Source organism: Aptenodytes patagonicus, chromosome 5 (genome assembly GCF_965638725.1).
Source record: "Aptenodytes patagonicus chromosome 5, bAptPat1.pri.cur, whole genome shotgun sequence".
Classification (NCBI taxonomy): Eukaryota; Metazoa; Chordata; class Aves; order Sphenisciformes; family Spheniscidae; genus Aptenodytes; species Aptenodytes patagonicus.
The window spans coordinates 26,502,668-26,573,905 of NC_134953.1; the positions used below are offsets into that span (position 1 = coordinate 26,502,668).

The window sequence follows — 71,238 nt, forward strand, 5'->3', positions numbered from 1 at the left end:
GAGAATCACTTTATTACAGGGAAATATTCCTAAGCATGTAAGTGATGGAATCTTTTCCATCGTGATATTTTGCTAAGAGGGATGAACATGGAGTATTGGATAGCCTACGATCATCCTCAGTTGATACTAGTCTTGGCAAAAAGCAAGCCACTTCCAATTAAAAACTACTTTTGGATGCACAGATAACTTGATCCAGCTGAAGTCTGGTGAGTCTGTACCCATCTTTAGTGAAAGTTCTATCTGGACAGAGTTTGCTCTCAGTCTTACTGCTGACCAGAGTGCCTCAGGTAGCTGCCATAGGACTAAACCATGATGGCTATAAAATGTCTTTACTTCCCGTAGATGTGCCAGTTTGACCCACCAAATGTATAGGTTAATATATACTGGAGATAGTCTGCAACAGTCACATGGGGAGGAAGATAATTACTTCTAATATGCCTGTAGTCTGGGCAAAGCAGAAGAGTAATACGCTAAATCTTCAAATGTGGAAAAAGATGTAGCAAAACCAGTAAATTGTCCTCCTGCCCAAGAGTGAAAGGACTGACAAAGCTTGAATTGCAGCAAGGGAGATTTTGATTAGCAAAAGGCAGTGGGATAGCTTGTAGAATCTCCATCCTACCATAATTAAATGCATTAATAATTCTTTTTAAGAGCAGGAGCAGACAAAGTGTGGAGCATTTCAGTTCAAGCTGGTCCTGCCAAGGCAAAATAAGAAGAATTGGGCGTTCTTGTTACGCCTACTTCTTGCAGTTCTGCAGTAAACCACACAGGATGGGTACTAGTACCTGAATAACAGGTAGATTTTGAATCTTGTGTTTCGCTGACCTAACACCTTTACTTTCTAGGCTCACACAGTTTAACAGTACCTTTCAGTTACAGAAGGAAAACTTGCTTAAATGTAACAGTTCCTGCCAATGACTGCAGCCCAGGGACATTAAAACAACAAAGATAGATACAGTTCATTTACAGCAAGAGAAGACTTCTGGTACTCTTCCTGTTTGAGATTGCCTCCTGGCTGTCCACCAGCCCACCTGCAGCGAAGCTCCCCAGTGTGCTCCCAGTCCCGCTCGTGGCTGCACTGGGGCCCATGTAACCACGGCTGTGACTTGTCCTGAGGCGCAGTTGTGGTTGTGCCCAGGCTGGAGTGGCATCACTTCATTCATTGCCCCTGCACTGGTCTGCCAATTCTCATAAAATACTGATTTTATTTTAATTTTTTAGAACAAAGGCACTTTAGAGAAAATGTAACCAAAATGTCTATACCCTACCTCTGGTGAGCACTGTGACAGCCCTCAGCCCTGCCACCAGCTGGGGGTCAGTCTCTGGGCTGCTCCTGGAGCAGGAAAGAAACTGTTCATGCCTGATCACCTGCCTTGCTCTGCTCTTGGAGATGACTGGTTTTAGCCGAGCAGCGCTTGCATCCATTTAACCGGCAGCAGCCTTAAGTCCTGCCTTCTAAATATAGCATGTGACAGTTTGTATTCTTCTAAGGTTCACTGAAAATTTTACATGTTTAACTGAACATGAATCAATCAAACACAGCAATGCTTGACAGGTAATTCGTTTGACTTCAACATTTTCAGGTAACCAAACTTTGTGCTAATGTGTAATTATGGCAGTAGATGGAGGTTTTAGCTGTTGGATTTGGTCAGTAGTGGTTTTTGATCACTGTAGTTAGCACTCTGTCTAAAATGAGAGCAGTAAAATAAACACACTGGCATGTCTCACATCTTCTAGGTCTTTTCTCAAGCTGCCCTGTCCTGAGAATTTTACATGTGTTGGCAACATTACCACAATCTCAAATAATGGAAGTTAAGAACACAGATTTGGGAGCAGAGCTTTAGCTGGTGCAATGATCACTAACATTTATCCCCATGTAAAAATAGCTTGCTTTGGATAAAATAAAAAAAATGTAACTGGATGTATAATCACTTTTTACATCTCCCTGATGACTGGAGAAAGGCAAATGTTGCACCCGTCTTCAAAAAAGGCCAAAAGGACCATCTGAGAAACCGCAGGCCAGATGGTGTCGCTTCAGTCCCTGGGAAAATCATGGAGGAAATCTTCTCAGAGCATGTTTTTGGGCACATGCAGGAGAAGGTGGTCGGGAACAGTCAGCATGGATTTACTGAGGGTAAATCATGCCTGACTCACCTGCCTTCTACAACAAAATAACTTTGTGGACAAGGGAAGGAGCAGTGGATGTTCTTCATCTCGCCTTTAGCAAGGCTTTCATCATCTCTCACATGATGTTCTTGTGCCCAAGTTAGGATGTTACAGCCTAGATAGTTAGACAACCAGGTGGGCAGAAAAAGTGGTTGGATGTTCAGGCTCAGCATCATGGCCGATGGGCTGGACTGCACCTGGAGTGGGGTATCATCACAGGGGTCTGTCCTGGGACCCGGCCTGACATCTATCTCAAGGACCTGGAGACAGTGGCATGTGGTTCCGGGTCCCATATTTCCCCCCCCCGGGTAGAAGGAGGACATTGCCAAACTGGAGGAAGTTCAGCAGAGGGCCAGCAAGATGGCCAGGGGCTGGAGCACCTGCCTGGGAGGAAAGGCTGAGGGAACAGGGCTTGTTCAGCCTGGAGAAGGGAAGCCTTTGGGGAGACCAACAGCAGCCAGCCAGTACGTACCAGGAAGTTATCACAAAAACGAAGTCAGGCTTTTCACAGCAGTGCATGAGCAGGAAGATGAGAGACAACAGGTAGAAGCCAAAGAGAGAGAAGGTTATGCTTTTTCACTGTGGGAGGAGTCAAGCATTGGAAGAGGTTGCCCAGGAAGGTAGTGCAGTCTCCATCCTTGGAGGTTTTTGGAGGTTTTCAAGACCACACTGGAGAAACATGGTTCTGAGCAACACAGTCTGACTTCACAGCAAGAAGTTGGACTGGCAAGCTCCAGGGGTTTCACTTAACAGCAGCAGCACCCGCTACCCTGAATCCAGGAGGCGCTCTGTTACTGGACAGCTGCCATGCTCTAGTTCCATCCTTTATAGGACTGCATGAGGCACAAATAAACATTTTTGTTTGTTTAGAAAACATGAATGTTCTGAAGGAATTCTGTGACTCAACAAGCAATGAAGTGACAGGCTCTAAAGGCACAAAGGTCTGGCCCTCAGAAGATGCCTACGAGAGCAAGTTTTTCCTGAGAAGTGAATAGGACCTGGAAAGCTCAGGAGAGGACAGGAAAAGGCCAAGAGGAGTATTACAACTTTTGCTTACACACATTAAAATTAAACCAGGTTTCTCAGGAAGAAACCATCCCAGGTGTTCTCACATTCTCCTTCAGCTGGTACAGAAACAGATATGCATACAGAAAAGAGTTGTTCAACAGCTGTTCTGCATTAACGTACACTGCAGGAAGTCACTAAAGAGTCAAGACACTGTAGCAGCTAATTCCTTAAATTGTTTATTTATCATTGAAGAAACACACAGCAGCAAGTTCTGTGTTGGCTTCAGTATGACCAGATAGTTAATCGTTGTTACTGCACCCCAAAATTGAAGTCAACACAGCCATTACTACAAATCACTTTTTTAGAAAGGGCAAGAATTGACCCTGAAGACAAAGAATTGGGGGAAAATTCAACAATTTCTCCAAAAGCACACATTTTAAATATGACAATATTTATAAATCTTTGAAAGGCATGAATTATCCAGTAATGGAAAAAGCAGTTGTGCTATTGGCAACAGAAAATACATAGCCATATGCTTACCAAAACACTTAAATTGTAAAAGCTTGAAGTTTTGTGGTTGTACACTCCAGCAGCATACGTTACTGGAACAATAACTGCAAAATGGCCTTATAGGTGTTATGTATTCAAGTAAATCTACAGAAAATATCCCAGTGTAGCTAATGCTCATAACGTTTATTGTATTTAATTCCAATTTAAACAACTTACTGAATTTAGACAGTGATAAAATACGTCTCAGAAACCGCCTGCCCTCAAAGATACCTATGTAAATAGAGGGCTTTTATATTTTTTTCTATTTTTTTGGCTAATTATGGAAATTGATTTAGCTCTGCTTTTTCAGTAATTCCACTGTGTGAACAGAGGTGTTTTCAAATGCATGTTCTGTAACGATAATACCCCATTCCAAATTAAGAAAGACTGAAAATGAAAAGGTCAGCCTGTTTTGGTGCAAGATAGAAGCATTACTCAAGACAGCTGTTGGGCTTGCTTCTTTTTATTTTAGCAACAAATGACCCATGAAATAAGCATCATTTGAAATTTCGAAAACTGGCATTCAATTTCCAACCTTCTGCTGTGAGTTTTGTGCATGATCAATCTATATGAGTAAGTAATTCAAGCTCATGCTTTCATGTTACCTCAAAACACTTGTTAAAGAATTCCAATTCAGAATGTTTATAAGCACAAATATAATCCGTGGATTTGATCAAATCAAAGCTAAAACATTGGTTAAACTGTGATTTTCACTTAACGTCGTACAGTGGTCCACCCTTCTTCATCTGTCTCATTTTTAGTACGGCGAAGGGGCTCACGCTCTTTTTCTGTTTTCCAGGAACCTTTCTCCTTCTCCCCATCTCTTTCTCGATCTTTTGATGCTGGTGGGGGAGCAGAAGCTGGAGGAGCAGCAGGAGCGGGAGCCGATCGCCGAACTGTTTCACGTTCTTCTCCACGTTCTTCTCTCCTATCATCAGCACGCCGCCATGAGCTTGCTACAAATACAGAAAGACAGTAAAACAACCTTTGTCATGCTCCACCAGCAGCCTGCAAGAGTTTAAACAAACATGCCCGGCACCGACAGTCTGATTTACTGATTCTCAATCTTGCCAAGAGGTAATACGATGATGATAGCCAAATGCACAGTTTAATTTTATAGTGAAGTAATGGACAGGAACTACTCAAGCCACTTTTCAGATTCAGGATTGTTGTGAGCAACCCAAGTGTCATCTTTAAAAGACAATAACTGCAATAAGAATGTTCTCTTGATGTACGTGGTTTTATGGTGTAGAAATACATTCTTATATTATTACCAGAATTAAAAGCACAAAAGCATCTCCTTAGAAATGACTGAACCCTGAAAACAGAAAAATCCTAACTTAAAAACACTTGTGGAAAATGTTTAGGTGTTCATTGTCTCAAAAGACAGCAAATTACTCTTCAGCCTACTGAAATCAGAGATATAAACGGCACTGGATTGCACAACTCCACTGGTACCAGCATTCACCATCCTTTACTGTATGAAAAATCATTCGTTTCCAGCGAAACAAACATTCCATTCTACCCCAGCTATGTGTGAACAAAGCTGTGTCAAATACCAAACCAGACAGCAAATACCAAAACTTCCTGATACATTAAAACCAGTAACTCTCCACAGTGAGATCCCTCAGCCTTTCCGCCAGCTGAAGTCCCGTATGACGTCTTCTGTTCCAGTCCGCTCCCCGAGACCACCTGCCTGACAGCACCCTCCTGTGTTCAGGGAGCACCCACACTCGGGGCAGAGACCACATGAGAGTCTGAACGTGAGAACACCAGAATTGGAAGACGTGGTATCTCAGGCTAAATGTATTTGCTGTTACTGTATTTTTAGAACACAGCAAAGGATTAATAAATGTATATAATTAAAACAGGTTAATGTATGTAATTAAAATAGGTTATTCATCGAAGTCAATACCATTAATAGTGTGAAACCTACAAGGCCTTGTTTGGAAATATTTCCCTCGCATTTTAATGGTTTTAAGAAATGAGCCAGAAATTACTTTCTGGGACATCTATCTTGATAATTTAAGTACAAGAATTTCATTCACCCTGAACGTAATCCTACTATGAAAACTGCATACTTAAAATGTTATCCTTCTACTGCAGATGTGAAATGCTACTATGATGGAAAAGAGTGCAACTAAAAAAAGTTAAGATTCAAGGAAAAATTCTCAATTACGCTAAAGCTTCTTTCTATTATTTTGCTTACGCAAAGGGAGGTTAAGTGGCTGAAAATATAACTTATTCCCATTTTACCACATCCTAGCACTGTCAAGAGTAACATGAAGGCCCTACAATGAATGTAAGCCTTTAGGAACACTAAAATAAACATACGTTCTTCACGGTCAGATCTGAGAGGTGGTCCTCTTCTGAGGGGTGGATCTCTGTCATCAGCACGTCGATCTCTCATGTCACGACCACCTCTGTCCCATTCTTCACGACGACTTGAATCTCTCCAGCTAGAAGTTTCCTCAGCTGGTCCTCTTCTCCAACCAGCGTCATCCCTTTTGGCATTCAAAACATAAAATAAGACTAAATGCTAAGATTTTACCTTTGCTATGGAAAGAAGCAATAATAAATCACAACACAGATATTTTTCAGGCCCAGCGGGTCTCTATTTAATATACTGACATACTTCCAAAACCTTTTCTGTTTTTCTGGAGCCTAACATGAAATTCTCTTGATAACAGTTTGTTTTTTATATTTTATAAAACTGTTTTATATATTTTAAAATATATTTAAAAGCAGTAAAGCATTTTAGGATTGCTTCTGTAAACAGTTAACGTCTTCTTAAAAATAACAAACCAAAAAGCCCCCAAAAAGCTACTATCTATTTACTGCCTTAAAGTGCTTAATTTCATACAAACCAACCACTGTTCCTTTCACTTGGCGATGTCACATTATTTCTTTATCAGCAGGGCACTTTCTTTTTTTTTTTTTTTTTTTTTAACAGAAACATTCCAGAAGTATTTAAACAGAGAAGTCAAACCTGGGACGCCTGAAACGATCATCTCTATCAAAATCTCTCTCTCTGTCAAATTCACGGTCTTTCTCATTTTCATCACGATCTTTGTCTCTATCCCATTCACGGTCTCCTGTAGGTCTGGAGTCTCGGGGAGGCCCCCAGCTATCCTCACGAGCCTTTTCTCGTTCTCTCCATCCCCCTGTAAGAAAGAAACACAGTCAAAGGAATTTGTGACTGACCTCTGATCTCTCTGTAGACAAGAATCTTTCACTTCCCTCAGAAACTGGTTCTTCAAGTTTTGATCCCTGAGGATCCAACTCAAGATGCTTGTAAAAAGTGCGCACATTGAGTGGGAGCCATAGACAAAACACTGTAGAAACTGCTTAATATTAAGACAGTAATATATACCTCATCTATCATGACTGCCTGTAACAGTTTAGCAGAGCTGATGACACCCTGCAGTTTTCAGTCAGAAACACAAGCTCCTCAAGGGTCTTGTGCAAAACAAGTGCAGGAAGAAGTAAAGGGAGTAGCTTAGACAGCAGATTCCTTTGTGAAAATCTACAAGTGAAGAGATTTTAGGCAAGCAAAGTTTTTAATAACTTACTGCTTTTTAAAGCACTATTTTAAAATATGACTATCGTTTACCATCTACTTACACAGTGCATCCTGCAATATTGTTCAGTTATTTATGAATGGGAGTTCTTTATTATGCAGCCTGCTTTTTCTTTAAATAGTAAAAAGGAAAAAGCTATTGGAGTGTGAGTATCGAGATTGATGATAGCTTTTCTATGGGTTTAGATTACAGAATTAGCGTCTATAAAAGTTGATGTGGTGCCTGTGAATATATAAATCTCAATAAAAAGAACCAGGAAATCAAAATCACATCTAACATTTAAACACCATCAACAGTTCTGAAAAGAATCAGAAACAGTTGTAGCAGTCACCATCAACAAGATTTAAGACTAGAAATAAACTATACAAGAATAGGATAATTCAGATTGTAAGGGACCTCAGAAGGTCACCTAGTCCAAACTCCTGCTCAAAGCAGGATTTTCAAGGTAGACACAAAAGCAAAAAAGGAATGGTAAAAACAGGAATATCTTTGTACATGAAAAAAGCTTATCAAAACCAGACCCACTTGAATGATGTATCAAAATCCTCCTCAGCAGGAGGTTAATTTCAGACATATAGAGGAGGCAGAGAAAGAGACCAAGGTGTGCTAATCTAGTGAGAATTTTTCTCTCCCATCATGAGCATGCAACTTGTATATTTTGGTTTTGCACATAGGTAAATTACCAGCATTACTGTATGACGTTTAGGTATCTTCCAGGCGAGCAACAGACACTGCTGCATTTTTTTTTTTTTAATTCAACCAAATCAAAAAGTTTAATTATACTAAGTAAAGGAGTGTCCACATTAGCCAAATTAATCCAGATGTTTTCAGATTCTCCCATCTCTGGCACCAAGTACATTACATCCATTATGTACTAGGTTAACACATGCTTTGGAGCTTAGATTATTATATTATCATATTTTACCTGGTTTACCAAATGGTCTCCAAGGACCCGGCCTTGAATCATCACCGCTACGCCATGGACCCCTGTCATCATCTCGTCTGGAGAGCCTGTCATCATCTGCACTACGCCATGGTCCCCTGTCATCATCACGCCTTGACATCCTGTCATCATCCATCCCGCGCCTGGGACCCCTGTCATCATCCATCCCGCGCCTGGGACCCCTGTCGTCATCTGCTGCACGCCAGCTGCCCCGGTCATCATCCAGCCCACGCCTGGGTGGCCTGTCATCATCCAAAGCCCGTCTGGGTGGCCTGTCGTCGTCCAGCCCACGCCTGGGTCCTCTGTCATCATCTGCTGCACGCCAACTGCCTCTGTCATCGTCCAAGCTGCGCCTGGGTGGCCTGTCGTCATCCAAAGCACGTCTGGGTGGCCTGTCATCATCCATTCCACGCCTGGGACCCCTGTCGTCATCCATTCCACGCCTAGGACCCCTGTCGTCATCCATTCCACGCCTGGGACCCCTGTCGTCATCTGCAGCCCGCCAGCTCCCTCTATCATCATCCAAACCACGCCTGGGCGGCCTGTCGTCATCCAATCCACGCCTGGGCGGCCTGTCATCATCCCCTTCACGCCTAGGTGGCCTGTCCTCATCCCCTTCACGCCTAGGTGGCCTGTCCTCCGTTGATTCCATAGAAGGACGTTCCTTTTCTTCTGCAGCACCACGTCGGGGCAGATCATCCCCTCGTCGCGGCAGATCATCCCCTCGTCGGAAAGGTCTTTCATCATCCCTTGCTTCTCCTCGACGCCAATCTCTACAAAACCATAAGGAATAAGCAAAAAGTAGAAGCTGACATCCAGGAAAGCTTTACATATTAGATCGACAGTATCAAACCCCTCAAGGCCATTTCTGAATGCATCCATTTGATGTGTGGCTGCAAACACATTTCAGAGCTTGCAGTTTTCAAATGCACACGTTCTAATTGCCTTCATTGCTATGGGAAAGCAGTAGGTCACCATCCCTACAGCTTCAGTAAAGACTGAACAGTTTCTTATCTCCTTCAAAACTACAGTTTGAAGGGGATAACTACAGTCCCTTGTTGGTTATCTGCTGCAACACAACAGAGAAGAGGTTTGGCTTCTACACCAAGCCTTATCTGACAAACTCGAGCTCAGTCTCAAAGAACCAGTATTAAAAAAATCACAGCCATCAAGTAAGTATCTCCCTTCTTCACGCATATGCCAACCCTACAGTCCAATCCCTGTTTTCATATGCTTTGGCACAGTTCCAGCCCAACAGATTGGCAATACTTTCACTGACAAGCATCCACAACTCGATACGGCAGGACAATGCAGTAAACTCATGACTCAATCCACTGCTACTCCCTGATGGCAAGCAGGGTGCGCCAGGCTCTGGCAGGCTATCACTGCTTGCACCGACTCTCCTTACTAGGATGTATGTGGGAGGTAAAGAATTGGGGAGAATTTTCGCTGGGCTATTTAGTCATCAGTTCATCTTTGAGATGGGAGAATGCAATTACCATTGAGCTGTGAGATAAAAACAAGACATGGAGATTGTTAACTTCCATTTAGACTGAAATTGGATAATCTCCTTTGAAAAATCTTATTATTTTGATGTAAAAGACATGTAGAGAAATGGTTATAAATTTCATCAAATGGACAAGTATTTAATTCACTCATACTTAGGTACTGTTTCAGGGGTTTAGGATTTTTAAATCTGTTTTTGAACTATTACTACTCTAATTTTTAAACTATTACTTGCAGGTGAAATTATGCCTGTTTTTACATTTTTTTCTCATTTGACAACTTTAATGTTTATATTTCAACTTTTGTCCTTCTTTCCCTCTTAGAAATCCTAACTCCCACTTTAAAAGTTTACTGAAATTAAGAGTCAAACAGCATCTGATAAATTAATAACAACAGAAGGATGCATGAATATTAAGAATACTATTGAATGGCAGTCACCGGTAGTAATGCAATCCAGTTTCTATTACATAACCCATTTTTCAATAACCTCTAAAAACCCTACACACAGATCTATGACGGCTGAAAGCATGCGGACAGCTTTACCAAATAAAGCAGAAATTTGCTGGCAAAGTTCACACACTAGTGTCTACCACTGTTACAGGTTTATAACTTTTTTTTGCTTGTCTTAACTCAGGCACAAACAGCACAGACATAAAATAGAGGTCAACTCCCCTTTTCTATACATTTTGGCTTTTTAGTATTTCTTGACCATAAGCATATAAGCATTTGTTGATCCTTTGGGATAGCAATCTGTGGCAGTAATAACTCTAATGAGCTGTGCTAAGTATGACAGCCTGCAGCACTGCCCCACCACTTTTAGTAAATACCAGGTCTATATTAGTTGCCATTTCATTGTTTCAATGAGCAAGTATCGAATTCCTGACAGCATTTTACAGATTGTCTGTGATCTAGAGAAAGAACAAGAGGTACCGCTGTAAAATGACTTTTTCTACTAAACCAACGGGCTTTCAATTTAACTCCTACATAGCACTTTTATATTAACCTCTTTTTCCTGCAATCACAATATTTGTAACATTTTTTTATATCGGGATTGACTTTTTTCTCTTGCTTATAAATTTTTATTACATCATTAGTTTTATTTTCCTCTTTTGTTTCTTATGATAACTACCTTTCTTGCACAGTGAAGGAACAAAGCAAATACTCGCACTCTAGTCATAACTCATAAAAAAGCCACTAGCTGTCCAAGAGACAGAGAGCCCTTGCTGGACTCCTGCCTTTCTGTTTTTTCTTGGAACTGGAAGCATGCTATGGAAAAGACTGAGAACACTGGAACATGCTGATCACCTGGAATCCAGCGCTCTGGGGATTGCTGCATAGTACAATTGGTTGCTCCGTGACTGTAAGGACCTGTGTACCAATATGGCATGTATGCCAGGACTGTGCCATTTCCAGGAGAAATTGTCTGCAAGACAAATTTTATAGCTTCTCTCCTTGTACTAGCATCCATAAGGACTTTTTAATGCATAAATCCCATAGCTGTACTTACAGCTAGATACATGCTGCAAATTAAATCCGATGCTCTGTCCTCTATGTTACTGCCTTTATCACTCGACTCAGAAATACATTCTGGAATTACTTTACTCACTCACAGTTAGGTTTGCACTGCTGTCTTTGTATCCAACACATTTTCCCTTTAGGGTGAAAATGCAACTGAAGGAGACTAGGGGCTACTAAAGAATGCAGAATTACACTTTTCTTCTGCAATTATGTCTGAGCATCATCACTTTTACTTTGTTATTTCCTAAGTTCGGCAAAAAGAAAATAATTGAGAAACACTGCTTTACTTAAAATTCCATACAGATATTAATTTTGACTGCTATCAGTATTTCCTTTTAGGATTCCTCAGTATATTCCTTTTAGTAAAAGAGAGAAGGAAAGTTTTACCAAACATGCTACATAATAATAAAAAAAATGCCTAATTTTAACTCCTCAGCAGTTACTTGTCTCAATTTCTACAAAAGTTGAATGAGAAATGACTAAGAAAACACGTATTCAGAAAAGCCCTATGCTATAATGATTCAAAAATTAATATGGGTCACCTGTATCATTCTGTTGCGGAAAAAAATATGACATTGAAGCATACAAATAGATGCATTAAACACTTCCGCAATATGTTAATAGTTAAAGGCTTCACCCAGGATAATTTTTGATTATGCAATTCACGAGAAAGTGGATCACTACCAAGAATGGCAACACAGCTTTTAAGGAAAGACTGAAAGACTATTTTGTTTATCAAAAGATCATACTCTTCAAATACATTGGAAGAAATTACTAGAGAGAGAAAGAGTAAATTAATTTGCTTCCACTGGAGTCAGAGTAACCTGTAATGGATTTAAATTGCTGCACTGGAAATTAAGATTAGACATTTACAAAAAATCTATCTACCTGGAAGGCTAATCAAACAATAAAACATACTGCCAACTGGAACAGGCAGCGGTATCTCCATCAGCACAGGCTTTTAAGAACAACTAGACGTGCACCATCAGAAGTATTTTAGGTACAGCTTATAGGTACAGTAGTGGAACAGAGGGATGGACAAATGTAAAAGATCTTATTTTCTACAACTGTATAAACAGTCTTCATTATTAGTGAACATATCCAAATCTTCTAAAATATATAGAAGTGAACAAGGGGTTTTTGGTTTTTTTTAAAGTGCAAAGTACCTTCAGAATATTCTTCCTTCAAAAATCCTTCCTTCTCAGTTCAATACAGTCTTTCAGAACTTCGATTTAGTTTATGGCACATACTTTCTGCTCTGTGACTCACTCTGGGACTTGAATAGTTTAAGACTCTGAATTTTGACTTCATGATTCTTGTATATTACTGTCAGTTTTCTAAATGGAAAATCTCAAACAGTTTCATCATCCAGGAACCCTGCATTTGTTTATCATCCTTCCCCATTCTGTACTTATACAACTGACACCAATGTTTGAGTAGGACAGACATTTTTAATTTAAAAAAGAAACCAAGTAAGCAAGTTGTTTATCACATGCAGAAGGTGTCTGCTAGCTTTCACATATCTAAGCTAAATAAAACAGGAATGTTACCTGAATGCAGTTCCAAGACAAAAATCTCTCTCATTCTGAGATCCTTACAAAGCAATTTTTTAATAGAAAGTAATTTTCAGAGATGTAAAGGCATGAGATATTACTCAGTTAGTGCAGCTTTAGCAGTAGCAATAAAAAGGGAGCCTACACATTTTGAGCCCAATACAACTGGTGCTTAGTAACCCAATGATTACCTTTCCACTGGTGCTCGTCGCCATTCAGATTCTGTCTCACCACCTCTTCTCCAGGAGCTTTCAGACTCCCTATCACCCCAACGAGACTCCTGTATGTTAAAAGAAATTAGGAACATTCTCTCTGAATACTTTAAAATTAAGATTTTCAACATATAATTTACTCCTTTCAGAGCATACTATGTCATTAAAAACTCACTTGTTACATTGCAGAAAATACTGAACAACTTAAGTATGGTCTTAACTGACTATTGTTTCTGGCAGAGTTTAAAATCAATATGGTCCCCTTTGTGACACATACTTTACTAATAGGGTAGGATACCTGCAAATACACTAAAAAGTTTATGAACAAGTGTATGAACAATAGCTACACTGAGCCATAGCTACCACCTGTTAACACAAAAAAGATGTTTTAACAGTTTCACTTTCCTGCTGCTTAATGACAGTAGGAATGAATTCAAAAAATGATTTGGTTTTGTGCTTTCTAATCAGATCAGAAAGTGTAACTGAATAAACTGAAAGCTCTCAGTAGCAGAGACCATTTTGTTCCATGTTTACACAACACTAACATAGTACCTCAATGCACAGAACAAGTGAGGTATTTGTGATTCACACAGGTTGCTCAGATGCAGGGCAGAGCAATTTTTTTTTTTTTTTTTTTTTTTAATAAAGGTAAAATGTCTCTCCCCATTGCTGGACAAAGACAAACCATTTAAACTATTTCGAACACAGTTGTTTATTCCTTAACTCCACCACAAGAAGCGAATTAGGTAAACCATATAAAATACCTGATTTCACATACTCACACAACCTCTGGTTTTAAACTGCTCTTTGAAAAGTGTTTTTATTTGTCAAAGTCTCTCAAAGTATGGAGAACTTTACACAGGTTGCACAACATCTCACATATCCACTACTCCATGAGTGTCTACTCAAATGTTTCGACAACATGATTGTAGAAATGACCCAAACAAACAAGGATGAGCAAAGAAAGGATCCCAAAACTGCAAATGGCATTTTTCAAGTGGTACAGATATCTTTCTCAGAACCTGAGCCGGCTTTTCCGTACAATCAAGTGCCCATGGCTAGGAGTACCTCTTATGTGAAAACTACCGGTGATGATAGTCTATCAGGTAAATAATCAAAACAATTTATACAAGCTCTGATCACTTATCTTCACAGTGTTACTCAATGAAGTATGCATTAAACAAAGACAATGGCTATGGTGGATGAAATTTAAAACTAGTTCTCTTATTGATAAGCTCTGAAAAATTGGGAGCATAGAAGGTTTGTGGTACTTATTTAAATTTTTTTAAAATCATTAAACATTTATTTGCAAATAACGTTCGCTTTGTTTCCTGTTGGATTGGGATAATGATTTTCCCTAATACTTGTATTTGTAAATGGAAAGTTGCACACACCTCTTGTTTTTATGTTACGGCATATTTCTTATAAAATATAAAACTATGCTTTTATGTTTAGCCTGGGATTTTCCTTCAGTATCTACTCTAATTCCCGACTTAGGCATGAGTCACTGTACTTGCTTCCAACATAGCTTTCCTCTTTTGCATTAAAGAAAAATTTATTCACTATTTATTTTCGTCTTTATTTGTTTAGTTTTTTAACAGCTTGGAGATCTTAGTTTCTTTGTTTTACTTTATTACTAAACTACAGACTCCAGATCCTGATAGTGAGTGGAAACTAAGTGACAATCACTTAACTATTAAATTAGCCACTTAGGCTAAATTTTTTTTTTTTAAGTTGTAGCATATGATTTTACAATGCTACCATCTTCTTCCAAATAATCTACAGAAGGAGCAGTCAAAAAGAAAACAAACCTGCAAGTTTTTGCCTACCTTTCTTGAAAATGGGTCATCCAGACCTCTCCTTTCTTCTTCTCGACGACGCTCTCTTTCTTCTATCTCCATTTCTCTTTGACGTTTTTTCTTCTCCAGTTCTTCTAGCTTTTTGACACGTTCCTGGTATTCACGCTGTTCTTGCTCACGTTTCTCACGCTCAATGCGTTCCTTTTCCTCACGCTCTGCAGTTAGAAAAATAAATAGAACGTATTACCAAAATAAATTCTGTTATTTTGCTGTATCCACAGAAGGGTTACAAAATACAATCTCTCCCCTTTGACTCCCTAAAAAAAAAAAAAGTAAGCAAGCATTTCAGAGAATGTGTCTAACCATAGAATCTGTTTTCTGGAAGTATCCTAACTCCAAAGCAATAGGAAAGGAAACCTTGATACATCCATTAACCTGACATCCTGAACAACAGCTGCTAGCGAGGAAGGAAGAAAACGTTCCAATCCCCATACATTTATTCGATGTACAGACCACAAATGTGCCAGCTAAAATATCAGTAACTACCTCAAACATGGTAGAGAATCCCTTCCTTAGAAAAGGTCAAACAAAAAAAATTAGCTAGCAGTGTCAGAAACTTGATATTCAGGGCTGCTTGGGTTTTGTTGGTTTGACTTTTAAATACTGCATGATTATGAACTCTGACACATAAAATCTTCATCCACCAAGTGACAAGTAGGAAAGAAATTTACCTTACAGGATATCTATCACTTCTTCTCTTCTAAAGCCTTGAAACGGGCTAGCAGACAAAGCAATTCACAAAGAAAGGTGTGTGAGTCGCTTACAGTTCTTGAGTTCTTGATCTGACACCAATGTTTCCTTTCTATTCTCTTTAAGATGTGCACAAACAAGTGGCCAGAACTCAAACTAAACGACTAAAATCTAAGATCCAATTTTTCACTAGCCTCCCTTACTTCATCTCCTCCTCTATTCATGTCTGGGAGATGGGGAGGGCAGGGAGCACTCATGTGCTTTCATTTTCCCTTCCTCCTATAAAGCTTTACCTTCATCTCTATGCTGCACGTGTAAGCATTCAGAAGGTACATTAGGTAAAATGCAAAGGTACGGTATCTAATAGCAACGAACAGAGTCTTCACTGCTGACTGAACATGAAAAGACTTCCTCCAATATAGTGAAACAGGGAAACCAGAATTTAGCTGCGTACACATCTAGAATGGGTCAAGGATGCAAAAGGTAAAATAATCATGTTCTCAATTATACCTTTAAGCAGCTGTTCTTCTCGTAATCTTTGCTCTTCTTCCTCCTTCTCTCTGTAATAAGTAATGCGTCTCTCTTCTTTGCGTTGTTTCTTGCGTTCCTCCAAACGATTACGCCTCTCTTCTGCTAACCGTTCCTGGAACTGCTTGAGTTTATCCTGAAATACAAAGAATACACATGAAATACAAGAACACACATGAATTGTAACTAGACAGTTACACAAATTGCTAAATAAAGCTGCACAGAAACACAAACCAACTGCAACATATCCAACTTTGCTCCACTGAAAAACAACTATTTGTTTGCCATTTCAACCTTTTCTGCAATAAGTTTCGGATAAGGGAATATACTCCTACTTAGAAGACAGACAATCAGCATGCACAATTTTAGTCCTTCACCTGCTTTTTCAAGAAAGTAAATACATTACCTAAAATTATCTATAATGTTGCAAAGAATCATATGCAGTTACTTAACATGTTAAAAATACATCTTTTGCCTTTTTTTTTTTACCCAGTACTTACTGCAACATAGCCAAGTAATCAAAGCTACAAACAGCCTCAGCAAACATAGAATTTTAAAAATGCAGAGCAAGGAACAAAGGCACAGTTCTTTCTCTGCTCTCGTGGTCTAATTTGTTATTAAAGTTTGCAAACATAAAACGTAACTTGAAGTACCAAATACTTGGACTATCAAAATAATTTCCAGATTCAAACAAAAGGATTAAAAAAGCAAGAGACACTTATTTCTATCTATTTCTCGGCTTCAATATTATTGTCAGCATTATTCCATTGCCACAGTAAGTCCAAGATACAGATCTGTATCTGTACAGATACAGCTGGCTGCTCATAAGCTACCCAATAAGTTGTATGGAAATAAATAATTTAATTATCTTTTAGATAACTATTTTCCATGTAAGCTATTCCACAAGTTGTCAAAAATTGTAAGCGATAATACCTAAGAATAGGTGCAAGTTTGGTTTTGGGGGGTTTTGGGGTTGTTTTTTTTTTAGTCAAAGGAGAAAATAAACAATTCCATCATTCTGAGCCATTCTAGATACTAATTTGTTTCTAGTTTTCATGAAGAATCACTGGGTCACGAGTTTAGTTCCTCACTTTAGGTGAATATTTTATTACAATACCGTATCTCATGTACCTCGTAAACTGTTCGTCGTGATGCTTTGAGCCTGGCTTCAAATAAATCTCTATCCTCCAACATCCTTGAGAGTCTGTTCTTATGCTCAAGGGCTTTCTCGCGCTCCAACTGCAAAGTGGTGATCTAAAAATAGGTAATATAAAAAGTATTACAAAGTAAAATCTTACTATACATTTGTATTCAATCTACCTCAGCCACTAGAAAGAGAAATTATCTTTTCCTCTTTCAGATCCAAGCCAGAAGAAACTGCTGTCCACTAGCACAATGAAATTGCAAAGTTAACACGTTATTCTTCATACCAACTTTTTCTCTTCTTCCCTTGAATTGAGCTGGGAAAAAAAGACAGTGCAAACCCACTATTTTTCATTCATTGCTAATGGATTTTATCACCTGAACAAAAAATTCTTACCCTTTCTTCTTCCTGTTGTTCCCACAGCTCCATATCATGCACTCTTTGCTCCTCATATGCAGTCTTTATTAAAGGAATTTCTTCTAAGCGCTTTGCTCTTTCAAAATAGTCAATCTAAATAAAGATAACATACCTTTAGCATGTCATAATGCAAAGACCAAATCTGGAAGACTTCAGCATGCCCCAAAGAAAACCCCAGCATCTGAAGGCTTCTCCAATATATCTGATATATTATTGTTACATAAAAGCAACCATGTTGGACCACATCAAAGGTCCACCTAGCCAAGAACCTACCTCTACCACTGGCAACTAAGCGGACTCCTAGGCAAGTATGCAAGAATAGAGGCAGGCATATATACAATACTCTCTCAGCATCATCGATTTTCAGCTCCTGAGATTTCCTGCGTTTAAGTTTTTTTGTATTTAGTAGGCATTGGTGGATTTTTCCTCTTGTCCTTTTGAACTCAAAGAAGCTTTTCATATACAACATCATACTTTGGAAAGAACTCCTGTGTGTCTATGGCTGACAGCATGAAAACCCACCTTCTACCTACAAACAGTTCTGAACATGGCTCCTACTAGCTTCATTTGATGCTTCCTAGTTCACTATCCCTTGCAGTCAGTGCAAGAACAACTGCTCCCCATCATCAGCTGTTACAACAGGTATGCTCTTATAGACTGCTACCACATCCTCTCTCCAGAAGTCTTTCAGATGTAGGGGTACTAATTTACACAGGCATTTCTTACACAGAAGCCAATCCACAACATTGATAATTCTTGTTGGCCTCCTCTCAAACTTCCAGTTCAACCGCGTCCTTTTTGAGATAGAGAGACTAGAACTGCACACAGTGCTCAAGATGCAGAACCACCAAGTTCTCATTGCTGACTAAGAAGGTTAAGTTTGGAGCCCAGCATTTAATATGTAAACCTAAAGATTGGGGGGATACTTTTTTCCCCCTGCTTTCCCTACATAAAGTACTTTATACCTATCTAAACTGAACATCATTCAAAGACTCTTCCTTTTATCCCACAGCTGCTAAGTTTTCTTTGGTGAAGAACTCTGTAAAAAGCTTTTTGGAAAATCCAGCTTAGTTACACCAACCAGACATACGTTTGTTTTGACAGCTTCAGAGAACTCCAAGAGGAAGCCCTGGCTTATAATTCTTTTATAGAAGCTGTGCTGACCTTTCCAGGTAGATCATATTTACCCAGGTGACGACTAATTCTACTGCTAAATTTTCTACTACTTTGCTCAGGCTTACAGGCCCGCAGCATAAAATATCCTCATTGGAAACTTTTTAAGTAACTTGCCACTTTGTACTAACAGGCCAGTTTTAAGTGACTTGAATTACCAACTCTATCATATAACCTCTGTTTCATTCTTGAATACTGTTGGAAGTCCTGGCTGAGTTTCACCTCGCCCAGGCTATATACTTCTATTTACTATGACAACATGTTCCTCACACTTTTATAGTCACCCAAGTTTCAGGCAGATCCTATTCTGCCATCTAGAAGGGCTCTAGCAGTGGAGTTTCCTCTGTCTCACTGAGGACTAATACAACTAAGTTTAGCTTCTCTGTAATGGCCTCACCTTCTGTAAACATTTAATCCTCCTTGAATGTTTTCCAATTACAAGTCTTCCCAACTAAGGCTTAGTTCACATACAGCTTAAGGGTCCTTTTTCAAATCAACTCGACTAATTAGAACAGATTTGTGCACTGATACTAGAAGCTCAGCTGTTTTTTCACACATTTACCTTTTTTAGTTTCATACAATAACATTTTCAACACCAATATTATATACGCACGCACGTGTGTGTGTATGTATATGTATCAATATAGGAGTTCACAATCACTAACGCAAGTGTTGTACAGACATGGTTTTGTACCCTTCCTACTTTATACCTTTTTCTCCTGATTCTTCAGACGTTCCTGGAGTTCCTTCTTTTCTTTTTCAAGCTGTTCAACTTGTTTAGCCATAATGAAATCAGGATCCAACTCTTCAAGATCCTACAACCAAGTAAAGTTATCAAGACAAAATAAAGCAAACATTTTTTCTGTTATAAATGTGGTTTGTTTATTTATTTATTAATCTTCTCTGCAGTTTTCCCCTTATCTTTTAAAGTAATTTGCTTCAGAAACATTCTCAGTTTCTTTTCCTCTCTTCTGGGTAACTTGTATTTTATTTTTCAAGCTCTCTAAAGGATTTGTATCTTGATTTTTAATTGAGACACAGTCCAGGTACTACAAAATGGGATCTGGAGGTTTTTTCTGTATTTCAGATATTGTTTAACAACAAGAGGAAAAAAACCCAGCTGGACTTAATTCCTCCAGGTAAAAAAAGGTCCTATCCAAACTCAGCATTAAGGTTTACTTACACTGTTTAGCAAACTAAATATTTCAGTGTCAAACTGCCTGTCTCATTTTTAAGAGAGACTGTTTGTAAGACCAGTTACAGTACAAAACCAGTGAAGAACATGAAATTCAGGCAGCCTAGAAATGTAACACCAAAAGCATAAAAAAATAACTCAAAACTTCGATAATAAATTGTCTACCTCAATATCAATATCTTTAAATGCTTTGGCTCCCAGTTCAGTCTTCTTAATCTGCTCCAAGCGCTCACGAACAGTCTTCTTTTTGATTTGTTCATGCTCTTGCAAGATACGCTCCTTCTCTCTTTCCTTTGCCTCCTGGCGCAGTCTCTCTTCTTCAGCTTTCCGGACTTTTTGTAATTCTGCTTCACGTTGTTCCAGTTCTTCTTTTTCACGCTGAATGTTTAAACTTTCAAGGCGCTCTTTTCTTTCCTCTATCGTTTGACGACGTGCAAGAATACGCTGATGCTCCTTCCTTGAATTTTTTAGGAAGGCAGTGACCGCCAGCTGATGTTGTTCTTCCTTCTCTTGCTGAATTTAAAATAAGGATAAGACAATGATGTAAGTAGCATCTCTTTAAAAAGGCAGAAAGCATAGTAAATGCCTCTCAAAGAAAACTCAAGGTTAATTTTATTCTCCAAACTTGCCAACTGCACAGAAATACAACTGTAATGGCAAATCTAATCACTCATCCAAGTGCCATAACAAGGTAGTAACAACTGACTAGAACCACGTGTAAATGGAGAAAGTTGTCTGATACAGACAATATTCTGCAACACATCTTAGGTATGATATTTTCACACTTTTTTCTGTCCAAAAATATTGCACACCCGTATGCTAGTGATATTTAAGACTCTAACTGAAAGGGGAGTGGAGGGGGTCAATCTTGTTTGTCTCTGCGTGTGTTAGCAAGTATACCACCACATGTACTGTTATTTCACCAAAGCTCCCTTGTTTTTAAAGTTTTGGTTTTTTCCAAACACACTAACATACGAGAAAAATATCCTAATTGACACAAAGCACTATCTGTGAGATGATAAAAACTGATGAGCCAACAATTTAGGCATAAACATTGTATATAAAACCATTTTAACTAAATTATAAAGAGCACTAGACTTCTAGACAGTAGCATATAGACTATTCTTTAAGCAGCCTTCCCACCCCCCACCCCCATTCTCCTCCAGAGTACTTATACAGTTCTTCGTAGAGATTCATGCTGTACACATGAAAAGGTGTAATTGTGCCAGCTCAGGGAGCTGCCCATTTTAATCAATTCAGCAAGCAGCAAAACACTGCAGCCCTATCAGCTTGCTACACTCCCTCAGTCATGCTGCTCTTGAAATGTGAGCTAGCTCAGAGGTATTTTTAGTACTCCGGCACTTCTAGGGCATTCAACAAAAACACTGAAACATCCATACTTTGTTGCAGATCTGCCAGCACTTAAACTGAGGTGCCAGAAACATGAAAATGAAAAGCTTTAGATGGATTTAACTATTTTGTGAATTATAACAAATTTGACAGAAATTAAAGGTTTTTAAGCACCTGAAAAAAGTGAAAAGTTTCGATCTGAATAGTGAAGGAAAAAAGAGTATCAGCTTGTTCTGTAGCTTCTCTAACCACACAGATCGATGTTAACCTTGATACTGTACTCCAATTTTACAAGCGTAATTACTAGCATTTATGCCTTATTCAGCTAATTGTACTAACATGTCAAGTATAAGACTATTTGTCATTTCTATCTATGAATGTACAAATAAAGCTTATTTTTTCTTTCAAACCAACAATCCACCTGTCTAATACCAATCACTAATAAAATCTTTTTAGGGGAAAGCCTACATGGAAATATTTTTATCTTAAACACTATAAAACAGCTAATACATGTTCAAGCTAACATAAGCAAGCTAGCATTAGGTGTCATGACACAGTCCCACTTTATGTGTTTATATTTTAAGAATATTACTTAGTATTTCAACCCGGATAAAGAATCTAACATGGACATCTTGCTATCAGCCTTTTTTCCATATGGAAAAATTATTTGATATGTTTGCTACGAAATCTTTCATAAACATAAAGCAAAAGAAAAAAATTACCACTGCTCTTTTAAGAGAAGTGAAGGTTTAGCTTGCCACAACCAAAGCATGCTGGAAATCCGAGAGTGTTTTACACCTTGCTCCAAAGGGCTCTGGAGAACCTGAAATGTGAGCTCATCGGTGAGTCCAACCTTGAAGCCTACAGCCCCAGTGAGGAGGACAGGGAGTGACAAGGACAGGTCAGTTCTTGAGCTGTGGGATCTTTTGTTCATGTTTTTAGATTCCACTATGAAGTTACATTCCAGGTTCTTCACAACAGCAGTTTCTCCAGGAAGAATAAAGAAAGCAGGCTCTTGGATTTTCAAAAATGCATGCAAAATTTTAAACAAATCCTAGCTCTGTAGGCCCATCTATGAGTAAGCTATTATTTGGTATATCCTAAACCTGATACATGCAAGACTGGCAATTTAAACTTGGGCCTCTTGTGTACATTTTGACATGATTTTAGTTATGACCAAACACTAACTAGTTGAGTGCATTTAAGAATGATTATTCTTCTTCACAAGCACAAATAGCTGACTACCACCAGGCTGAAAAAAAAAAATGAAATTAAAAGGTACATCTAATCTGAGAAAACACATTCATTAAAATACAAGCTTTGGTATAAAGTGTCGAGTTATTAGCTCACGTTTCTACTTAATCCACAAGTATATAAATGCAGCCCATTATTACTGTCAAATTAGATCAGAGATCATTACCACAATGCTCTGAAAAACAGAGCAACGCACTTCTGAAAATAAAAAAATGCACAAAAGCACCAATTGCTACCTACTCAAATCCTTGCAATGTCATGTTAAATTAATCATTAGATAGCTCAGTGCCTTTCCTATGTCAAGGAAAGGTAAACCAAGTAACTCCTTGGTGTAATATTCAAGTATGATCTCACAACTTCACAACAAGCTTGTCTTGCTAAACCAGAAACTCTAGATCTACTGGAACAGGTGAGTATGTAACAGATGCAGGACACTTTGTCATTAATAAACACATTAATGCTACACTACATTTGTATATATTAACACCTCAAGGATCAATTTTTTGTTCTGAAGGGAGGGGACAGCAGTAACAATATTGATTACCGCTGCACTGAAAATAGATTACTGGAATGAGCAGTTGATCAGACAAGCAAAAAAATAACAAAAGGCTGCATAAGGGCAACAGATAAACATCACACAACTTTATGTGTGTTTGTCAACATTTTCAGAAGACTTAAAATGACTTACCAGTAAGTGAGGAGGCTTAATGACTGCAAGAGCCTTAGCCAGAGCTGAGGACATAGCAGTCAATTGATTTCTAATTTGCTCAGAAGGCATGCTTTGTAGTTGAGGGCCTAGTGGAGCATCTTCTCTAGTACTGTAATTCAAATCCGAGCCAAAACTCAGTGTCCGAGTAGTATGATCAAGGCGAACCTTTGGGGGGGGGGGAAGACTTGTATTAGATATTAGTTTTAAATAATTTCTCTGTTGCTCTGCCTATGACCAATGAGTCAACAAAAGCTCTAAGCAGAAAATACTTTAAAAAAAAAGTTTTAGCTATACGAAACTAAGAAATGCCAAATTAGTAGAAGAAAAATAGCACTATGAATAAAATTTTGTTTAATTTCAATGGTTTATTAAAAAAAATAAATACACTGGAAGAGGCTGAACTTCTAACGATTCTATGAAATGAGCACTGCAAGACAAATCATTCTTGCCTCTTCCTCCACATTAGCAATATGTGAAACAAGAATCCTGATTTTATGGCAGACAATTTCAACACATCTAAAACACAAGCTGAAGTTGTGTGTTAACCTAAATGAATTAACTCAGCTTTATCTAAAAACCTAAATGGGTAATTACTAAGCAATCTCAACTAAAAACCTAAATGGATAGTTACTAGGAGATCTCAACTGAAAACTACTTGTATATCATCACCAGCTTAAACATTTCATTACATTCATTCAATACAGACAACTTTACCAACAATGCAATCTTCAACAGCAGCTGAAACATCTCAGACATCGGTACATATTTCAAATGTTGGTGTTTTACTTCAGTCACTTGGTTAGACAAAAACCAACATTAGTGACTGCTAGCTCTTCAGTCTTGCACAACTAGTTCAGCATAGTCAGAAATTCGCATCCCTGTTTGTTAGACTTCCTTCAGGATATTCTGGACTAAATGACTGGGGTTCACAGGGAAAGTTTCAGCAAATTTTATTTCAACTTTTACTTCTACTGGACTTACATTAATGGTTGTTGACCTAAATCAAAAACACACACCAGAATGCAAATAAATGCAAGTTGTTAATATATTGTCACATGCATCATTTACCCTAGTTTATCTCCATCTATCAGAATCCATTGTCTTCCTTGGGTTCAATGTCAAGCAGTTAGTTTTCATCCAATGTAATACACATGAATCCATACATCATTTCACAGACGTCTGTTTACAGCACTTACTTGTAAGTCACAATGTCTGGCTGCATCAACGATATTACGTTCCAGCTGGAAAGCATCAACAAAAGGAACCAGGGTAGCCAGACGAGAAAATTCAATGCTTTGATAAATCTGGGCCACCTGTATGCGAACAGAAACATTAGGTATTTTTCCTCATTAAAAAGAGATCAGAAATAAAAGTTGTTGTACGGGCTCTAAAGCTAACTTACTAAATCGTCAATAAATGAATGTATACATATTAATACAATTACAAATACTCTTTCAGGATTTTATTTCTGTACTGTATTCAAACTTAACCTAAGATTAAATGCCATTCCTGAATGGCTTCTTTGTATGAAGGAGACTGGCAGCAGTAACTACATATAGCTATGCTGCTAATTAGCCTTCAACTATTTCTTTAGCACATCAGAAATAACACTGCTCGTCACTGGTAACAAAAGCAGGTCAATGAAATGTGCATTTTTTAGAAGACCTAGACACAAAAAAAAACAAAACCAAAATATCTCACCCAGACCTTACTCCAAAAAAAAGTTTTAAGAAACGATGAATTACCTTAAATAAGATATCATAGATCCATTAGAAAATCTAGGCAAGAGATTATGCCACTGTATGCAACCACTATTAAGTATAGCTACTACGGCTGTACCTAAATGATGTACAAACCTGAAGATACCGTTTATAGACTGGAAAAAAGTATTTCAAAATCATAATGGTCTTCTGTTTGATGGAAAAACATTACTTCAGCGTGGAAGTTTCCAACTTAATGTTCTTCCAAAGCATTTTCTAACTTATGTATACTCATGAACATACATTTTCTTTACTCATACCTGCTGCAGAAGGCGAAGAATGGTATTGTTTTGCAGGTGAGGAACATAGAGCTGCAGTTCAGGTTCCTTTTCAGCTTGGTCTTTCACCCAGTTCAGAACCTATCAAAATTCTGAGAAGTTACTCTATCTGCATCAACCCTTAAAAACTTGAACATTAAAGTAAGAAGCACTGTTATTACATACTTCCGGTTTACAGCTTATGGAACAACAGCACTTCTGTCCAGAGACTACATTGTTTTACTGAAGTGTGTCTTTTGATCAGAACACTTTTATTTATAATGGATAGCTAACATGTTTTGTATGAAGGCGACTGACAGTACTGGCAACATTTACCACACTGCTAATTTACCTTCAAGTTCTTTTTAGCACCTCAAATATCTTTGTTCCCACTATCAAAGAGAAAGAACATGATATGCTTTATCAATTGAAGAATTTACATTAACCTAATCAACAGCTCTCACATTATTTTTACCTCCCAATAATATACACTTTAACAGTAAAAACAGCCATTGGTGTATTTTTCCACTTCCCACACAACTCACTTGCATGCATATGCACGTGTGCACGCACACAGTTTTCTCATTTCTGCATCTTTAAACAAAATTTAACTCAGTATCATCTCCACCTTCTGGTATGTTCCCAAAACTCTGCACCTTTATAGGTGCCCTCTGAATAGCACCCTAGAGACCTGTAAGAATTTTCATTCTATTTCAATAATCTGGTGTACTAGGTATATCAGATGTTATGTTCATGTCATTGTAATGGAATTTGACCAAATAAAGCCTACCATTGAAAATTCTGGCAATAGAAAAAGCTAGTTAGTATTTACCACAAATCAACATTCAAATAACAGACTATTAGTCAAGACCAATTACTATGTACACAGAACTACAAAACTTACCTTGCTGACACGGCTACATAACTTGAGCGGGTGAAAGTCTACTTCAAGCCAATTGTAAAGTTCTTTCACTTCTGGAACAACATATTGCACTACGTTGAACCTTACCTACAATCAACAAAAAAATCCAAAGATCTCAAAAGAAATACAATATTAACAAATAGTTATGCTTTAAGAATTTTATATTCAAGAAGTTAAATAGGCACCACATGTACCTTTTAATATAGGAGATTGCTTATTTTTTATTACAGCATTCTTAATTGCAGTGACAATAACTCTACGCTACACCATTTAACTGTATTTAAAAATGGAAAAGTAGACAAAAAACATATAAACAAGATAAATACTTAGACTAGAGTACCACCCTCAACTTATTAGCCGTTTCTAAGACACAAGTCCTACTACACAGATGTAGGCCCACATCCAAACTAAAACCACACATCTCGGTTCATGAGTAAACTTCTGAAGCTTTAAATTGTGGTTTTAAGGCAAACTGGAGAGGTACCAGAAGAAGAATTAACACAAATTGTAAAATGAACTGTGAATGTAAGTTTTAGGCATGCATGCAAATGACTGCAAGAAATTCAAACATCCTCTGAAAATACCTAACTATGACTGAATGCCTAATTTGTTTATGAGTATCTGGGAAGGTCTGAAGATAGATAAATCTAGCCTCCCTTCAAATTAAACGCAAGGAAGTTTTCATAATCACTTAGGTCCTTACGGTCCGCTATTTGGTATCTGACCTGTGCTTATCCAATATACATTTAAAACAGAAAAATAAACGCTTGGTTCAGTTAATTACACACCTTAGAGTAGGGGAAAAAACCCCAAAGTTCTAGCTCACAACCCTTTTCAGACCCCTCAGAGTTTCAAAACGACATTTGTTGCTTGGGTGACATAAAGGACAATATTGAATCTGACTCTTTAGTGCACACAAGCATTCAGGCCTCCCGTTATTGCTGCCATTTCCAAAGGGTCCTTCTTGTGAATCTGAAATTTTAACACTATACCCTAAGTCATACAATTAACCATACAGCTGTTTTAACTTTTAAACTGCCGTCCCATAACTAAGCACAGTACTCTTAAGAGGAAAACAGTCCAAAAAGAGGACTCAATGTTTGACAGCTGCTCATCTGAACACCACTACCTACCATATCATTGATGAGACTTCCACGTGTAGGTGGGGCCTGAAGACCCAAGAGCGTTGCCAGACGTCGCTGTTTCTCAACAATGATGCCATCCATATCCAGAAGGCGAGCAATATCAGTTCTCTCAGGAGTTATAGGAATTGACAGAGTGGCCAAAAGGACTCGAGTAGACATCCTGTTGACAAAGTATAACCACGAAAGATGAACTGCAAGAGAACACTAATTAATTCCTCTTCATATACGTGCCAATTCAAGAGTATGAATGAGTAGCATTCATGATGCAAAACTGTGTAAAAATACCAGCAATAACAGAAAAGATGCCAACTAGGCAATAAGAGTACAGAATGCAGTGTTCTTCAGTAACCAGGGGAAAGATTTTGATAACATCTTTTCATTACTTACATACGTGTGTATATACATATATAAGTATATATATACATATTTATATGTAATATAAATGATAAAGAAATTTAAGCCGCCTCTCTAAGTATCAAAATACTATAAAATAATGGAAACAGCAGAAAGCAGCACCTTTAAAAACTTATTTTAGCTGCAAATCCATAACAGTTATTTTGATCGCATTGATTTTTAAAATTTACTGTGCAAGCCAGATGTACCTTTTGATGTAACGATACAAATGACATTAAATATTTAAATTCTGACCTTAGTACCCAGATGAAAATAAATATAAGAATTTCCATAGAGTATTTATTCCTACCAGATTCTGATTCTATAGAGGCCTGTACATGAACTTCAGAGGTTAATGCAGTCAGTGATTCTGCATGCCTAAAAAACCTTGCCAGTATCATACTTGTTACCAAAATATTAAAGGCCATTTGGCTATACAAACTTTCATATATTAAGAAAAAGTTTATACTAGTTGTAATGAAATCTTGTGAAGTAAACACCACCACTCAGAAGAGAAAAAGGAAGCAAAACACAGATACTTACTAACTTGCTTAGCTTCCCAGTCAGTAACAGAGAAGGAAGCTTAACTAAGGTGATCCTGAAGTTTACATTATTTACACTGTAGCTCTGTAAAATATCCTTCTTGCTCTAGGTTTCTTTTGAGGCAATTAGTACTGGCCACGTTAAGCAGAGCTGCTCATAGCCATACATGTCATCTGCTTCTTTTGGGGTACAATTTAGTTTATTTTTGAACCTATGGGGTTAAAAATAGGATCTAAGATCACATTAAATATCTTTGCCCACCTCTGCATCTCCTCTTGTGTGAGATTCTTTCGCATTTCTCTTGATAAGTGATAAAGTCGGTGAAGTGTGGATGCATGAAAAAGAGCATTTCCTGATTTCCAGAAGACAGTTGAAACTTTGTGATAGTAATTTGCCATCAGCTGTGGTTTGGGTGGTTTCTTAGACAGTGCAAATAGCCCATGAATATCCTCCACTGCTTTGAAAGCTTCCTAAAAAAACCCAAACACACTACTTTTAGGAAGTTTTTTGCAACACCCAAAAAAGGAAAAAACATACATTCACTAAAGGTTATAAGACTATAATATTTAATACCACTGAAAGCTGTGATCTTCAGTTTTGCCAGCTACATGAAATTAAATACTTCTTTCCTAATAAAGAAATTATTTGGACACGCTGCAAATCCATTAACTATCTGCTTAAAATTTGGTAGTTAATGATTAGTTCGCGTAATTTTTTGAAAACAGGTTTCTTTCAGATTTTCAAGCAACAAACCAAGGGAAAAAAAAAACCCCACATACAGAATAACAAAAATTCTACTATTCTACTAATTCTACTAGTAGAATAGTAAAATAAATAATAAAAATATTTTTTGTGATCAAAAATGGGTATAGCTTCCCTAAAAATACATATAATCCTGGAAATGCCTTACATGTAATTACTTACATGTAAGTAAGGAAACAACACAGAGAACATTCTCCAAATTCACAAAAGCAAAAAATGACAACCTTGGCTTTTTCAGGAATTTAACATGAGAAAGGTTGGAAAAGCAAAGCACCTCTTTGAAAATTTGCTTTGATAGTGCCCTCACTGGCTAGACACTAACATAATTCAACCAGTGACACTGGGGCCCCAGCCTAATAGCAGGCTTTAACATTTACCAACCACTTCCCAGTGATCTAGTTCATGAGAATGCAAGATGGCAGAGGTGAAGGTGCCATCATCAACTTCTCATTTTCACAACTCAAAACAACTTCAGCCACTTTACCATTAACTACTACCAGCAGAAGCTTGGTTTGAATGCTATGTGAAAACAGCAATCCCAGGAACATCAGGCTAAGTATTCAATATGCATGTAGTACCACATTCTAGATATTAAAACTTTATTCTTTAGCTATTATCCTGTCTTTACCTTGGAGTATATACCATGAAACATGATCTGCGTGGAACAGATTCTGGAAAGGCTGTAGACTACAGTGTGATTACAGGAGCCCTGCTGCATACCTGCCACAGCTCCATGCTAATAGCACTGTCAAGCTGCACAAGCCTGGTCTCCAAGTGCATTGACTGACTGTCAGGATTGTTGAGGTTGATTGCTGTGCTTTGGTTATGATGACGCTGGATCTGCCCCAAATGCATTCGCAGGTTATCACACAGTTTACGGAACTCAGCTTTACGTGTGTACTGCAGGCAGAACTTAAAAGCTGCAAAAATGAACAATATAAATTAAGAATGCTCACTAACGGTGACTTCATGGTAGTTCTAAATGGGATTCAAATATGTAAATCAGTACGTTTAAAGAATCTTCATTTACAGTCCAAAGACGCATCAAACGATGCAATCTAACTGTCACACATAATGAGTAAGTGACAATGCAGAGCACTTCCATCTTGACCTCAAAAAATGAAGATGCTTCTACATAATTAAGCTTAAGGAAAAAAGGCAGTACTTTGACTCTCTTTAAAAATGTTCTAATTTAAGCAGTGATTCTAGCTTTTATTTTGAACTAAGTGCAAATAAAATTCTGTGAATGGTGTGAATTCAGGTTTTGGCTTTGTAAAATGTGGGAAAAAATTCTCAAGTCATCTAAATATGGTAAAGTTAAATGAAGCTTTCAAATGACTGGAAATGACACAGAAAAAAATTCTTTGATCCCATAGTTCCTCTCAAAAATCTGTTTTTGCTTTGCCACTGTCACTCTGAAAATTATAAAGTATTTCTACCAGAAACAGGCAGAAAAGGAAGTCTCAATACTGTAGCACAAAGACTTAAATACACTAAAGCACCTAGAACTCACCTGACGGTCATCTTTCGTAATGTACTTGCACAATTTGGATCCAGAGTTAAAAATCTAACAGTCTTTTTTCAAAAATAGAGCCCTAAATTATACATACAAAGGAAAACAATCTTCCGCTCATCTCTCACCCTTAAGAAAAGATTAACATGCAAGTATTCATTCTTATAAATTCAATTTTTGCAGAATAATGCCAGAAAGAATCAGACTAGACTTTTTCCTATTACCTTCCGCATAATTTTTTGCGAAGTTACATCTCTGTCAAAATTTATAGCACATCGTAATTTTACAGTACCCTTTTGTGTACACTAGTTTTTGAAGTTAGCTGACATAGAATAAGTTAATGGAAGACACATTTGCCATTCTGGGTAACAAAGTGAAAACATGACTGATTTTGATCAGTAAGTTAGAAAAAATAAAGACACAGCACTAGTAATTCTCATATTCTCAGTACAGCCAGGAAAATATAACTTTTTCATTGCAGGTTCTGTTACAAGAAGAGTTCAGAGTCCAGAAACCTCAGTAATTTTAAGGAACCTCTGTAATTTTAAGAATAGTATGTGTGTACATACATATGCTTAAGAGATTAACATAATTCCAACTCTGAAGCAATATCCAAACAGAAATAACCTTTAATTTTCTAGTTTTACAGGATGTAATACAGAAGTTCTAGTTCTCATTATACTTTGTTTCCATCTTTTCGACTTACCTTGCTGTGCAATATCATGGTACAGGCGTTCCACTCGAGAATTATTTCGGAGAAGATCCAAACATTGTCTATACGATTCCCATAGAAATTTAACCCAGGGTGTCAAAAGCAGTCGGTCAGTACGATCCTGAGTGTCTTCTCCACTTACAGCACTCAAAAGAACACTACAGTCGGGGCAGGGGGGTAAGGAAAAACAAAAAAAGTGGTTTATTCCCCACAATTTTCACCAATTTTTCTTATTAAGATCTAAGATGAGACTGGACGAATCTGAACAGCTGGTTGCTGCTGAACAGCCTATTGCTTATTTTCAAATTGGTCCCTTGGACTTCTCCCTTTTCCTTTAAAGGCTGTAGATAACTTTTCTTGCTGTTAAGTTTCAAACTTTGGCCCTTGCATACATGACTGACATGTACAAGCTCCAGAAGTAAGAGACATCAGGAGCTTTTGTATCCTTCACATGAGTAAGCCAAAGGAAACTAATTCCAGGATTTTCACCTTCCCTCTTCTACCAGGGAGCTGCACACTGTACCTCTGTTAGATTCAAATATCACTGGCTACTCAGATACTTTCCTACTTGCTGAAACTTCCTTTTTAGTCACCAGCAATGCTGCCAGAGAGAGCTCACTTCTTGTTGACATGACACAGAAGCAACGCGTGCCTTATGATCTGCAGATATCGAAAACTAGAATACTTACATTAAGGTATCAAATCCTTTAAAAATTCTGACATGAAAAAGATGCTTAAACATGTCAGAAGTAAGATATCATAATCTTACATTTAAGGGCCATAACTGCATTCCCTCATTCACAGAAATACAAGGTTGGAAAAGATTCCTGAGACACCGAGACAAATTCAGTGCTACGGCCCACACGGTCCCTTTCCGCTAAACAGACCACCCAGCATGACAAACTTAAAAAGAATCATCTTCCCTAAGCCTCCATTTTTAAAATCCTTTTTGAACTATGCTTCTAACATAAACTCTCAACTCTTGTAACTCCCTTTACTACACTGCTTCAGTTCTAATTTACTTCCTTGAGCGCTAATACTACATACAATATTAAAGATGACATTTCACCAGAGCCTTCTCCAACAGATCAAGCAGTGAATCCAGCAAAAAAGTATGAGAAGTCTAGAGAACAGGACCTAAAAAACACTAAAGAAACTGTGGTTTTTCCGATAAAGAAGTGTGACTGAAAAGACACGTTTTCTAGCCCTTAGTTATATAAAAGAGAACAAGGAAAAAAGCAGTCAGTCAATCTTCAATGTCTAACTGTTAGTGGGATTCCTCTGTAACAAAGACTATTTCAGGCACTGGAAATAACATGAATAGCACTGCCATCCTGGAACAACTACCGAAGACAGGTCTGTAACCTTTTCATTTTTTACAACCAATGAGTTCCCAACTTCTACCAGAGCACCTTGCTGTTAACATGTAAATCCACAGCCTTCTACTCCATGTATTTGTGAATTTTGACTACTGTCACTCTGTTCCTCACAGTCGCCTACACAAGACAAAACGTCCTCTACTTTCACAATTTCTTCCAATTTTCTATCATCAGTAAATACAAATTTGACTTTTTTAGTTTCTGTGCCAAGATTTTAATTGAAAGAATTCCCGCTAACTTCACTCGTACTTCACATCTCCTTTCGTCATTACATGTCATCAGTTTCTCACTGGGCAATGTCTTAGTCCCCTTCCAATTCAACTGCAAACATCCCTTCTGGTATGGTATCAACAGCTTTACTTTTCCCCAGGTTAGATCTCTGGCATTTCTTGAATTTAAAAAATTAAATTACCAAACAAAATTCTGATGTAATCAGATGTCATCTACCCTTCGGCAAGCCTGTGCCGAATTTTATCTTAACTCAATGTACTAACTTCCTTCCTTCAAAACTCATACTAAAGACCTGAATGTTATTATGATCAAGATAACAACACATCAGCAACTCTTCAGACCACTACTCAGTCTTACACACAGGTGATGAGAAAATACACTGTCTGCTCAGATGGGTATCTGCAAAGCTTTAGCATCCAAAATATCTGCTGTTATTTTTAAAACTCTAGCATAGAAATGATGCTGTCACCCAACATAAAGAGAAAGCTGACTTTTCCATTCACCTCAGACAGGGTCATTTCCATGCTCTAAAAACCTATCTCTTTCTTTTATTCCACAATCAATATGCTTACAAAAATCAGTAGCAAAGTATTGCTTTAATCTTCAGACCACACCTAGGATGGCTAATCTCAACCCACCTCCTCAGAATTTTACCACCATTTTTCATAGAATTCTCTGCTTACGGCTGAAGATCCTTTTGTTATTCAATTATCTTCTGCAAGTTTTAATTTGGTTTGACTTATGGAAATGTTAATTTATTCCCTATACTTTTTGATTTTTTTAAAGGATATGGACAGATGGCCTCTTCCAAACTCAGCTGGAATGGTTTAAAACATTTCTTCACCCGCACCTTGTCACCCCTCTTCCACAGATGTCACCACATACATAGCTGTACTATCAGAGTTAACATGAGCATTCCCTAAATCAACAGATTCATCTGAAGAACATAAATATGCAATTGGAGATAACGTCACTTTGCCTGAAGCAGATTAGGATGTTCTCCCACAAACCATTCTGACAACAGAATAGTGACTTCTTGCAGAGCTGGAGAGCGGTTTCATCCTAACCTGGCACTACTTGCTTAAGCAAGGTCTAAGTGAAGGTCTATACACAACCTAAAGCAGATATATTTACTGAACCTTTTTTCCTTTCCTTCTACATTCTCATTATCCATCCAATTAATCATAACACTGAATTTACTTTTTATGTCCTTTCTTCTAGTACCTCATCAGTTAACCAAGCAAGTATAAAGTAACATTACCTTTTGTTTGTACGTGCACAATGTGGTCAGAACGACTGGAGGTTATCACACACAGGAATTAAATTGGCCTAATATAATTAATAGTATTTGTACATTGACTGATAATGAGCAGCTTTCAATAATAAACTCTCAAATATCATTACAGATGCAGATCTGAGTAGACCCTAGAAAGTGGTGACCCGACTCCCAGAACGGCTCCTACTGTATCTACGTCTTCTATTCTTTACTACTTACTTTCTTTACTTTACTCGGACTTAGGATTTTGTTCAATGCAAAATACCGTTCCCATTTTTTTTCCCTACCTTTAGAACATCACTTGTATTCCATTTCAAATCCACCATCTTTATATCTCAGTTCTCTGAATTGCCAATATCCTTCATGAAAATAAGGACACTTTGCTGTGAAGTGCTACATTTTAAAGACAGGCCGCCTACCTTTCTGGAGTTTGAATGTTATCTAAGTCTTCTATGTCCAGTACCATCTGCTGGGATTCTTCCTTAGCTGCTTCTGTTTTTTCTTCAGCTAATTTTAAATAGGCTCGAACAACATCTTCCAAAGATTTGATGTTCACCTACATCAAAGGCAGAAAATGGGAAGATGTTTCCACCCACAATAGGCAGCAGATATTTAAAACGTAAGTGCTACAAAACTAGGAACATCTAAAAGGCAGATTAATTCTAACTCAAGACCAATCAGTTACTTTTAGATCATATCAGCTGACATACACCATGCTTGCTACAAAAAAAAAAAAATTCAAAAGCCATACCTGCTGGCAAATATTCTTGTACTGGTACAGTCCTTCTTTTGCCAGATGACTCTTGCGGAGATCTACACAGAGTTCCAGGTACTTCAACATAATTGGCTCGTGGATTTTCTGCCATGTTCGGTGTTTTTTACTTTTCATAACATCATAGAGAACATCAAGGGCAGGCTGCTTTTTGCCGACCTCAAGGAATTCTGAAAGTAAAATCCAATTAGCAAAAGACTTGCAAACCAGAAGATGCATGTTTTTATGCTTAACATTGTAAACTTTTAGAATTTCATCAACTCTAGCCAACGTTCATTGATGGTTTGATTTAGCTGGCCATATCAAAAATGTTGGCAGATGCAGCTGCAGTGGCAGTCTTTCAATGACATAACTGGCAAACAAACGCAGACGTCTCCCTTAACGTGAAAATTTCAGATGGCAGAAATGTCTCTCTATCCATCAAGGCATGACTGGGCACTTCATACACATTAATAAAATATACACATCCAGTTTTAAAGCTAGTTTCATCAAGAAGGACAACGAATACAAACCACAAGGCCTGTAGTACAGCACATACCTATGTCATTCAACAAGATGCAAACCATCCAGTGAATATGACTTCAAAAAAAGTCCTGCCGTCAAGCCGAGAGAGAGGGGGAGGGGGGGGGGGGGGGGGGAGGAACTTCACTCAGAAAAGTTGTTTGGATTTTTTTTTTTAAACTCAGAGCAGTCTAGAGATTCAGATTTATAGAACAGTTACACTAAAAGCTGCTACAGTCCAGTTAAAGGGTCAGACATTTTTTAAACCAGCCTTGCTGCTGAAACCGGTATCCCATTTATTCATTCCCTAAGCAGCTGCTGTTACTAACAGGATCTCTCAGCATCACAGCAACTCCCATCTATGATACATCATACGTTCTGCTCAGTACAAAATACAGCAAACCATCCATGAGCAAATAAGGAAGCAGCACTGCCAGCTGCTACACAGGCCCTATGCTAAAGGCACTCTTAACTGCAGAAAAGCCAGACAAAAGAACATTGAGAATGGGAAGCAAACAGTTTTAAAAGATAAAGAGAAGTCGAGTACAGCTAAAAGGAAATGTGTGTATTCTTAAAGGATGAGGGGTGGAGTCAGTACTTTCCATGAAGTACTTTGGAAATCACTACATTCCTAAAGAAATAATGGCAGAAAGGATTAAAGTAGGGGGCTGCCTCAAGATGCTCAGACATCAGACAGAGCTTCTAAGTTTTAGAATCTTAGAATCAAAGTTAAACATGGCTAAAAGATGTATTTTGAAAGCAGCAGGGCTGTTTTAATTTAAGGACCACAGTAGAACGTATTCGGGGCTCAGTTTATGTAAATAGTGAGCTTGCATAAGATAAGCAAGTTACTTTATAGAAAAAACATACTGTTACATTTAAAGATAATTAAAGTTACAATGTGACAGTATTCAGCAGTATTTTTTTTACTCACAGAGGGAAGTTTAATAAAGCTATCCTCCATCCCATAATTTACACTGTTACTCTATCTCAGTGCTGCTTTTGAGGCAATTACTGCTCAGCTTTAAAGTTTTTTATTTATGAAAATAAACTTGAAAGGCAAGTTTAATCTTGCCACAATGCCAGGCCATTCCAACCACAACTCTCAGTGGTCGATAATGACCTGGACAAAGCAAAAAATTAATTCATATTGTTTTGAAACTTTTAATTAACTCTGGTTAAGCAAGTTCTTGTCAGTAAGTCAAATAATTAAAGCTAATTTAACAGACACTGTCTTAAAAGCCCACACAAAGTGGACCAGAAGATTCAAATACAGCGTACATCACCATGCCTTGCAGTAGAAACTGTAAGTTATGGAAACAAAGATTTGTAACAAACAAAATATAAAGCCTTAGACCCTGAATAACTGTCAGAATTACATGTTTTTCTATTTTTTTCTGTTATACCACTTAAAATGCCAAAAGGTATCCAAAACAGCAACTGAAGCTCTGAGAGGACATGAACTAGCCAATACATATTGACAACTCATCTATTGCTAACCCAAAATCCCAAATTAAGCTAAATTTTCAATCTGAGAAACTGTACGTCATTTCAGAAGGTGACAAAGATGTCATGCATTATCCAATATCTCTAATAGAGAGCAAACCCAGTATCTGCAACAATAAAACACTCCCAAAAGTTGCATTACATCCTTGACTACAAAGCAATGCCAGATATTAACAATAGCTAAGGGTTGGCTTTGACCTACATTTATCTTTCATAAGTAGAAACAGCCTTTCTTACATATCTGTACGTATTTACAATCATTCAAGCTCTTCTTATTTCTAAAGATCTTCTATGTATGTTGAGATCACTGAGAACCTGAAGCATAAAGCGCTCCTAAACGCTCACTTAAGCCTGACATATAAAACACAAACCCTGAAACTCTGGAAACTGCACTGAATGTTCCAATTTGAACATTAAACTTTTAATTTAACATTTTAATTTAACACTAAACTGCTTCCTGTGACATACAACCTGCCTTAGGTATAACTTCTCACCCTTTATTATACTTGGACATGGCGAGATTGAGCCCCTGCAGTCTGCAAGACTTGACATTGCTTGTCATGTTTTCCATTCAGTCTACCAAGACTCGGGATTGCTAGCGTTTGTCTAGAGAACGTTCCCTTCAGTTCAACTCTACTTCAGTTTATTAGAATTTAGTAGACTTGCAGCAGTGCAAGACATGTGAATTTAAAGCTGCTCTTCAATACCAGGAAAGCAATAATAAAATGTCAGATTTAAACAGTTTAAGGTCAATATGCCAGCAATATGACTTGCTCACCAAGTAAGTGCAACTTACTCTACCCAAGAATTCTGAAGTTTAATTAAAGTTTATATACTATGGTATGTGCATCTTTTCCAGTAAAAGGACTGCTAAAATACAACTTCATCTTTGGAAGTTGATTGAAGCAGATTTTATCTTTCATCTTTTTATCTTTGTCTTTTATCTTTGCAGGAATGATTTTTAAAATGAATTTTAGATTAGAAATCTTGAGGACGTGCAGTACTTTATTTAACATTTTCTTGTTAAAATACCAAGTACTTGAATTATGTATAGTCCCCAGACTACGCAGCCTCTTCAGCTGTCATTTCAAGACCTGTACATCATTTGTAATTTTTGGATGTCTTTAAGTGTCATCCAGCAATCAGCCCTCTGACAATGAAGGGTCTAAATGGTCTTGCTAACTGTTTAAAATAGGATACTATAAAAAAAGAAGCGTCAAAGCCATATATTTAGCCTGAAAGGAGACAGATGATAAATATAACCGGCTTTATATGTGGCAGTCAGTGAGAGACAGCTACAGCGCAGTCCTCCTTGGTTTCTATTCCAGGGGTAAACTCACGCATCAGCCTGTGCAACATTTAAGAAGTTTAATAATTTTCATTCTCACCCGAGTCACATGAAGGATGGGACTACTAAATACGAAGCCCATATGGAAAAACAGGGCCCAGGATCAGACCGCTTTTGAAATCATCCCGGAGCGGGTGCGAGATCCGGGCTGGACACCTCAGGCCAAGCCCCCGGCCAGCGGAGAGCCCCTTCCCCTCCGCGGGCACGGAGGCGCCTTTGCCGCGGCTCCCGCGGGCGCAGGGCCGCACGCTGAGACGCCGCGGGGCCCGGGCCGCGCTGCCCGCGGCAATACAGGCCCCAGCCGCCGCGACCCCCCCTTCGCCCAGAGCCTGCCTACTGCCTCCGCCCGCGAGCGGCCGGGGGCCCCGCCGGGGCGAGGGAGGCGGAGCCGGGCCGGGCCCGCTCCCCGCGGCCGCCCGGGCCTCGCCTCCGCCATGCGGCGCGGCCGACGCCGGCAGGCCTCGGCCATTTCCTCGCGGCAAGGCGGCGCCGCGCCGCTCCCGGGCGGCCTCTCCCCAGCACCAGAGAGGCGCCGGCCGAGGCCCCGCGCCGTGCCGCACCGAAGGGCCGGCAGAGGGACTCTAGGGGCGGGCACGGCACGGCGCGGCGCGGCGCGGCCGGGGGCAGAGGTGCAACGCACGCCGCCCACCACGGCGGGGGGAGCGGGAGGCGAACCGGCGGTGGGGGGGCGGCCCGCACTGACCGTTCGCCCGCTTCAGGGCATTCTCGGGCCGCTGGAAGTACACCGGCATGATGGCGGCGGCCTCTCCTCACAGGGCGGCGGCGGCGGCTCGCTCCGTGCTCCAGCCAGGCAGCCTGCGAGGCCGGAAAGGGAGGGCGGCCCGTCACCCGCGCGCGCTGACGTCGGCGGAAGCGGAAGCTCCTCCCGGCGCGCGGGCGGGGCGGCTAGCGGCGGCGGCGCCGTGAGGCGGTCGTGAGGCAGCCCCGGGGCGACCCCGGGGAGCGCGGCCCTGCCGGGGCCGGGCCTGGCTGCGCACTGTTGCTGGGAGGTCCCGGCGGGGAACGTCCGCCCCCGGTGGCTTAGCCCGGAGCCCGTCGGAGCGGGAGCCGCGATGGCTGACGGCCCGAGCACCGGGGCGCTCGGTGAGCCCTCCGCTGAGAGCCGCGCTTCAGGCTAACGGCGTGGCTGGATTCCTCTGTTAGTGCCCAAGTGGCGTCCCGTGCTGTGCCGGGCCTCTCGGCGGAGGCTCGGGGACGGAGGGGTTACGGTGCAGGAGCCCGGTTAGGTTTGCCACAGAGGCAGGGGCCAGTCGCAGCGGGTTGTCCGGGGGTGGGTGCCGCCGGCCCCGCGTCTGCCCGGTCGGGGCAGACCCTGACTTGATCAGACCCGCAGCCCTCCAAATCGGGGAGCCGGCTTGTGGAGCTCCACGAAGCCGTTTGGCTAACCTAGCCTTAAGCTTTTGGATTAACTAAATTGAATGCAGAAGGACATTTCGGCAAAGAATTCATCACGTGTGCTGACCTTTGCTCTTGACAACTTGTTCAGCCGGTTCAGAAATTGTACTTTGGGGTAGTTGAGAACTTGCAGGAAGGCCCTGCTTCTGTGTGCACATAGTCCTCATCAGCTGCAGATTTCACTCTTAATCTTAAAAATTTGGGAAACTATTTCAGAGGAACTCGGCCGTTCCTCTAAAGAGCAACAGTAATAGCAATATTCGTATGAGTGTACATGTGATAACTACTAGTGCTAGTGTGTATTTTTCAGAACTACTGATGTGAAAATTTCTGTTGGCGTGTGCAGAGACAATGGAAGCTGTATAAAAGTGTGTGAATCATACACAAAAGTCCTAGAATAGCAGCAACAAAAGCAGTAGAAGAGCAGCAAGTGAATGTGTGACTATTGGGATATTTTGGATGAGTAAACAGCAGAATAGTGCGTCTCCACATAAGGCATTCAACACAGTATGCCCTTCAGTCTTTCCGCAGAAATGCGCACCTCTGCAGCTAGATCATTGATGACATTGTGACTGTAGCTGTGACCCTCTGCAGACCCGGCTGTCTTGCACTGGTTTCTGAAGTATACCTAAGTACGATTTTCCAAAAATATGTAGGTAGATGGAGAAGAAGTCTGTTTATGATGACTAAAGACAGCCTGTTCTCGTCTTACAAATTCTGTTTTGGTACATCTCTTTCTGTATACTTGTTGCTTGGTTTCTTTTTGCATACTGTTCACATTAACCATCTTGCATGGCCACCAGAAAGTTTCATAACTATTATACAGTGCATTTAAAAATTTACTTTTAAGGTTGGTTTGTAATCACAGTTTATTGCTAAACAGAAAAATGGCTAAAACTAAGATCAAAAAAGACAGAGTCACTGTATGGAAGCTGTAGCACCATCAGTGTATCCATGTAACACTGATGTAATGTAATCCCTTTTCACTCTGTTGCATGAGCCTCCATTCTAGAGTAAAAAAACAAAAAACAAAAACCCAAGAACTTCGCTTTTTCAGGCTCTATTCACTTGGGAGTTTCTCTGTGACCTTGTGTCCATGGTACCTCTTTGAGATCCGGTGACCGGTATTGTACACAGTGTTCTCCATCAGGCCACACTATTGATTTATACGATGGTATTTTAATACAGCCTGCATTGTGAACTGGCTTTGGCAGCCTCGATGTTTCTGTTTCAAACCACGGTTATACATTCAGTAGAGTCTTCATTAAGCTATTTATAGTGCTGAACAAGGCCTTTTCTTGTCTTCATAAAACTAATTTAGCAGTCTGTCAGATGAGTACCAGAGACACCGCCCAAGTCTGGGTGGCAGCTTCCCAGCATCCACAGGCCACCTGTGCCGTGTCACCGGAGCTAGTGCCTATCCTAAAGCCTTGCAGCCTTCTCTGGGGAGCATCTGTGCTCTGGCAGGGAACTGCAGGTGTGTTGCCTGGTATTTATTGCTGTTTTATAGCGGCATTTGCTATTCAGGAGCCCACTCCACTTCTTTCAATCTCTGAAGTTCCTGAAAGCCCTCCAGGCTTGAATCAGACGATTTTGTGTCAGGAGCAGCTTTTATGGTCTGACTCCTCATGTCTCTTTCTACACAGTAGCTAAGTACATTAAATGTGTGTGCTTTAACTTCATGCCTTTATGAAAATCATATGATAGGCTACCCTTTAGTGTGCTCCCTAGCCAGGCGTGATCCTTGACAGGCCTGGCCTCTCTCCCAGGACTGCACGTTTTCTTTAGCAGCTTCTGATGCTCCTGTAGTTATCCCAGGTATTTTGGAAGTTTCTTCTCCCTGATCTGTTTCTTCTTCCTGATCAGTGGCTGCTCTGTGCCATTAGCGGAGTTTGCGCACTATGGCTTCCATATGTGGCATTCAGGTGCCATTGTTCATCCAAACTTGAAAATGAGATCTTTTAATTCTCAAACATGTTGATGCATGGAGTTACTCAGGCATAGCTGTTATGCTTTATGAATATTCCTCACCTTACTCGGGCCGCCTTTCAGGCACAAACCAGCCTTTATGCATGCTCTGCAGAAGCACTGGGGAGGCCTGTATTTCAGGCTTCACTTCGGGAGGTGGTTGCCAGCAGGGCCGCTTCCTTTTGTGTCACATTTCACATAAACTGTGCCCTGTGACTTACAGAGCAAAATAATAAAGGCAATGAAAAAACCCTGTATTTTTTTCAAAATTATTTTTTTTTCCCCAGTTACTGCTGGAAAACAGGCTGGCAGGTACCAGAGAGGGTGCGAGGGAGGCACCACCAGCACGGCTGAGCGGGGTAGAAGAGGGAGCGCTGAGTAAATGGCGGCCGGGCGGCTGAGGGGACAGCCTGGTGGGCGGGGCGGGGGCGGGGCTTGCGGCGGGCGGAAGGCGGCGGGGCGGCGGGGCTGGGGTCGGAATATGGCAGAGCCGGAGGTGCAGCTGCTGCTGGCCGTGGGGCTGATCGGTAAGGGCCCTCCCGGCCCTGGGGAAGGGCTGGGGCGCGGGGGCTGCGGAGAGGGCCGGGCCGGGGCTCGGGGCCGGCCGGGGGTGCCGGTTAGCAGTGCCTCGCCGAGCTGCGGCCGCAGGGCCTGTCCCGGCCGGGCGCTTGCCAGCCGGCGGTTGTGCCAAGGCGTGCCTGCGCGCTGAGGCCGGCGTCTCGCTCTGCCTGTTACAGAGCTAAACCGTGCGCATCTCGGCCCAAGCCTCTTAAGTTCACGGCTTCTGAGGTTTCTATTATGAAATCAGAAATAGGAAAAGCAGGGAAAATCACAAATAAGCTGGTCTGGGTGCTTGTTGGTCAATACCTTGCTCATATGAATGTGTATTCAAACTCCTGGTGCTTTTTTGACCTCGTGAAGCAGGTCAAGAGTGGGTATTTATTGACATTTAAAAAATAAAACCCGTAGCACAAGTGCTGCCCTACGGCTTAAACTGTTGTGGCAGAACTGGATGTCTAGGGTCAGGGTAAAGTGGAATTTTAATCTGATTCCAGGACACAAACCTGATTAACCCATCGATTTACTTCCTTGCTGCTGTTTGGCATTCTCACAGTGAACATCTTTCCACCATAGAAAAAGACACCAACGGAGATGCTTTGTGGGTTTGGTGTTACCCGTCCGTAACAGCTGAACTGAGGAGTCTATTGCTGCGAAAGTGCTGCCTGACAGATGAAAATAAATTGCTTCATACATTTGTATTTGGCCAGTATAAAAGGTCATGGTTCTACATCACAACTGTGGAAGTTCAAGAGTCTCCAGCCTTGAAAAAGGTAGGACTTGGCAGGCTGGTTTTTCAGCAGAGTGCAGGGAAGACTTCTGCAGAGCTTCCTCTGGCAGTTTAAGCAGTGTTTGCCCATTGTATGCTGTGAGGAAGGGAAGGCATTCGAGGTTTTGTGTGCTCACAGATGCAGCTCTTACCCAGCTGTCTAACCAGTCCACACGTTTTGTTTTTCACCAAGACATATATTGGATGGAATTGCAGATGGATTGAGATACTCATTACCCAATTTAGATTCTTTGTATTAAAATGGAAATGCTCTTTCATGTCATTATTTCTAGTTACTTTGCATTTTAAGTTCAGCAATTTTTTATCTTTCTTTTTTTTTGTCAAAAAAGCTCTACAAAGGGTCTTTCATAGTGTCCAAAATCTTGTTTGTATAGAACTTGATGCCTTTTTTTTTTTTTCCAAAGGGTTGAGTTATATAGGTACTTTCTTTTCTGCTCCATTGATAACTGGAAGACTGCAAATACGCTTGTATCTTCTATACTTTCCCTGTTATGAAGATCAGTAAATTGTCTGTTAAGTTTATTCAGTTTTCATATTTCATGCTATATTGTTAAGCAGAAAGATAATGTGGTAATTTTGCATGCCCACAGCAGAACGTTGCTTCCCTTTCCTCACTCCAAGATTACATCTCCTATGAACCTTAAAGGTGTAAAAAAAAAAACCCAAAAAAACCCAACCAAACGATGTGTCCCAGTGCTGTCTCTGACAGTGGTGGTGGGAGATGCTATTTAAGGAGGACACGTGAGCCGGGTCATTGTCTGCAGACTTTCAGCCTCGTACTGTCCCAGCCCACAGTCATTTGATTAAGGAAGTTAAAGAGTATTTTTGTTTGTCTTTTTCTAAATATGTTGATGCTGTCTGCCTCCACAGCCTCCTTTGGCAACAAATTCTGGAAGTTTCCTACCTGCTGTGGGAAAGAAAAATGGCTTTCTCTCTTTTAAAATAATCTCATGAGATTAAAGGAAAGCAACTCTTATAGAGTAGATTAAGCAAAAGATAGTATGTACTAGAGCTGACTCAATGGAAATTAGTCACATCAGAAATCCGTTAACCAGGCCTTTTCTGCAGTTAGTAACTTGGATCTGCTGCTACCACTCACTTTTTCTTTTTTTAATTGAAACACCTTGTCAGAGTACTGCAGTAAGTTCAATAATGTGAAAAAGACTGTTCATATGGGGTCATTAAATAAGCTGTGTATTTTTCTGTGCATGTGTCTTACCCAGGTGACCCACTTCTCCATTGTTCTGATGGCCAAAGACTTCAACCCAGAGAAATATGCGGCCTTCACTAGGATACTGTGTAGGTCGGTATAAAAGCTGTTTTGAGGTACTGCTGTGTGCATGTTTAAATCTTGCCAAGGCAAAAGATTAAATTTCATTGTGTTGTGTTTGCATGTTGTCTAACAATCTGCTGGAAACTCAGTCCTACAAACTGTGAATCAGATTATGTAAATCCTTGATTTGAGCTTATCTTGGGTTCATGCAGTATGTGCTGGGTGAATGTCACTGCCCAGTAGGTTTTAACGTACCTCCCACCACCTCCCACCCACACACTCACTTTCTGTGAGAACGTATTTTTAAAAGGTATAAGTATTTGGGAAGAGGTCAGTGCTGTGTAGTCAAAGGTCACCATGTGTATGGTGGACAACTTCCATCCCTCCACAACATCTCTACTGCAGATGCTTCTTGCAGCTCCTCTGAACTAAGCACAGCACCCAGGGACGTTTTTGCTTTTCCTCTAGGAAAATGAGAGCCCTCTGCCTCTCGACGTCTGTGGCTCCGTCTTCTCCCTTCTTCCAAACAGACTGCCATCTTCTCCTTCCCTTGTCCCATTTACTCACTTTCCTCCACGTCCCCATTCTCATGATCTCTCGCTGCATCTTTCTTTGCTTTTACTTCAGTTGCCAAATTAGTTGGGTCCCGGTTCTTGATACCAAGAGTATTGCCTGAGATTGTGCAGCTAATTGGATGCAATTGTGAGGTTATTGTATCGCAGACTTGGGAATGCCGTCAGGCTTACCAGTTCTGCAGGGTATTGAAAAACTGAGATTTTTCTTTTTCACTGATACATGAAATATTTAGATACGCTGTGGATCACATTAGTGCTGATTTATCAGCTAATGCTTCTTTTCAAATCCAGGATGGATTCCTCTAAACATGATAACTGAGTTTCAAATGTGACATAGCTTTGTACTATAGCTAATATGGAAAACAGATAGTTGAGAGCTTCAGTGCTATTCCTGAAGTACTTTAACCTGTAAAATAGGTTATGGTGTGTGTCTGCTGTCTGGAAGACAGCTAAAAGTGCATGGATTTTGTTGGTGTGTGGTTGTTTTGTGGTGGTTTGTTTTTTTTTTTTGTGAGTATCAAGGACATAAGTTTCTATTTTTCTTTCATCATTTAACAAAGAGTACAGAAGAATGTCTAATGATACTTGGATTAAAAATGAAAAACTAACTAGTCACATGGTCTGTATGTAATAACAGGAGTTCCTGTAGTAGTTGCTTTTTCATTAACCAGGTACCTTCTAAGTCTGCAAAGAATCCTTAGTCTGGACACCTGCTTACACCTTTGTGCTATGGTTCTATGTTGGTAAATGTTGGTTCTTTCTCTTTTCCTCTTTAGTTGAGGAAACTCAAATAAAACTGCAAGGTAGTTTTCTATTCTAAAAGACATATGTTTTTGTGTGCACACTGAAAGACTTCTAATTTAGTATTTAAAACCTCAACCAGGTGTCCAAAATAAGAATTCTTGCCAATAATATTGCTAATTGTGATATTATGATTCCCCCCCCCCCCCCATATGTCTGCCAGTACTGATTACAGTCAAAATACCAGACTCTTCTTTTCACACAGAATCTACCTGAAGCATGGAAGTCCAGTTAAAATGATGGAGAGCTACATTGCAGTCCTTACAAAGGGGATCTGCCAAAGCGAAGAAAATGGATCTTTCCTCAGCAAGGATTTTGATGCTCGGAAGGCTTATCTTGCTGGTTCCATCAAAGGTTAATAAATATCAGAAGTCTCTATTCTGACTTCTTTTGTACAATATAAAATACAATCCAGTTTTCATGTGTACTTCAAGTAAATAGTGTTAACAGTATTATCTGTGCTGTTATTATTAAGCTTCTTCAAAAAACAAATGATAATACCAGCATGTATATCTTCTATAAAATAATTTTCCCCTCTTTTCTAGATATAGTATCTCAGTTTGGAATGGAAACAGTTATCTTATATACGGCACTGATGTTAAAGAAGAGAATTGTAGTGTACCATCCTAGAATAGAAGCCATCCAGGAGTTTACTAGGTACTTTGTCAATCCCTACCTCCCCACCCACCCCCAAAAGTCCAACAAATTCTGAACCTGCATTGAGAGAAATGCCCATATTTTAGGGAAAAAAATCTTTTCTGTTTATTGAAATCCTGCTAAATCCCTCTCAAGGCTTTAGCCATATGTTCGTCAACTCAGAGAAATTTAACTGTAGAATGAGTGATAAACTCTGCTTGCACTGATAGTAGAAATCTCTGTGGTTCGTGTATATGCATGCCAAATGAGACCTAGTTATACTAGTTCATTCTTATGACATGCATTTCATACTGTGAAACTTTAATTAGTATAAGTAAAAATCTACTGTATGTCAAGTACCAATCTAATTTTCCTAGGACTTTGCCTGCTTTAGTGTGGCATCGACAAGACTGGTCAATTCTTCATTCATATGTACATCTAAATGAGGAGGAAGTGGAAGCCTTAAAAGCCTGCACAGGTAGTGATGACTTATTAATCACAAATATGAAGAAAATTTAATTTCAGTTTCTATTGCTGCAAGGTCTTGCACCAGTGTTCTTTGGGGGGAAAAAATGGTTACTTTGCTATTAATGCTATTGTTCAAAGTTAAACAGCATAATTTTCTTTAGAAAAGGCAAATCAACTAAACAAGTATGTTAGAAGATAACTAGTTAATCTGGTGTTTCTGGGTGGATCTGCATCAGTCTACCCCTAATCGCAGATGCAAAGCAGCTTTCAGACTTTTTTTACGTTGTGATCAGAGGGATTGAAAGTCTTACTGTTTTACAGAAGCAGCTCACTTTAGATAAGCTACTTTTTTTTCCAACTTCTATGCATAGCTAGTAACTGAATTTTTAGGATTTTTTTTTTTTTTCAGTTCCTAACTCTGAAGTTCCAAATTTTTATTCTGACTGCTGCCAGTGAAGCCTCTGGCTCCTAATCACAGGTGGACTTTACCAGCTATGTAGAAGTTTGATCTGTGAGACACATTGTTGTGTATGCGTAGTACTTAACGCATAATCCAGGAAGAGGCCCTTGGTTTATGCAGAGGTTAGCATGACACATAATGTGGCAATTAAGAGGCTTCTCTATACAGAATAACGAGCAAGCAGACTACTCATCTTCAATATTTCTACTGCATTACCAACAGTGCTTGTTTCAGCTCACTAAACATCTTCCACAGAGAAAAGCTGCTCAAAGTTTGCTCACCTGGCATGCTATAAATAAGAAAATCTGCTGGTTTTATTCCTCTGTTCCAATCTAATACTGACTTAGTGACAAGGGGCTCCAGAGTGGAGATTCTTTTAAAGAGGAAGTTCAGTGGCTTTGTCATTTGCAAATGGATAATTTTAGTAGCAAGGTAGGAAGAGAGTTTAAAATTTCAGATCGATAACCTTTTTATATTGCATATAGTGTTAGTGGTTCATCCATGTTCAAGGCAATTTTAGAAGTTGATTTTTAACCTCCTTGGAAGTGAAGCATTCTGCTGGACACGCTTGTTAAATGACTGATTATATCAAGAGAGCAACCTCCTGGGTCCAATAAGTATTGTGTCAAGTACTCTTAGAACAGACTTTAGGACTGTGATTTTCTGCAGTATCTTGGTTTGGTTTTGTTTTTATGAAGATCCTAATCTTGCCAAAATTCTGCTCTCTAGGTTACATTGCTGGATTTACAGATTCTGAAGTGAACAGTAGACCAGACCTCTATGATGTGTATGTGAATTTGGCGGATAGTGAGATCACTATTTCCCCTGTAGTAAAAGGTTGGTTGCTTTGTATATTTTGGATTTAGAGGCCGTTTATTCCCGAGTTGATGGTAATCGCTGAACCTCGCTGTAGGTCAAGCAACCTTGATCCTTCTTCCATCCGGGTTCTGAAAAGTCAATATGTAAGCTTCTGTCTTTCAGTTTTATTGAGACCCTGGAAGACTAGTGAAAGTTGGAATTTGGAAAGACATGCTTCATCTTCCAACAAATGTACAACTGAGATTTTCAAAACATCCATGTTAGACAATTACATGGAAGAGCATTCAGCTGAATGCAGAGATATCACGAGTCTTTAGAAAAACATTGCACTAAGTACTTGGAGATTGGGGACTATTTGAAAGGAAAGCTTGTATGTTGCTTGTCATCTTGCTGTTCCTTGTCATCTGCTTAGGGCTGCTTTAGAGGTAGACAATTTGCCTGTGCTGGCATGGCTGTTGATACGTCAGGTTACTGCCTTTACCGATAGATTTCAAGTGGCAGTCATGAAGAGGACTCCTTGTTTTGGCTTGTTATTCATTTGCATTTCTAGATATCACAGAAATGGTCATTTTACGTGAATGTGTACTATTTCCCCCCCCCCTTACTCAGAGGCAATGACAATGGGAAAACTTCACAAAGAAATTGGACAACTAATTGTTCAATCTGCAGAAGATCCGGATAAATCAGACAGCCAAGTCATTAAGGTTAATATATATTTTTTTAATTTTTATTTTTAAATCTAGTTAAATTACTTCTATTGCTAAATCTTGGTGGAAGGGGGGAGTAAGAGGAAGATTGTCTCTGGGAATAAGTTGATCTCTTGTACCTTCTGCCTTTTTACAAATGAGCATTTTTATTCATCATACAGGTTTTTAAGGATGACATAATTGGTTTATATTATCTCTTGGGTAACCACATTGCTGAAGAAACTTCAGAAATTGTATTGATTATAAGACTTCCAGTAAAATTAGTTTCCCAGTTTTATTCTACAAAGCATGTATTTTGCTCAATACCTTGTCAATAGTATTGTCAAATATCTTTGAAAAAGTCCTACTGCGATATGGCTTCTCAGCTATAAAGGCTGATTTTTATGATGATTTTTTTTTCACTTCCTTCCCTATCTAATAGATTATTAGACATTTCATGACTGAGGACTTAGTCAAAAGAGCTCAGTTAGGCCAGCGAGAGGAGCCCGTGGAGTGGCAGTGCTCCCTTTATTCAACGTCGCACAAAAGCAGACTGAAGAGCTGTTGCAAATTTGCCTTAAAATAAATGGGGTCTTTATTTAAAATGAACAATTTATTTATCATTTTCTTTCTGTTCTGTTGTTTTTTGGGTTTTTTTTAAATAAGTGTATGTTAAAACATTATAATAGCTAATACTATATTCATGGTTGCTTGTTTTTCTGTTCTTCAAGGATATTTCTCTGAAGACAAAAGAAATCTTGGCTACTTTAGCCTCACTTACTGAAGTTTCTGATGGCAATGAAAAACCAACCCTTAACTCTGAGACCCTGAAACAAAAGCGATTTCCACCAGCTACAGAAAACTTTCTTTTTCATTTAGCAGCTGCTGAACAAATGCTCAAACTCTGATTTTGATGCACTGCAGTGTTATGGACCAATTCAAAAATATTGTCTTTGTCATACGGATAGGAATACCTGATAGTTTATATGGAAAAATTAAAGGTATAAGAGTGAATGTCATATTTACCATGATGTAATGCAGATTATCGGAGCTTGACCTGGAACATACGGAGGCATATTTGGCAACATTCCTAGTGTCATTATCTTCCCCAACTATAACTTTGTATATATGGCTCCCCTATTTCATATCACAGTGTGGGTGCATATACAAATAGCATGTGCCTGTGTGTCCAGGCTGTGCCGGACATTATTATAGTGGCCGTTTGTCCTGCAGGTTCCAGATGTCGGACAGCTCTATTCTTGTTCTGACTTGTCTTCCTGGGGTCTGGAACATGGGCTGCAGCCCACGTGCTGTAAAACTAACGCAGTTTGGATGTGCTGGTCTCTGCACAGGGATACACTGAACACGCAGTTGGTCTGAGTGCTCATTCTGGGCTTCCAGGTATGTCAGCCTGTCAGGTACTGCTCTTGCTCTGGACTGCTTGATACCTGGAAATCCCAAATAAATGGACAAGTTCTCTTCTTTCTACTTGAAAATATCTAGGTGTAACAAAGGATGTCTGGGAAAATCTGACGTGGTAGCCTTACTATATAAAGGAAGAGGTATTTTAAAGCTCAAGTGGGAGTTGAGCACCTCTTTTGGACTCTTGCCTTAGAGGTTTTTCCCCCCTTCACTCTGTCCCATGCCTCTGATGGAGGGAAAAGAGGACAGGCTTACTGTATTTAAAACGGGGCTTCCTAGGGGGTCACAGCCAAGTGCTGCTTTTCAGCTGGAGTCATTTAAGAAGTTGTTAGGGTTCCCTGCTGAGAAGATACCTGGCCATTCATTCCTGATCCATTTGACAGAAAATCAGGTGAGTTAAAGCCTGATGAACTAGAAATGTTCAAATGGCCAGGTACCACAGGTAGAGCACCAATCGCTTAAACTGATGGAGCTGTAACACGGGTACTATCTGATGGTGCTCTGTGTAGACTAAATGTAGATGGAAACTTTTGAAGTAATAGTGAAAACTGGGAAATAGTTTAGAGAAAATTAAAATTTGCCTACTTGTTTGGTTGCATAACCATAATTCAAGTTTGTTTTTTTTTTTTTTCATTGAGCAGCCTGAAACTAACTGCTTTGTAATCTTCTGAGAAGAATTTAGATTCTTTGTAGAGAAATACTCTGAGCCAAATGATCTGTATTTCTTCAGAACTGTCCACAACAAATCAGTCAATTCTGCAGTAGCACTTTGTTATAAGAAAAAATAACCTTTTTCCTGGCCTTTGTACATATAGGCTGTAGCATGTGGTTTTACATAGAGATTTTATACTTATGATTAAAACTTTAGTAATCAATATTTATATTGTTAAATAATTGGATGTTTGCTATTCTGAAACTGGTAGAGCTCATCAATAACTATGTGCAAGCAATATTGGTTTGAAAAAAGGTTGTCCTTTTGCTGTGTATCATACGTTAAGAAAATCTATTTTAGAATGTGGATAAGGAATGTGGCATCTATGTATAAAATGGCTAGTTATTACAGTCAGTAAATGAAAGTGCTTCAGAATAATCCCCTATTTTCAGGGGTGTAAAATTGTACTTTAAACACTTACTCTGCGGTTTAAATTCTGAACACAGAAGAGTGTGCTTTTTTTTTTTTAACTTCTGAGAAAAATACTGCAATTGCCTTTGTTTACCTGTAAGTGCTCTGCAGCTTTTTTCCCCCCATTTGCCCATTAATGTTTTTTCTTAATGGTTCGTTAGTATTGCTGCTTCTGTTTTGGGACTCTTACAACAGTCAGAATAGCAGAACTGCAAAATTATGCTGAAAATTCTATTCATGACCTCCTTTAAAGTCCACTGAAATGGAAGTCTTTCACCAAGGAGAACCTGAACGTGCTTTCAGTCAGCTGTCTTAACACCAAGTTGTAACTGTGAAGAAATTGACATAGTTTCTTATAAACATAAAGCCTTAAGGAATATCATTAAGGTAGTATGGGTGTTAGAGACAACCACAAAAAGCAGAGAAGCTCAGTTACAAACTAAATATTGAATGCTTACTTTGCTTTCTGTTTTGGAAATTTTTAAGTTGAAAATCTTGGTGTTGTGTTAGATCTTGTATTCTGACGTTTGTGTGAAACAAATGAAATATAATTTTGCACTTAAGGAACTGGACTCATAGCATGCTTATGTCTATTAAAAAAATCCTGCAGTCTACCCTTTAATTTATGTAAATGTATTCTTGAATAGATGTGACCACTGAGTCACAGGCCTTGGCTCTTAGTTTCGCAACACTAGGATTAAGCTACAGCTTGATGTTTAGGTCAGAAATGTACTGCTACGCATTCAAACAGTTTTGTCATCTGTGCTGACTTTTTTGTCAGCGCAGAGAAAGATGTATTAGCCTCCCTCAGCTTCAGTACTTTCAAAGGATTGTCCTAATGTTCTTGCATTTTCTTAACGACTTTTGACACTGTTTCCTCTCAAAAGGTTTAGAATAAAATGGAAAAATCTGGAAGGTCAGGACAGGGAAAGATTTCTGCTTATTTCTCACTTCCCTTTCCCCAGGATGCATACAAGCGGACTCTGTGTGCAGTTGCTGATTTTGCAAAGTCAGATGACATCCTTTCTTCTTCCTCCTAGAAGCAAAGACCATGTAAAATGAAATTTTCATTCACATCTTCTCATCTTACTGCCTTTCTGTTCTTGGATAAATATGAAATGGTGAATGATGGTTCCTGTCGACCTGCTAAGAGACATGCCTCCAAAAGGCATGCAGCACGTAGAATAATTGAAAGCCTTGAATTCAAATGAAAATTGTAGCACTGCTCCTTCCTCAGTTGAGGCAAAAGGTACTCCCTGAGCACTCCGCCTTGCTCATTGCCCACGTGAACCAGTTAGTGTGATAGCCGTAGCATAATATCAGCACTATATGTTTGCAGATATTGGAAGGTAGATAGTGAACAAAGCAAAGGCTTGCAAAGGGGAGCAGGATAAACAGTCAATCCCTCCAGTTGTAATTTTGCTGAGTAAATTGGGCTAGTCCCTTAAGGCTAACTGTTGTTTTTAATGCTTTCATCCCTGGGGTTTAGTCCCTGGTATGAGCTGTTCTGCCTTGTTTCCCCCGCAGGCAAGTGGGGGGAATGTTCTGATTGAGAGCAATACAATGCTGTGTAACCTGGAAAAAATTGACACAGGACATCTGACAGCATCCATGGGCTGGTTCTGGTTTCAACCTCTGACTGCTTCAGTTCCCCAGCTACCAAAAGGGCTAATGATAATTTGTTAATAGGGTGTTGTGAGATGTCGTTTGAAGCAGCTAAATTTATAGATAAAAAACAAGCCATAAAGCTCAGTGTAAGAAGTTCACAGCTGCCTCGTACTGCCTTATAGCCTTCCCTAGGCAGCTGTCTGGCTGGAGTCCGAGTCAGAGGGATCTTTGGTCAGGTGAGGTCATTCCTTGTAGTTGCTGAATGATGCAAGGCTCAGGAGGAGGCTCCAAAGACTGGGCAACAACTCCTTCCTGAGCAACACTCTGCAGCACGTGGCCTGGTGTTCGCTGTGTGATAGGGAAGGAGCTGCAGTGCAGGGCTCCCTCCTTCCTTCCTCCACCCCTATGGCCTGCGGGGAAAAATAGCGTGGCTGTGTTACAGGCTTGGGGGTAACACAGGAGCATGAGCTCCAGCTGGGGAAATGCTTTGATCTCAGTACTTCCTAGCATGGGAGTGGCTGATTTTTTTTTTTTTTTTAAGCTACATTAAAGGGGCATGGAAGCCTCATTGCATATTCCTAAATTTCAAGATGACAAGCTGAGTAGGTGGGGAACTGCTAGCATATTGTGCTGTACTGAGACTTACCTTTTCCTTGAAGCTGAAAGCTTCCAGCTATTGTAGTTTACCACACCTTAAACTGGTTCCACCGCTAATGCACTGTCACTTAACACACCAGCCGGTGCTAAAGGCAGGAGACAGACCTGCCTGGGCTGGTATGTTGTTCATCTAAGTTACAAAGGGAAAGGTTGTCCTGTAGGTGCTGACTCTCCTCCCAAGTCCTTCAAACATGGTACTTTTCTGCTTGTCCCAGTCTTGCTCCCCTCACTTATACCTCTGGACTACCAGGTGTTGGGTCCTGGCAGTTCTAGTTCTAGTCTCATAATGACTTTATTTCAAGACCAAGGATGTCCGGGCCTTTTTAGCAATGTATTTTCCCTGCCCTGATTTGAGAAGCAGCTGAATCGCCCAGGCTGACAATTTAAATGGCAGGTGCCTGCCCTCCTCTTCTGAAAAGTTCTGGTTAGGGCAATAGAAACATTTCTGAGAATGGGGGAAAGGAGAGAGGTATTTAATAATCCTGAGGGAGCTGTGTTTAATATGGCAAATTTCAACTTGAGTATTCAGTAAGAAGCTGGTAGATTTTGATAATGGGCAGCTGCAATAACAGACACTATTACCAGACCTATTCCATAAGCCTTACTCACAGAGTTGTAATGACATCAATTTGCTTAAAACATCCAAGTGCAGTGCCAGAGAATTTATAGCTTGTCTAGTTACCATGACGATTCAAAGTTCATGAATCTTCAATTTCTTGGCTTTGCTCTACTGTTGTTTTTTTTGTTTTTTTTTCTCTTTGCTTCCACTGTGGTTCATGTAACTAGCATTTACTTTAGCCATTCTTAAAATATGTTCAAAAAAGGAGTGGGGAGAGGCGTGGGTTTTCATTCTAGTGCAAATTAACGTTTACGGAGAGTGGCATTAGACCCCATCTGAGTTTGTCTTTGGTATGTTATTGAAATAGGATTAATAGAGAAACAGGGTTTTAGAGAATTTAACTGTCGGATGTTAGCTGTGCCACCGAAGATTTGGAAGGAGACAAACACTTCATTGAGAGAGGCAGGCTGAGACTGTAAGCCTGTTCCACCTGACCCTGTGGTATCTAAGGAAAAAGAGCAGGGCAAGCCTCCTTCCCCCTAGTGTCCTCCCAGCTCAGGAGAGCTGAGGCTGATGTGAGCTTTTTTTCTTGTGTCTCCTTTTGGCTGCTGTTGGAGATGACATTTGGCTAGGCAAACCTTTGGTCTGACACAGTACAATTGCTTTTATGTCGTTGACCCTGATGGGATTTTACTATGTACTTAAGAACATGACCCACAAAGGCAAGGCTAAGCGATCCCTGTTGAGTTCAGTAGGTGTATGTCGTGGTTTAACCTCAGCTGGCAACTGAGCACCACACAGCCGCTCGCTCACTGCCCCCTTCCCCCGGTGGGACGGGGGAGAGAATTGGAAGAGTAAAAGTGAGAAAACTTGTGGGTTGAGATAAAAACAGTTTAATAATTGAAATAAAATGATGATAACAATAATAATAAAAGAATATACAAAGCAAGTGATGCACAGTGCAATTGCTCACCACCCGCCGACCGATGCCCAGCCAGTCCCCGAGCAGCGGCCCCCCCGGCCAGCTTTCCCCAGTTTATGTACTGAGCATGACGTCACATGGTATGGAATGTCCCTTTGGCCAGTTTGGCTGTGCCCCCTCCCAGCTTCTTGTGCACCTCCAGCCTTCTCAGTCGGCAGAGCATGGGAAGCTGAGAAGTCCTTGACCAGTGTAAGCACTACTTAGCAACTACTAAAACATCGGTGTGTTACCAACATTGTTCTCATCCTAAATCCAAAACACAGCGCTGTACCAGCTACTAGGAAGGAAATTAACTCTATCCCTGCCAAAACCAGGACAGTGTAAAAGATCCTTTACCTTTAAAAATTCACTACAGTCCTGCAGTGGAGTAGTGCAAACTCTTTGCCACTCTTAGGTTTGGCAACTTAAAGACAGTATCCATACTGTCTTCCTGGAACAGCTTTACAGCATGCTCCCCTCAAGTTACAGGTCCTTAGGGTGGGCTGCTACTCCCCTGTCCTCTTTCCTTGTCTGACCCTTCCCTGCAGTCAGTTGTTAAAGGACGGCTCAAAAAAGGCAGAACTCAAAACAAGAAACGAAACTCAACCCCTACTTCCTGCTTTTGTTCAGTGCCAAAAGCAGGAACTGTTTTCCTGCAGGAGACCAGGCCTGCTATTTTTCCTTACTTCGCTCTATACTGCTTTCTTCCTGTAGTGATGAAGTGGATTGGGAAACCTTCGGTTCTCTTGCACCGTGAAAAGAAATCTAATCCTCCAGCAATAGGAGAGCAGTGACCTGTGTATTGTGCTCTAAGGAAGTTAAATTATGGCAGACTTTGGAGGCTGTACTTGTAAAATTACTTCTGTGAAAGTGATTACTACATTATTCAGTGCATATTTATCCTTGTCACACACAGCCTTAGCAGCACCTCGCGTAACACCTTCAGTGATCTTAGAGCCATCTCTCCTATGACCCCCGCCTATAGTTACCACAACCACAGGGTCTCCTACCACACTTGGGGAGCTTCTTTCTCTCTCCTGTTACCCCAGGAGAAGGTCTGATCTTGAATTTGTGGCAGGCCAGCAAATCGTATGAAAGCAGCTGTACTGGGCCAGACCCTTTGGATCTATTCAGCCAAATGTCATATCCCAATGGCCACCAACAGCAGACACAAGAAGAAAGCAAGAGCAGGCAAATAAGCTATTTACCCCTTCCACTCTCCAGTAGTATGGAGCTTATGAACTTCTTTTGCTGGTGTAGTTTCTATGAATTGGTATCCTTCAATGGATTCCCTTTGACGGAAATGCCCGTTCTCCTCTTAAATTCATGTAAGCTTTTAGTATCCGTAATGCCCTTTGGTAAGAACTTCACAGTTAACTACACATTGAGCTATCTGTCACTACCCTTAATTCCACTCCTAGTGTTAACAGTCAGCTCACAGCCCAGAGGTGAAGCTGGTGAACCCTCTGCCAAGCTCATTACTTTTCACTTACCCATTTGTTATTTCACCTGTTTTTATATCCAGTGTTGTAAGCTCTTTCTGCAACTCTTCACAGACAGCCCTGGTCCCCTGAATAATTTCATATGATCAGCACAATTTATCACTGCACTGATCAACAGGCTAACCCTTATGCCACTTCTCAAAAGACAGCTTTTTTCTTTGGATAAACACCATCAACCTGCAGAAGTGGAGATTCCTCATAGTCTACCACAAGGTCAGAAAGCCACAGGATTTCCCAGTGGCTTCAGTGTAAAAAACAAGTTCTAAAGCTCAAGGGGCACCAGGCCTCAGAACTGCTTCAAGGATGTCGAGAAAGCCAGGAGTCACTTTGTAGCCAAGTTTGACACCCAGTTCCTAAACATTTCTTAACTAAATTTAACCAGTGTAATATTGCCATCGGGGTTGCTTTGTCTAATATCACTTTAATGGCTACCTCACTCATGTCTCGTCCTTGAAGCGAGTGTTACTAAACACAATGAAACATACAAAGTAAGTATTCTGAGAAGAACCAGCTTGACTTTACGCAAAGGACTAGTGATGTTAATGCCTTTACCAGCTGTGTTCCTGGAAAGCAGAATGTCAAAAGCTGCAGCAGAACAAACTTTTGTATTCAATAGTCTTTTAATTAAGAAATCAATCACACGAGGAAGCATACAGAAAACAGTTTGTGACAAATGCTGTGTTACAGTGCTTTCTGGTACAAATATCATTTACAGCATTGTTATGCGTACACATCTGCCTGTGGGCTGGGGCTTGCAAAATCATTTTGCAAAGTCTGCCTCTTTATAGACCACACCATTGTACACCAAATCTGGTACATATGCCACCATAAATTCACGATTCAATCAGTCACATATGCCAGTTGAATTTGTTGATGCATTCAGAATTCACTTCAATTAGAGCACACATTTCTATATTAAAGCCAATCTCTAAATTCCCCTATTGTAGAATAACTCTGTTTCATCTGTAGATGACAGAATTTCCGGTTCAAGGTCTGCTCGCTTTATCTGCAATGTATAGAAAAAGGGAATCAACACCACCATATCCTGGTAAGTGTATGTTAACTCCTCTTTACTGCATTGAACTTTGCACAAATTGAAATACTGTCTTCAGAAGCAAGGCTGTATGGGATTTGGGGTTCTTTGTTTATTTGGGGCTTTTTTTTGCTTCTCTGACATTTCCTACATGCACACACATAAGGGAAGAAATATGTTTTATTTAAAATTAGAGGCACTCCCAAGATCTAAACAGAGCATTATTGACGTTATCTCCATTCACTATAGAATCATTCAGGTTGGAAAAGACCTTTAAGATCATCGAGTCCAACCGTAAATATATTTGGGTGACTCACCCAGGAGAACTTCTGCTGTGGGCTGAGCAATTGGGAAGCTCAAAGGGAACCAACCAGCCATACCCTCAGTACACAATTTCTCACAAGTCCCCTCATTTATGTTCAGTTTACCCTTGTTGCCATAAGAGATTAAGAAATCTAAAAAAAGAGATTACAATGCCAGAAAGTTTAGGCAAATAAAAGAAACCACTGAAAGTTGCAAGAGCCCAGGCTGTGATTTTCTGAGAATAGTCACACAGTGCTGATAAGGGAGAGGAAGTAAATGCAGAAAGGAACCCCAGGCTCCTCTCTCACTTCACCTTCTCCAAAGCCCAAGGTTCAAGGGCTACATCCTCCATTTAAAACCTGCGAGGAAGGCTTACTTTCCCAGGGAACAGATTACACTTCACGGTTCAGTAAGGCAGGGTGAGGACATGTCGCATGTGAGTTGGTTTACCTCTGTAATGAGCTTATGCTGACTTTGCATGAAAGAAAAATTTCTCATCTACATCCTTTCTTTCTGCAGCAGGACTGAAAACAGTGCTGGAAGAGCCTTGGTTTTAATCTTTAAGACAGCTCTCCTGACCTTGCTTGCTTCAGACTGTTGTGATCTGATAAATCTACATTGAAAAGTATAAACATAAACAACACAAAATGCAACTTAGACCTAGCAAGTCCTGTAAGCCTCTGCCTCGTACATGGGCCTTCACAAGCAGCCTCTCTGCTGCCCCATTTTAGATGCATAACCACATTAATCCTATTGATTTTTTCTATGTGGCCTTAAGACTGCTGGCCATAGTTATAGAATGACTGTTTAATATAACAATAATCCTAAATCAATTCCTATGAAAGGACTTACCTCCCCACACTGTGGGAACATACTAAGTGATACTGGTAGCATCCCTGCTAGTACTGACGTAATCATAAGCATTCTCACTGAAGCCAAAGCACGTGGAGTTTTCACAAATTTTGCCCTGTACAAGACATTGAAAAAGTAAGTATGTCAGTTTGGGCTTGAAAAATAATCTGACAGTGAGACAAAGAGCATTAGCTACTATTTTAGTGGTTGAAATTTTACTGAAATTAGTAGTAACCTAGGCTTACGAATCCTAAAGATGTTTCCTTACTTTATTTGCTATGTTCTTACTCCTAACTTCCTGTTCTTTCCCTTTGTTTTGTATTTAGCTGCAGCATTTTCCAAGCCCAGATTGTCAATACAAGATTAAGAAAATAAGCAGCAAGATCAAAGTGACAAAAGGAGAGAAGGTGCGTTAGTGCTTTAAAGTGTCTCAGTTCTTTGATTAAGATTTTTCTTGCGTTACCCTCTTTCCTTTCAGATTTAGTTCCTCTTGGCAGTCCTACTTTGCCTTGTGCAAAAATTTATTACTCAATATATATTTAAAATTTTATCTTACATCTGCATTTACGTCTTCTAGTAACAGGAGTCCCTTAAGCTAATAAAGGGGATAGGGAATTGATTTAGGCACTACCAAATTACATGACATAGATGATCCCTACCTGTATTATTTACATGAGACAGATGATCCCTACCAAAAGCTCAGAGCAGGCTAAGAATTCTCTCATAAACCAAACAATGAATTCTTCTTATTATATAAGGTTTCTAAATGTTGCAAAAGCAAAAACATGTTTTACAATATATGAAAAACTATTTGGAAGTTGGGATCCAGTTTTAGTTGTAAATTTAAGTGCCATATGACCTCTTCAGAAATAACAAATCTAAGCTAAGTGCTGTGAACAACCTTGACACCAGACACAGGGACTCAAATCAATTTACGGACCCTAGGTACTGGAAAACAGCCTGTCAGGAGAGCACAAACTTATTTCCTGCATGGGAGCAGAGAAGAAACCCTCATAGTTTTACACAACCTCCTGCAAATCCTTGAAGCATGGATGCGGACATAACCAGATTCACTTACTTATCTAAATGAATCACAGTTGCTGAACAGAAACTTCCCAGATAATCACTTCTACCAAGGCAAGTAATACTGCAAACCCAAGAAAAATTGGCAAGTGGTGACAGTCAGACTTAAAACCAGAATACACACTGACCAGGCACCCCCAGCCCTTTTGCAGTACCTCCTACCTTTCCACAAAGTGTGTAAGCACAGCTGGCAGGAAGAATGTTGTCCCAAACAAGACTGCTCTTGACAATGCTGTTTCTTTAACGGCCTCCAGGGAGAGAGAAAAATAAATGTTGTTAAAGCAGTGCTCTGTGCAGCTTCAATTACTGCATGCTTCTGTGAGCACTTTTTTGTCTAATACTCTGGGGTTTCAAGCAACAGGTTAATGAGGGATAAAAACATTTGTTAGAGGAATTCTTTCTTAAATGGAAACTAAACTCCTACAAGTGGCACATATTCCACTTGTGACTAAGAAATACCTTAAAAGGGAGGTGAAACTACTCATGCCATATCAAGTTTTCCTACCACAACAATAATTTTGCTGAAGCTTGCTTTTTTTAAGTTGCGCTGAACTTCTTCCAAATGGTTATACCTTCTGGGCATCCTAACTATCCTGTATCAAATCTGAAGTTCTTTCTCCAGCTGTCCACAAATCTTTATGCTCATCTAGCTGTTTCCTCCCCTCTGGATAGCAGCATAGAAAAGGAGGGTCACTGAGAGCACATAAAATATGACTCCTTGCTCTAGTTCCTGTGCCAGACTCTACAGTGGATGCTGATGAGCAAGGCGAGGAGCAAATACAGAGTCAGCAACTGGAGCCCAAGGATAAAATGCACTAGCACACTGTAGATCAGGGCATTACCCTTTAGGAGGCACAGCCTTTAAATGATATTCCCTCTACAGAAGGTGCATGTGATATGTACAATACAGAGCTTTTCTCTGAGGTGTCCCATCAGGAGAAGGTCCAAGAGTCTCCTTCTGTGAGCAGGGAAAGCAGAAATGCCTGTGCTAGCGTCTCTGTGGCTCAACTCTGGCACTCGGTATATTGGGCTGGGGAGGCTGCCAACCCTTGAAGACACAAGACAGGTGCCAACCTGGTTTCAGAGACCTAGTCCAAGCCTACCCAAAGATCCAGCACCTGATCTGGGATTCCTCATTTCAATATATCCAACTCTATCTACTCCCAGCATCACATTCAGCTCTTAGCCGACAATGAAAGGCAAGTCAAGAGAGGCCTTCACCCCCTCACCTACCTTCTCACCAGCCTTCCGTGACAGTCCTACAACCTTGCCATTCCTGTCCATCACTTCAATTCCATTCTCAAATTCTGGGCTTCTCACCACTGCCACAGTAAATGCACTCATCAAGCCTGCAGGGTTGAAGAGGATTTTGCTTTAAAAGATCCAAAAGGACTATCTCAATAGTAACATTCATAATTACATGCATTTTACATTTCCAGTTCAACAGTTCACAACTGAATAACCTGGCAGCTTAAGAAAAGACTGCCCCATAAAAATCTGCTTGGGATCTTAATTTTTGTTTCAGAAGTTTGAGTGAGATTTTAAGGCCCAATCCTAAAAGGTGCTTTAGCATTATGGACTCAGAGCTTTCAATCACTGCCATCCAGCTCAAACCAAGAGTACTTTGTTCTTAAGAGAAAGGGGAGAGGTTTGTGTTGTGGATAGGTTTTGTACTGGTCAGCACAAAATCCAGCACAGAAAAGAAGACCCTGAAGGGAACAGACTTGAAGTAAAGGCTGCATCCCTAATTTGAAAGGGACGGTGCCAGGGGAACACTGGCTCTAATATGTTCCATTATGGCACTTCTCTGCCCAGCTGTGTGTCTGTCACAAGTGGCAGTGCTTCAGCTGGATCGTAGATGAGAATGTTTCAGTTTCCTCCAGACCCAGCTTTACAAGGTACCTGAAAACATCCATCCCACAGTCAGTCACTGAAAACACAAGCCTAAACCACTGGCACTTATAAAGGCCATATCAAATGGGAGTTAGTCATCTAGCTGGTTTTCTTCTTTCTCTTTTCTAGACCAAGGTCTAGGCGTAACAGGGCATAGTCTGGCAAACTGACCTTGTTTGAAATAGTAGATTTCTCTTTTTATTAGATTTTGGCAGGGCTGTTCAATAAAGACATCAGTGTAATAGATGGCACTTTTCAAATGCTGGACTAATACTAATCAATTACCCTCAGGTTTCTCTCTATATTTAAGAAAATGGAAGCACACTTTAACACCTGCTCCAAGGGAAACAAGTCAGAAAGCTCTTATGCAGGTCCTCGGAAAGATTTGGGTAGCCATCTCACATAAGTTGGAACAGAGGAGATGACATTTGTTTTAATTTTGCCGGTTTCCCCTAGGAAAGGCCAAAATTTTCTTTAATGGCATTAGAAAAACAGTTAACAACATCAAATAGTTAAACTTGTCCTGGTGCAACTTCACCATGTCAGTAGAGCTGTTCCAGTAATGAACTGAGTCTCATTACCTTGCAAGGTTAATAATATTCTGTTATAACAACTCCCACTTTCTACACAGTCAGCAGTTAGGTAGCCAGCTAGGTAGCCCCAACCTGAGTAGGAACTACGCCAGTAGTTACATAGCTGTGTCACGCTCTGGTGTCATGTATGTGCCACACCGTTCGAGTGCTACTGCCCTCCTGATCCCTCCTGGCAGTCCTGATGGTTTCAGGTATAATGTCCAAGCCAAAGAAAAATGCCAACTGCATCCCTGGATATCTTTGGAGAAACGGTTGCATGTCATGCATACAAAGGTCAGAAGAGTGCTCTGGAGCTCTAAAACTAAAAACCAGCAAGCATCAAATAGAGGTCAGCTACACTGATCAGTGAGTGTTAACTCTCAAACAGAAATAACAGTACCCAGCAAAGGCAGTCAGACAAGGCGGCTAGGAAACAGTCAGACCACATCTGTGCAAGGGCAAGAAAATTACACAGTCAGATGGGGCAGCAAATGGCCCTCAGACCAGCTGCACGATGTACCGTTTCTTTACACTCACCAAGAAGAGGAGCAGGTAGAAGTTTTCTGACGACCAGTTGCGTTAACGAACTCTTCAACGTGTATCGATTCATGAAGACAAGAGGAAGAGCCTAAGGCATTGGGAGGAAACAGGCACCTTCTATTAAAAAAAATGTGCAGTATTTCAGTATGTGCAACAGTTTAGGAAGATAAATCTGTGACTTAGTACGTAGTTACCATCTATAAAAATAAACAAATGCCTTGGTTTAACATTGCAACAAAATATGTATGTTCTCTAGTTGCTGAAGGTTTTTGTAATCACTCTTTTAGATAAGAACACAAAATATTACGATAAAAAAAAATTCAACATTATTATGTATAGGACAATAGCAGTATGAATACAAAGACAGAAAAAGGAAAACAGTTACCTCTGACTAATATTCCTTGGACATCTGCCCAACTGCCTTGTGACACATACTGCTCTCTCCCCCAGACAGGACACCTGGTGCACTTGTGCATTTGTTCCTGATTCTCTGCAGTTTCTACATTCCCGTAATACACTTGCAGGAAGTTTCATTTAGGAATAAATGGCCAGGACACCACCTAGCGCTCAGAGTCTCCCCTGGAGGACAAAGGGGAAGAACTCCCACATTCACCCACGGACATAGCTGCCTCCTCAGACCTCTGTAAAGTCCTGAGTACTGCTGGCCCAACTGTTTTGCCTAGTGGACAGAGGTGAAAGTCCATCTAACAAAGGCAGGAACAGCCATGATTTTCTGCCAGAAGGCTTACAAAAATCACTGTTTAGTGTGGAGAGTGAGGAAATGCATTATAGGGGCATCGACGCTTGCAATGAGTGTCATGAGGTGTCCTAGTTTTGGCTGGGATAGAGCTAATTTTAGTAGTAATCCTAGTAGCTGGTACAGTGCTGTGTTTTGGATTTAATATGAGAATAATGTTGATAACACATTGATGTTTTAGTTGTTGCTACGTAGTGCTTACCCTAGTCAAGGACTTCTCAGCTTCCCACGCTCTACTGACTGGGAAGGCTGGAGGTGCACAAGAAGCTGGGAGGGGGCACGGCCAGGACAGCTGACCCAAACTGGCCAAAGGGATATTCCATACCATCTGACGTCATGCTCAGTACATAAACTGGGGGAAAGCTGGCCGGGGGGGCCGCTGCTCGGGGACTGGCTGGGCATCAGTCGGCGGGTGGTGAGCAATTGCACTGTGCATCACTTGCTTTGTATATTCTTTTATTATTATTGTTATTATTACTATTTTATTTTATTTCAATTATTAAACTGTTCTTACCTCAACCCACAAGTTTTCTCACTTTTACTCTTCCAATTCTCTCCCCCGTCCCACCAGGGGAAGGGGGGAGTGAGCGAGCGGCTGTGTGGTGTGCTCAGTTGCCGGCTGAGGTTAAACCACGACATGAGGATACCAGAGCTCATTCTGATGTAGCAAAATCTGGAAACCACAAATTCCTATTCCAGCACAGCACAGAGCTAGCTAGGTAGCCCTCAGCTACCTAGCCCTCCTGGAAGGCTAATTAACCTGCGTTCAGTGCAGTATTTTCATGGCTACGCTGCTTCTGGGATCTGAGCTAACTCTTTCCAGTACAGATGCCTGCAGATTTCACCCCTTTTATAGAGCTAGATAGATCTCTTCCACAGCACCACATCAAAAAATCAACTATAGCAACCCAGTGAGTTATTCTGTGTTTGTAAACCCTGGCCATTTCCTCTCACCACCCATTTTCTAAGTTTGCAGAATAATAAAGAAAAGGACAGAAGAGGAAGCATCAGAGGAAGCCAAGCAAGGTATTGGCTGACAGATGATAAGGAAAATTCTTATTCTCAGCAGTTCTGGGGCAAGACATCAGAGTAGAGCATTAAAGCACAATCCTGAAGGATATCTGGCCATGTGATTATCTCAGCGCCTACTCCTTCTCAGGAGGGCTTATTAGGAAAGCAATCATTGAGCAAATACATACACCAATACAAGCTGCATAGGAAATGGCTCCCAAGCTGTAGAAGATCTGCTTTTGTTGAAGCGAGTACTCCTAAGATGGACAGAAGAAACATACTCCGTAAGTGCATTTGTAAAACACTTGTAAATCATGTTCAAAATGGTCTTGTACAATTAAGATGATTTCAAAAATAAAAATCGACACATACTTCAGCCTTTGTGGTACCATTTCCATTTAATAGGGTGAATCCTGTGGTATATGTGTGAAACACGAACTGCAGAAAGGAGAGATTATAAGCAAAAATGAATTTGGGATTGAGACTAGAAGACTTGTAAATGTCGAAAGGAAGAGGTAATTACCTGGCAAAAAAAAGTTTGCTTTGCCTGGAGCTGAAGAGATGAAGCAATAACCTAAGAGGAAAACCCCACAAGAAAATTAGGTTTGATGAATCTAGAAGTTTTTGGTGAGCAGTGGTAGGCTAGAGCACGAAGAGAACTGCTATGTTACTATTTGCAGCAGCGTCAAAGGCTCCAGTCAGTACCTGAAGCTGTTTGCCTTGATTCTAGGCTAACACACTTTCTTGCCACAGATGTGACATATTCACTTTTTCTATCCAATATAAAACACAGAGACACAGTGATTAAAGCACTGTGTGCAAGAATATTTGGGCAAGATGCTTTCTTACCCAAAATAAAAAATACATTTGTACCTGTGAAGCTAAAATGGATGCAAATAAAATAACTAAGATAATAAAAATGTAGTTAAAGTAGTGAATGAGAAAGGGTCAGACTGTTTTGGCTAGTGGGGATATAAATACTAGATCTACCTGACCTAAGATCAAAGATTCTAGGATCTACTTCCCAACTCAGACAGGGAATAAGAACTTCAGTTTTAATAAACCACAGCCTTTCTTGAGGTCTGGCCTACCAGGTGTGGAGCACTCTCAAGGTACAGAGTCAATGAAGATAAGGCAAATATTGAATAAGAGGAGGGTATGGAACATCCAAAGCCTCAGAGAAGGATCAGTAATTCATTTAATATTAGTGGATCAACTACCTTTATTATTAATGCCAGTGCTGAGTCTAACCACACCTATGAAAGAGCTTTAAGCTGTAAATATCAAAAAGAAATATTTCTGTTAAGTCTATTACTGTTCTTAATGAATTTAATGAAAATCTTGACGGCTGTTATACTTTCTAGTAGTGCCATACAAGTTCATGCTGTAATCTCTACATGGAATGGCTTAGTATGTATACTCATATGCCAACACCAAAGGCAAACACATCTAAATAAACAAACATGCATATAATTGCAGCTACAAATTTTATGAAAGAAAATGGTGCGATTTTTGAGCACTGTAAGGAGTTTATATCTTTTGTAATTTCTTGACACCACCATTTCTTATTTGCAAATGCACGATCTACATAAGAAAAAATTCATATTCTGAGTCTGAAACACAGAACACAAGGTCCGACTCCTTCCCACTGCAGTGCCAGTTTTTTGAGGTTAAACAGACCAAAACCAGGCCTTGCTCTCAATGCCTAGTGAATTTCACCTTGCATCAGAAAGCTGACCTTCACACATGAACAATCTCTTTGAATACTGCTGAAGGAAGGTAGCTAACAGATTTAGACTTCCAATGAGATTCCCTAAGGGCTTGATCTCTAGATTACTCAGCAGTTCCCATAAAATATATGTTTTTTAAAAAGCTTGTGCTGAAAATACAACTAGGAAGCCTAAAACCTTCTGTTCCCTCCCTCCAACCCCTGGCTGTGGAAAAATGTAAGCCCTGTGGTACACTAGCATCTTTCATGATTACTCACCAATGGAAGAGATATGGGCAGGAAGGCTAAAAAGAAAGAAAATGTCATTTCAGTAAAAATAACTGCACAGTCTAGATTTTGAGCAGAAAATTCCCCTTACTTCCCCGCTCAGTCTCAGCTCTAAGTAAAACACTGCCCACAAAAACCCTACCATCACCATGGACTTCAGTTCTAACCTTTGTCTCTCATTCAAGAAGCCAGAATACCTGGTCACAGCTTATAGCCAAAAGGAGCCCTTGTGAACTCCACTCAAGGTGGCTACTCAGAAACTATGTAACTGAGTTTTGAACAGAAATTTCTTCTCCTCACTCTATTCAAAAAGAGATATGTGGCAACAAAGACTGTCACAGCTGTGAGTGGTTATATGAGATAAGGAATAAATAGCCTGAGTATGGTTATATCTGATTAACAACCTGCGCTGTCTTGGCTCCCTAAACATCACCCCAAGCAGACTTTATCTGCCACCACAGCAAGTAAATTCATACAGTAGCCACATTCATCAAATGAAAACTTAGCTTATAGTAGATAGTTTTACATGTGAAGGGATTTGGGAACTCATTCTGTAGTGACAAAAAACAGAGACTGGTCAGACTATTTCCACTTAGCCGAGCAGATGAACTGTGGAAAAAATTCCTCAGGAGGACCGTAGGAATAAATAAATCTTCAACAGACATGACAATGCAACTAACAGAAGTAAGAGTCTACTTGTTTTTCTATATGGAGAAGAGTATCACTGTAGTATCACAGTGGCTATTTACTATGAGCTATTCCCCTTCGATGCTTCAGTCACATACACAAAACTTCTCTTAAGGGAACTTACCCGGAGGTCTAAACAGAACAGGAATTATCTTGTCTGTATCAGGATGTACACTGGACTTAAAAGAAAAAAAAAAAAAAGAGAGAAAAAAAGTCAAATTGGACCACCTTCGCCATACTGGAATAAGAAAGAAAAAAAAAAAGATTTCTAAATATTTTGTAAACTTACCAGGCTTAGCAGGAAGGCTTGTTTTGTCTAAACAATTAGAAAATTAGGTTAGTAATCAAGTTTCAGAAGAGACTGGGTAAAATCTTCTTTCTAAATTTATTATATCTTTTTTTTCCCCAATAACTTTTATATGGAATGCCATATATGTATACACTCCTTTAATTATTTTTTCCCTAAAATTTCTCTCCATATACTCCTTGTTGAATACAACTTACTCACATCCCATGTGCTGTGTAACAGCACCAAAGTGCACATTATGGCAGAACAGAAAGTTAATTTTAAAAAGTTAAGCTAGTAGGTATTTTAAAACAGAAAACAACAATTTTGAAATATGGCTAAAAGCCTAAACACTTATGTTAAGACTTCAGCTTTTCTGGAATCACAGAAGCTTTTATTTCTCCTTTCAGACTTTGACACAGAAGGTACTAAATGCCACATGGGAAGAGCCAAGCCCACAGTGAATCAAAAGAAAGACTCCTCCTAACAAAGCAAGGGCTCAGCACTACTTTCCAGCAATTCCATGAGGAAGTTTTCCACCCAAGTACTGCTACTGCTCATTTTATGAGATGTGAAACCAAACCAACCTGCCCTCTATATGATGACACAACATCAAAGATTCAAAATGAGCTCAGTAAGCATTTTACATATTTATCACCTACCTATATCATCCCAGCTGAGGACAGACAGGCTTAAAGCAATGATACCTAGAGTGATCCGAGGGTTTCTTTTAAACTCAGCTATATGATAGACAACCTAGCATTCTTCAGAATAATAATACTGCAATTTGGCACCAGTAGTCATCCAAAGAAATTCCTACTAGATTCATAGATTAGAATCTCTGTAGTAATGATTTTTTCTTGTTTATCCCTTGTATCTGAATCTCAGTATTCTGTCTGCTAGATCTTACACTGATAGCAACTATTTCAGCCATGAAAAAAAAAAGACACCTCTATTTTCTACAAATTGCGCTCCAAAATACCTGATCATTCTGTATGGGCTCACTTAGCGTCTTTCCACTGTTTTGTAATAATAACCTGGTTCTTCTTATTTCATCCTATATTTGAGAAAAAAACAAACCAATGAGAAAAAAATAACTCAGATTTCAATATTCTACAGTGCAATGTATCAGTTATAAGACACATTAAATACAAACCTAGAATGTCAAGCTAATGCACCTGTCCTTCACCAAAGCACTTAAAGCAAGAACACACCTCAACACACAACTAATTCACAGTCATAAAAACTTTTAGATTATTCAGACCCCCTTGGTCTCTTTAAGTATCAATCCTTCAACCCATTACATAAATGCACCTGAACTTTAAGCACATGAAAAACCTCACTGAAATCAAGAGTGTTATTCTTGTATCTAAAGTTATCCATGTCTGCTGGCAAATTCAAAAATTTGCCACCAAAGCAACCATCTGATATCCCCACAGGCACCTAGATGACTATTTTAAAATGAAATTCCAAACCACTTTTAAAATTACCAGAAATGAGTCACAACATCACTAGATGTTCCTGCACGTTCACAAATGTGTGATCAAGTTTTGCGTCTTACGCTCTTCCTTTAAACTCGGCTTAAGCTTTTAATTATGGAAAACAGGTACACTTAAACAAAGAGAATAAAACTGTAACTCATGTAGTTATCCCTAGTCTACATAAAAAGCTGCCCCTCTTAGGAGAATTTATAAGATGATTTGACTTTTCTTGAACAGGCACATCTCTCTTTGCAACAGTGTATTTTAATTCAAGGAGGTGTGAACTAATCCCAGATTTCCAAATCCCTGAATGTACTATAAAATTTTCTTGTTGGCGTTTACATATATATATATAATGCACATTTAGTAAATTATATTATTTGTACATGTAAATATATAGACAGATATGTATTCATACCACATATACACATATATAGAGATAGATGAATAGATACATACAACACACTAACTCTGCAAGCGACAGGGAAATATCTCATATACACACATTTTGACAGTGTCCTTTTGCTTTAATGGAGCTTTCCCTTAAAAAATAAATTAAAAAATCAATCAACAAAAATTCCTTTAACATACTGACCAACCAGCCGACTCTCATACAATGCGCTGTGCTTTCTCCTCTGTTATCCCTGACAAAACTACACAGAAGTGGATTGACAGAAAAGCACATCTTCCCCAGAATTTTGCTGTCATGACAGTTCCTGAAATTTAGAAGCTACACTTTATGATCAACAATGTGTTTAGCGTCACACTTTCAATAACTAATGTTAAAATTGTAATAATAATTCTCTGGTATAAAGAGGCCCTACAAATCAGGTGTGTGCCCTCCGAGGGTAGGATTCCTTTCAGTATATCCACTTGGAGGAGAATCAAAGAGCTTCGTGACCTTCAGATTAAGCTGCACCATAAGGACGGGTATGTGGATTAGCCAGCAGAGATGTTGGATGCCTGTGATGCAGTTCAGCAAACCTGTCTTCCCTGAAGCTGTGACAGCTCCACATCGTGAGTCCTCCAGCAGCAGATTATTTAAGAACAGCCCGCCCAGCTGCTCGCTTCATCTCTCTTGTCTTTGGGGGTTTCCTGATTCTTAATTGGGCTAATTCAACTGTTGGCACAGCAGCCACAGTCTAAACAGTACTGCTGAAATGGTAGTGTCTACAAATGCCCCTTGTTTTATGTAATTATACATAGAAATGCATACACGTATATTTCTTTTATATATATATATATATATGTATAGGTATTTTATTTTTCCTCCGAAGCTTTGTAATGGTATTATTTTACACCTTAGCAAAGTCAAAATTCGCAAGGTCGATTGCTAGTCCTCCTGTTACCTGACACGTTTTGGAGCAGGAGCGAAGGAGCACCGAGCAGCTGGCGCTGAGGCCACGCCGTCCCGCAGAGCCCCGGCACCCGGGGCGACGTCCCGGCGCCAAGGGCAGGGGGGCGAGTCCCCTCCTGCGGCCCGGGCCCCAAAACACCCGTCCCTCCTGTCACCGGTGCCGCCAGCCACGGCTTTGAATTAAAACGCGACGAGGCCAAGCCGCGGTACTCACGGAGGATTTCAGGAGCAGCAGGGGGTCCAAGACGTCCGCCCAGAGAAGAAACCTCTGGAAAAAAGACTGACGGAGACACGTTTCAGGGAGACGAGGCGTTATTTCGGAGGCAGCCCGCCCAAGCCGCGCTGTCCCGCCCAGCCCGGCCGCCCCGGCCCCTCCGACTCCCCCAGCCCCCGACCTGGCCCTCCGCCCTCCAGAACCGCAGGTTGGCGTCCATGGAGCCTCGGCACCGGAAAGGCGCCGCCGCGGGACGGTCCGTCGCTGCACGCTCCGCCCGGGCACGGTGCCGCCGCGCCAGGATCCCACCCGCCCGGCCGGGCCTGCCGCAGGCTAGGCTTGGCGCCTGGGCCGCCTTCCCGCCCTGAGGCGCGGGCTGGGCCCTGGGGCGTCGCGCCCCTGCCGCGGGGGAGAGAGGGAGGGAGGCCAGCAGGAGGAAGCTGTCGGCTGGGCCCGGGGCGGGGAGGCAGCGGGGGTCGGCGGCCCGCAGCCCTGGAGCACCCTCAGGGCAGGCCC

The 71,238-nt window shown here is 40.2% G+C and overlaps 3 protein-coding genes and 1 non-coding gene across 7 annotated transcripts; 1 reads left to right on the plus strand and 3 right to left on the minus strand.

Annotated features, from left to right (window-relative positions):
- Positions 1-3,394: 3,394 nt before the first annotated feature.
- EIF3A (eukaryotic translation initiation factor 3 subunit A) lies at positions 3,395-39,201 on the minus strand. The gene is made up of 22 exons (XM_076339110.1): positions 39,079-39,201; positions 35,000-35,190; positions 34,668-34,804; positions 31,357-31,520; positions 29,858-30,057; positions 28,637-28,845; positions 27,428-27,599; positions 26,277-26,381; positions 25,376-25,474; positions 24,552-24,668; positions 23,335-23,520; positions 20,208-20,555; positions 19,558-19,662; positions 17,654-17,767; positions 17,245-17,367; positions 16,096-16,249; positions 14,866-15,050; positions 13,016-13,104; positions 8,230-9,020; positions 6,713-6,887; positions 6,058-6,227; positions 3,395-4,679 (listed from the first exon to the last, which is right to left on the minus strand). Exons 1-22 carry the CDS (start codon positions 39,125-39,127, stop codon positions 4,438-4,440), a joined length of 4,125 nt encoding a protein of 1,374 aa, XP_076195225.1. The 5' UTR covers positions 39,128-39,201; the 3' UTR covers positions 3,395-4,437.
- LOC143161477 (small nucleolar RNA SNORA19) lies at positions 24,876-25,008 on the minus strand. The gene has a single exon (XR_012995541.1). It is a non-coding gene; the product is annotated as a small nucleolar RNA SNORA19 (small nucleolar RNA).
- Positions 39,202-39,351: 150 nt separating the features above from the next.
- On the plus strand, positions 39,352-52,714 carry DENND10 (DENN domain containing 10). Of its 4 annotated transcripts, XM_076339114.1 has the most exons (10): positions 42,233-42,286; positions 42,894-43,090; positions 44,331-44,410; positions 45,962-46,110; positions 46,302-46,413; positions 46,770-46,870; positions 48,050-48,157; positions 48,749-48,843; positions 50,059-50,226; positions 52,336-52,714. In XM_076339114.1, exons 1-9 carry the CDS (start codon positions 42,241-42,243, stop codon positions 50,203-50,205), a joined length of 1,035 nt encoding a protein of 344 aa, XP_076195229.1. In that variant the 5' UTR covers positions 42,233-42,240; the 3' UTR covers positions 50,206-50,226; positions 52,336-52,714. The 4 variants fall into 4 exon arrangements, with proteins under 4 accessions (XP_076195227.1, XP_076195229.1, XP_076195228.1 ...); XM_076339112.1 differs by lacking the exons at positions 42,233-42,286; positions 52,336-52,714 and adding an exon at positions 39,352-39,479 and having other exon boundaries at positions 49,557-50,124; XM_076339113.1 differs by lacking the exon at positions 52,336-52,714 and having other exon boundaries at positions 50,059-51,992.
- A 4,544-nt stretch (positions 52,715-57,258) lies between these two features.
- SFXN4 (sideroflexin 4) lies at positions 57,259-70,977 on the minus strand. Its single transcript, XM_076339115.1, has 14 exons — positions 70,904-70,977; positions 70,723-70,788; positions 68,653-68,727; positions 67,674-67,700; positions 67,509-67,563; positions 66,689-66,714; positions 65,225-65,275; positions 65,074-65,139; positions 64,890-64,958; positions 62,931-63,021; positions 61,162-61,277; positions 60,091-60,176; positions 58,846-58,960; positions 57,259-57,663 (listed from the first exon to the last, which is right to left on the minus strand). The coding sequence occupies exons 1-14, from the start codon at positions 70,940-70,942 to the stop codon at positions 57,586-57,588; spliced, it is 960 nt and encodes a 319-aa protein (XP_076195230.1). The 5' UTR covers positions 70,943-70,977; the 3' UTR covers positions 57,259-57,585.
- Positions 70,978-71,238: the final 261 nt, after the last annotated feature.

Coding starts and splice junctions, on each gene's coding strand:
- EIF3A (XM_076339110.1), bottom strand. CDS start 39,127: ATGCCGGTGTACTTCCAGCGGCCCGAGAATGCCCTGAAGCGGGCGAAC. Junction 16,250..17,244: donor CACGACGAACAGTTTACGAG/GTACATGAGATA, acceptor TTTGTATTTCAG/GATAAACTCAAGCAGTTCCA. Junction 15,051..16,095: donor AGAAGAACAGCTGCTTAAAG/GTATAATTGAGA, acceptor TTCTAACTGCAG/AGCGTGAGGAAAAGGAACGC.
- DENND10 (XM_076339111.1), top strand. CDS start 42,241: ATGGCAGAGCCGGAGGTGCAGCTGCTGCTGGCCGTGGGGCTGATCG. Junction 43,091..44,330: donor AGTCTCCAGCCTTGAAAAAG/GTAGGACTTGGC, acceptor TGTCTTACCCAG/GTGACCCACTTCTCCATTGT. Junction 44,411..45,961: donor TTCACTAGGATACTGTGTAG/GTCGGTATAAAA, acceptor CTTTTCACACAG/AATCTACCTGAAGCATGGAA.
- SFXN4 (XM_076339115.1), bottom strand. CDS start 70,942: ATGGACGCCAACCTGCGGTTCTGGAGGGCGGAGGGCCAG. Junction 70,789..70,903: donor TCTGGAGGGCGGAGGGCCAG/GTCGGGGGCTGG, acceptor TGTCTCCGTCAG/TCTTTTTTCCAGAGGTTTCT. Junction 65,140..65,224: donor AGCAAACTTTTTTTTGCCAG/GTAATTACCTCT, acceptor TCCTTTCTGCAG/TTCGTGTTTCACACATATAC.